The 72089-nt window shown below is 34.9% G+C and overlaps 5 protein-coding genes across 5 annotated transcripts; 3 read left to right on the plus strand and 2 right to left on the minus strand.

Annotated features, from left to right (window-relative positions):
• The first annotated feature begins 6168 nt into the window (after window positions 1-6168).
• On the plus strand, window positions 6169-6870 carry LOC136070488 (uncharacterized). The gene has a single exon (XM_065780492.1). The coding sequence runs from the start codon at window positions 6169-6171 to the stop codon at window positions 6868-6870; it is 702 nt and encodes a 233-aa protein (XP_065636564.1).
• Window positions 6871-16636: 9766 nt separating this feature from the next.
• LOC111994095 (receptor-like protein 46) lies at window positions 16637-19417 on the plus strand. Its single transcript, XM_065780500.1, has one exon. It carries the CDS (start codon window positions 16705-16707, stop codon window positions 19123-19125), a length of 2421 nt encoding a protein of 806 aa, XP_065636572.1. The 5' UTR covers window positions 16637-16704; the 3' UTR covers window positions 19126-19417.
• A 4985-nt stretch (window positions 19418-24402) lies between these two features.
• LOC111993986 (altered inheritance of mitochondria protein 32) lies at window positions 24403-27675 on the minus strand. Its single transcript, XM_065780501.1, has 5 exons — window positions 26966-27675; window positions 25912-26019; window positions 25590-25873; window positions 25347-25430; window positions 24403-24957 (listed from the first exon to the last, which is right to left on the minus strand). The coding sequence occupies exons 1-5, from the start codon at window positions 27248-27250 to the stop codon at window positions 24642-24644; spliced, it is 1077 nt and encodes a 358-aa protein (XP_065636573.1). The 5' UTR covers window positions 27251-27675; the 3' UTR covers window positions 24403-24641.
• A 1699-nt stretch (window positions 27676-29374) lies between these two features.
• Window positions 29375-35506, minus strand: LOC111993904 (WEB family protein At5g55860). Its single transcript, XM_024025739.2, has 4 exons — window positions 34750-35506; window positions 34487-34551; window positions 32422-32643; window positions 29375-31418 (listed from the first exon to the last, which is right to left on the minus strand). Exons 3-4 carry the CDS (start codon window positions 32593-32595, stop codon window positions 29616-29618), a joined length of 1977 nt encoding a protein of 658 aa, XP_023881507.2. The 5' UTR covers window positions 32596-32643; window positions 34487-34551; window positions 34750-35506; the 3' UTR covers window positions 29375-29615.
• An 18828-nt stretch (window positions 35507-54334) lies between these two features.
• LOC111994228 (cellulose synthase-like protein E6) lies at window positions 54335-59739 on the plus strand. Its single transcript, XM_065780502.1, has 8 exons — window positions 54335-54780; window positions 55541-55859; window positions 57071-57211; window positions 57475-57606; window positions 57833-58045; window positions 58143-58367; window positions 58443-58790; window positions 59099-59739. Exons 1-8 carry the CDS (start codon window positions 54497-54499, stop codon window positions 59642-59644), a joined length of 2208 nt encoding a protein of 735 aa, XP_065636574.1. The 5' UTR covers window positions 54335-54496; the 3' UTR covers window positions 59645-59739.
• The last annotated feature ends 12350 nt before the right edge of the window (window positions 59740-72089 follow it).

Here is a 72089-nt window from a genome sequence, read left to right on the forward strand (position 1 = left end):
TCCTCGGTTTCATGCTCTGTCCTACAAACTCATAGGGACTTATCCCCTTCGTTTGAGGGGGGATGTAAAGAAGGATGTCAACAGAGATATAAAACAAAGCTTAAACGACTTGTAGCTTTGCAATTACATTGTAATCCTGTATGTAGTTTAGCATCACTGGTTAAGTATAGAATTAATTGTAATACTGTCCACGTGTATGTATTCTGTTAGAGTAGTTAGTTCCAAATCTGTTAGGATTAATGACCCTATATATTAGGGATCTGATGTAATCTATTGAGATAATGAAAACTCAATTTTTCTATTTCTTCTTCTTCTAGAATTTCTCTCTAAAGAATTTCAGAGTTCTTTCATAATACCAAAACTTTTCTCACTGGTGTGGACAATCTGGTATAGAAGTAATCTTCTTTGCACATTGGACAAATCTTTTCCTATCACTTAAGTTCCACCCGATGCAGTTTTGGCTCATGCAGATTTTCTTCGTACTCTCCCTAATGATTTGCCAGGTCTTAATCCTCGTGTTTCATCTAGAGCTATGTGGATCCTCCTCACTTGATGTTCAAAGTCAACTTTGATGGTGCTGTGTTTAAGGAGGAAAATAAAGCTAGTATTGGGGTTGTGATCTAGGATGATCTTGGATAGGTTATGGCCTTGATGTCTGAAAATATTTCTTTACCTTCCTCAGTTGATGAAGTTGAAACTCTGGCTGCTATAAGAGCCTTAAATTTTTCTCTAGAAGTGGGTTTGTCTTCCATTTTCCTTAAAGGTGACTTCGAGAGAGTTATAAATTCTTGGAGAAGTGAGGAAACTTCATTTTCTTCTTTTGGTCATTTGCTTGAGGATGCAAAGGTTTTAGCAAAATCTTTTGCTGGTTTTATTGTATCTCATGTTAAGAGACAAGAAAATTCTATTGCTCACAATCTTGCTAGACATGCTAAACATGTTAGTGATTTAAAGGTATGGATGAAGGGTGCTCCACCACATCTTAATGCTATAATTTTTGCTGATTTGGCATCCTTTCTTTAATAATATTACAACCTTCTTCTTCTAAAAAAAAATTGAAAAAAAAAAACATTTCTTCTCCCTATTAATTCACAACTATTGTTAGTTATACTTAATTCAACATTTCCCCTCTCTCTTTGACTCTTTTATCTCCTCACAACTCTCTACTTTACGGTTACACTTCCTCTTTCTTAATTATATTTTGACTATTTTTTCCTCCATCTTATTTTGTATAAATTTGGCATCATTTCTCCCATTTAATCTATAGTTTTCCATACCCAAAAAAAAAAAAAAATGTGAGTACTCTCTCTCTCTCTCTCTCTCATTTATGTTCATGGTTTTTTTGTGTGTTAGTGTTGTAATTTTTTTTTTTTTTAATTTCCCATCACAAAGTCTTCTCTCTCCTTCTAATATCTTTGGTTGGATTTCGGTTCGGGTTAATACTTAGTGTTTTTGGAAAAAGGAATTTAAATTTATTTCAAAACACAATTTACATGGCTATGAATTTGAATGTTCCTACCAATTGATTGTGCAATAAATTATTATAAAGTTTATTTTTTATCCTTTGGTTTAATTTTAATTTTGATTAAGATAAAATTGTAATTTTTTAATGAGTTTTGATTATTTTGATTATTATGATTATTATGATAATCTCTTTTATTCTTTAAGAGATAAGAAATTTGAAGAAAAAATTTGAAACTTATAAAGTTAGTTCTATATTAGGCAAATATAACACACAATAACAGAAGTTAAAAGAATATGAATCACCTCAAAAAATATTAATCAAATTCACCAAAAATAATAAAATGATTTATTTATAGAAATAAAAAGATTATAAAAAATAATTAAATAAAAAATTTATTTTATATTTACACCTCATTAGAAAATTGTTTTATAATCCCACGTAACTCATGGGATTGCGACTAGTTATAAAAATTGGTATTGTGTGCAGCATCAAAAAAATATTCGTACTAGCTAGGTATACAAATATTTGGTCTTACGGTAGACTAAATAAACTACAAGAGACAACCACCTGAGCCATTGTTTGATTTATGGACTATATGTAAATATTTAATATACATGGAAGGTGGATTACTATTTGTGGATATATTCTAGGTATGCCTAGATATTGATCTTAATGTAGACTGAATCAACTATAAGAGACAACCACTTGAGCCATAGTTCGATTTATGGACTATATGTAATGAGTAATGCTATAAACACAAACTATTTTACAACATTTTTACAAACTGTCGATGTGACTTTAACATTTTCCAAATAGTTATTATAAGTAAAAATGTGATATTAGTAATGGGCCTATTTTAGAACTAGTAAGAATTCGCCACATTAACAGTTTGTAAAAATGTTATAAAATAGTTTGTGTTAGTAGCATTACTCATATGTAATATATGAAGATGGGTTGAGTATTGGTAAAATACTCTTAGTAAAAAAAAAAAAAACACTATATATAATATATAGATGTGAATTGAATTCTTAATTCCTAAACGACTGTATTATTCATTTCCCAATTCAAACCAGTGTGAAAGGAAAACAGATGGGGAAGATTCTGTCCCAGATGGCGACTATCTTGCTCTTACCTTTTCTTTTAAAAAAACTCCAGGTCGGTTGTCGCAGCCACATCAGCATAGAATGAGTATATACTGGGTACCTTAATTTTGCAGCATTCAAGAATATTCGTACGAGGTTTGTATGCATATATTTGGTCTTCATGTAGATCTTAGTCAGCTATTAATGACAAATACTTGAGACATTGTTCGTTTTATTGACTATATATAATATGCGGCAGGAAATGACTATTTATAATAGCAAATCTGATTTTTTTCCCCCATTAATCCTTCTTTTGTTGCTTAATGATGATGCCGTAAATCTCACCAGTGAGTTGCACGACGCTTGTACGCTCAAAACAACACATGTACAACAAAAAGGAAAGGACCTCACAGAGAGCACCGGTGTGGTGCCGGCCAAATACCCTCCGAAGGTCAAGTTAGAACTTCTTTTCAACTCTAGAGTGCTAGAGAGGGGTTAATTATGCGTACCTTGGCTTGTGAGGGTATTGGGGTTTTTATAGTAGTAGAGGGTGGACCTCTCTTCCTTGGAGTAGAAGTCTTTTCCTTGTAGGAATCCTTATGCGCGTAGATTGCGGAATCCTTTCCTTATAGGACTCTGATACTTGGCGTGGAATACAAGCAATTTCTCAAACCCATGCGTGATGACCAAGTTATGGTCTTCATGGAACCGTCAGCCTTTAAGGTGTCAGCCTGTACCTCCCTTCAGCTAAGATAACGTCGGCCTTCATGCTTCGTTCAGTATCCTAGGGGCTTTAAATTGCCGTCAGTTGTACTTGGGACTTCAGCCCGTCAGTATGCATATCATTGCGTGTCTTACGTCACATATTGACCCGTCAGCCAGAACAGAAGCTGACGGGTTAAGTTCATGGTATTAATTCTTCCATATCAGGTATTAATGAACTATTTTGTTTATTATTTTTTTTGTGCTAGTTAGGGCATAGATTAAACATAACCCAAATAAAAATGATTAAACTCATACCACATCTAATTTTAAGAAATTAACAAATAGCACAAAAATAATTTTAAAATATAAAAATAGATAAACACCGATAAAGTCTAAACTCTAAACAATTAGAACTTAAAGTAAATTTTTTTATTAAAATTATTTACTTGTTTTATAATTTATCTCTTCTCTATATATTAAGAGGATTTACAAAGTCAGTTACCCTCTCTCTACAATATCTAAAGTACCCCTAAAATTTATTAAGCACTACTCTAAACAAAAAATAACTGAGTGTATTTAAGAGACATTTAATTTAAACTCAACTGCAAATACCCAACACGTTTGAATTCCACTCCTCACGTTTTACTCCTAAAAAACCTTTTTAACTTCTTCCTAAGAAAAACTGTTATTGATTTCTTTTACTTATCCGGATTTTTTTCCCCAACTAATCACAAAAGTTGGCCAAGGGAGCAGTGAACTATGGAAAATCAAACTCATGTAGGTTTTGAATCTCTGACTTCATCACCACCCTTTTCACATCGCTGGGTAATATCCTTATTTGAAGTTATTTATTTATTTATTTTATTAAAGGATAGAAACTATCCTTTTGAAGTTCATAAGCCATATATGGCGCGAATCACATTGAGTCAGTAAAGATTTTTTTTTTTATTACGAGAAACGATAGATTTTATTGCTTTAGAGTTTAGACCAAAATTTACGTTCAACGTATATAGCAATATATAATGGTGATTCTTCAACCCACGTAACACTGAGAAATTATTGTATACTCTCGGAGTACCATAAATGCATTCTCTTTCTTCTCACATGAATGATAAGTCTCACTAATTTAATTCATGGTGGGACCTATCATTTATGTGAGAAGAAGAAATACGCATTTATGATACTCCGAAAGTACTTAATAATTTTCCCATAACACTTTGCCACAAGTAATCTATAATTTATTAATTTTACAATTCTACAGCTGTTTCGTTAGCCTTTTTTCATGTGCTAGTATTAAATGCTACTCTTCTCATGCGCTGGCAAATGCAAGTAGGGGTAAAACCAGAAATTTATTGTTTGGGGGTCAATTTGTGTTATTAATTTTAGTCTATACAAATTTTCGCCCATATACACAAACACATACATTTATACATACACAAAAGTTAGAATCTTTCATAGTGAAATCCTTAAAATTAGATGTTTCATAGAATTAAATTATCTCTCACCATAATTTCAACAAAAAAAAAAAAAAAATCTTTCACCATTTTCTATAGTGAAATCCTTACAATTTTTATTTTCAATATAAGTTACCAAATTTTCTATCATTGCAAATAAAAAATTTTCAATTAAGCTAATGAAGTGTTCAAAGACATGAATAATTTAAAACTTTATGAGAGACGATAACACGTTTTATAATAGAAAATTACTTTGAGAAATAGTACGTTCTCTTTAACTACAAGACCAATTGGACAATTTTTTTAAGAACATTATTGGACTAACTCAAATATTTGGGAGGCCAAGTTCCATTTTTGGGGGCTAATTATTAAAATATTAAATATTTCTATTTAGTATAAAGATATTTTCAAAAATTTTGGAATTTTAGTTTTACATAATGGAATGTGATAAGGCAAAAGTATACCACAAGGCATCCCATGCTCAACTCGTTGGCTTGGGTCCTTCAACTCATGCTGACGGGATAAATTATAAAGAAGGCTGAAGACCTTAAAACTGATGAACCATGATAGGCTGAAGGGTCACGGATAACCCTTAAAGGCTGACTCCCTTATGAGGCTGACGACCGCTTCTGATTGAAGGGGTTGGGACAAACTGACGGTCTCAGAGCTGACGGTCCTGGTAAGAAATTTGACTTGGCCACCACGCATAAGCTATAAAATGATGACTTGCAGACCACGTTCAATATAAGAGTCCTATAAGGAAAGGATCCCGTAATCTACGCTCAAAAGGATTCCTATAAGGAAAGGACTTCTACTTCAAGGTGAAGAGGTCAACTCTCTACTACTATAAAAGCCCCCAATACCCACACAAATCGAGGTACGCATAATTGACTCAGCTCTAGCATTCTAGAGTTGTAACAAGTTCTAACTTAACCTTCGAAGGGTATTTGGCCGGCACCACACCAGTGCCCTCTGTGAGGTCTTCTCCTTTGTGTTGTGCAGGTGTTGCTTCGAGAGCACGAGCATTGTGCAGCTCACTGGTGATATTTTCGGCATCATCAATTGGCGCCGTCTGTGGGAACTACTCGATAAGCCATAGAAAACGCTTTCCGGACTAAAGAGTTACATGGTGCTGACTCGCTCGATGGCAACAATGAATAACGTTTAGGGAGACGAAACCCGAGCAGCGGTTCTCAAGAGGTAGGTGCAGACCTTGGCCGCCGCCATAGAGCGCCTTACTAATCAGAACCGCAATTTGGAGGAACGGTTACACCAGAAAAATGCAGGTCATGGCACTCAAGAGCAAGACCAAGAAGGCACCAGCGCTGATAGAAGAGAACGAGAAAGACAGGAAGGCAGTAACGCTCCGAGTCGGCTGGAGCGACTGAATTTGAGCATGCCATCCCTCACGGATGCAACTCAACCACACATTGCCACAGAGATACAGGCAATGAAGGAGTAGATGAAGGTCATGATGAATGCCCTCAAGGGACGGGTGTCCAGCGACCTTGACAATTTGGTAAATCGCACCAACTCATCATTCATTACAGCTGTCAATACCTACCCCCTCCCCCATAAATTTCGAATGCTGCATATAGACAGTTATGACGGAGTGAAGGACCCACTAGATCACCTGGAAACCTTCAAGACTCTGATGCACCTTCAGGGGGTAGCGGACGAAATCATGTGTAGGGCCTTTCCTACAACGTTGAAGGACCCAGCAAGGGTATGGTTCAGCCAACTGATGCCGAACTCAATCAGCACTTTCAAGGAGCTAAGCGCTCAGTTCACTACATATTTTATTGGAGGACACAGGTACAAGAAGTCCACGGCATGCTTGATGAGCATCAAGCAACGAGATGAAGAGACGCTGAGATCCTACATAACACGCTTCAATAAGGAAGCGCTATCGATCGTCGAAGCCGATGACAAAATACTCGTAGCAGCCTTCACAAATGGATTGCGAAAGGGTAAGTTTCTGTTTTCACTATACAAAAACGACCTCAAGACAATGTCAGAAGTACTCTACAGGGCCACTAAGTACATGAATGTAGAAGATGCGTTGCTGGCCTGGGAAGATAAGCTAAGAAAAAGGGAGACGCAGGAAGAGGCGCGACAAGACCAGGGGCGAAAGAGGCCGAAGACAGGAGATCGAAAAAGATGAGAGGCGTTCTAAACCCCTGGGGGGAAGGTTCACAAGCTTCACCCCGCTAACCGCCTCAATAGATCAGGTCCTAATGCAAATCAAGGATGAGGGGGCCCTGACCTTTCCTGGAAAGCTGAAGGGAGATCCTAACAAGCGTTCTAGAGACAAATACTACCGCTTCCACCGAGATCACGGTCATGACACAGCAGATTGTTACAACCTAAAGCAGCAAATTGAGGCCCTCATAAGACAAGGGAAATTACAGAAGTTTGTAAGCAAGGAAAGGACGGATCCACCGCCTCAGGAATAGCCCCCCCGATGGGATAATGACCGTCCTAGACCTCCTATTGGCGACATAAGAATGATTGTAGGAGGAACGCCTACTAGGTCATCCAAGAAGGCATGGAAGACATATCTTAGGATGGTCCAGAACGTCCAGCTGACGGGTTCAGCGCAAAAAATGGTGCGAAGAGAAAGCCCCATCATTGGGTTCTCAAAAGAAGATGCGCGACGCCTTCACCATCTGCATGACGATGCGCTTGTTGTTATCCTACAAGTAGGAGACTACAACTTACACTGTGTGTTGGTCGACAATGGCAGCTCGGCAGACATCTTGTACTACCTAGCATGCGAGCAGATGAGAATTGACAGAGAACGATTAATTCCGATGAATTCCCCACTCGTCGGGTTTGGAGGAACAAGGGTGTTTTCCCTAGGCGCGACCACATTGTTTGTAACGGCAAGCGACTATCCTCAACAAATCATGAAGGATGTGACGTTCCTCGTGGTCGACTGTTTGTCCGCCTACAATGCTATCTTAGGGCGACCCACCCTCAATTTATGGAAGGCGGCGACCTCGACGTATCATTTGATGATCAAATTCCCTACCGAATATGAAGTGGGGGAAATACGTGGAAATCAAATGGCCGCACGCAAATGCTACGTGGCTATGATGGAAATGGATGATCACCTCCCGGCCATGAGCATAGAAGAACATCGGAGTACGACAGAGCCCGTCGAGAAGCTTGAAGAAATACCCCTTGACGACTCCAGGCCTGACCAAACGACAAAGATTGGGATTCTTGCAAGTCCCATGATCCGACAAGCACTTATAGCCTTCCTCAAAGAGAATCGGGACATATTTGCCTAGAGTCACGAGGACATGCCGGGAATAAACCCTTCAGTCATGGTGCATAAACTAAATGTATCACCCTCCTTTCCACCTGTCCGGCAGAAGAAATGGGTATTTGTCCCCGAACGAGATCAGGCCATAGATGAAGAAGTCCGCAAGCTACAAGAGGCGAACTTTATTAGGGAAGTGTACTACCCCGATTGGCTAGCAAACGTAGTAATGGTCAGGAAGGCCAGCGGGAAGTGGAGGATGTGCGTAGACTTCACCGACCTAAATAAAGCATGCCCAAAAGACAGCTATCCCCACCCGAGGGTCGACACTCTAGTAGACTCTACAGCCCAATACCAGCTTTTAAGTTTCATGGACGCTTTCTCTGGTTACAACCAGATCCAGATGCACGAAGCAGATCAAGAGAAGACATCATTCGTAACCAGCCAAGGCCTCTTCTATTACAAAGTGATGCCATTTGGTCTAAAAAACGCAGGTGCGACGTATCAAAGGCTCATGAATAAGATGTTCGCGCGGCAGATTGGGAGGAATGTCCAAGTCTATGTCGATGACATGCTGGTGAAGAGCTGAAGGGAGAAATATCATCTGAAGGACCTCAAGGAGACATTCGACACTCTTCGGTCTTATAACATGAAGCTTAATCCGGGAAAGTGCGCCTTCGGGGTGACAGCAGAAAAATTCCTAGGATTTATGGTGTCACAGAAAGGCATCGAAGCCAACCCAGATAAAATTCGAGCTATAGTAGAAATGGCACCACCAAAAAATGTGAAGGAAGTGCAGAGCCTCAACGGTAAGATAGCAGCACTAAATAGGTTTACATCAAGGGCAACAGACAAGTGCTTATCATTCTTTCGCACATTAAAAAGATCTTTCGAATGGACCGCCGAATGCCAACAAGCGTTCGAAGAATTGAAAACCTATCTCTCTTCCCCACTGCTACTGAGTCCCTCACAGCCAAGAGAAGAACTTTTTCTCTATCTTGCTATCTCGCTAGCCGCCGTCAGCGCCGCCTTGATTAAAGAAGAAGAAAGAGTGCAGAAACCCATTTATTACACCAGCCGGGCACTACGCAAAGCTGAAGAAAGATATCCGCCCATAGAAAAGCTCGCATTTGCGCTAGTTATGGAAGCACGCAAACTAAAACCGTACTTTCAAGCCCACACAATCATTGTCCTAACTGACAAGCCTCTACAACGAGCGATGAGTAACCCTGAAGCTGCTGGACAATTGGCACTGTGGGCTATAGAGTTAAGTGAGTTTGACATCCAATACCGCCCGCAAACCACCATTAAAGGACAGGTCATTGCAGACTTCATAGCTGAATTTACAAATGGCGAGGACAGGGGGTAGAAGACTTTCCCCAATGGAGTATGTATGTGGACGGATCCTCCAACAGGCAGGCTGGAGGAGCCGGTGTCGTACTACAGTCACTCAAAGCAGACACGGTCGAATGTATGGTCCGACTTAAGTTCCCTACCACTAACAACGAGGCAGACTACGAAGCTCTGATAACGGGGCTTGACCTCGCCAAAGCAGCAGGAGCCGAAAGAGTAGTCATTTATTGTGACTCTCAAGTCGTGGTCAACCAGGTAAATGGGGAATATGAGTGTATAGGCGAAAGAATGAGGATGAATCTGGACCAAGCCAAGAGAAGGGTAAGCGAATTGAAGGCTGAAATTATACAAATCCCCCGGGGAGAAAATGAACAAGCTGATCGCTTAGCTAAAGCCGCTTCGGCCGAGCATATGGCCACCCTTGGTAAGGTACTCTCCTTCGTTCAACACTCTCCACTCATAAATTCAGTGGATATATAGGAGCTTGGTCCCCAAAGCGACTGGATTGCGCCGTTGGTTTCTTACTTAAAGAACAGCATATTGCCAGACGGAAAGGAAGCTGCAAGAAAGCTGAAGGTCCAAGCAGCGAGGTTTGTTCTGATAAGAAACGTCTTATACAAAAGAGGTTTCTCCTGCCCCTATCTACGATGCTTAGGTCCTGAAGAAGCAGACTACGTCATTAGAGAGGTGCACAAGGGAATCTGCGAAAACCACTCGGGGTTGAGGTCACTAGTGCACAAGTTAGTGCGAACGGGGTACTTTTGGCCAACCATGCAGAAGGATGCCAAGACCTACGTAAAAGCCTGTGACAAATGCCAAAGGTTCAGCAATGTCATCAGACAACCACCCGAAGAACTCACCCCGATGACGGTGCCATGGCCGTTCGCTCAATGGGGACTGGATATCATGGGGTCGTTTCCTATGGCAATACGACAGCTAAAGTTTCTAGTAGTGGGCATCGACTATTTTACGAAGTGGGTGGAAGCTGAAGCCCTGGCCACCAGTACAGAAAAGAATGTACGGAGCTTCGTCTGGCGATGTATCATATGCAGATTTGGCATCCCCAGACTCTTAGTATCAGACAATGGGAAACAATTCGACAATGACTCCTTCCGAGACTTCTGCTCGCAATTGAGAGTACGAAACCACTACTCCTCCCCCGCCCACCCTCAAGCCAACGGACAGGTCGAAGTCACGAACCGATCCTTGCTGAAGATTATCAAGACTCGGTTCGAGGGGGCAAAAGGTATATGGGTTGAAGAATTGCTGAGCATACTTTGGGCCTACAGGACTACGGCAAGGACACCAACAGGAGAAACACCATTCCGACTGACATACGGGAGCGAAGCAGTCATCCCAGCTGAAGTCGGCCTCACTAGCTACAGGGTGCACAGCCATGACGAAAGGAAAAATGACGAGGCCATACGACTACAGCTCGATCTAGTGGATGAAGTCTGAGCAGCAGCAGAACAAAGGCTCACACGATACCAGGACTACATGGCCAAGCACTACAACTCCCAGTTCAGACACAGAGACTTTCAGGTTGAAGACCTCGTTCTAAGGAGAGTCATGGGCGCAGCAAGAGACCCAACCCAAGGAAAACTCGGCCCAAATTGGGAAGGACCTTACCGAGTCACGACAAGGCAGAGGAAGGGCACCTACCATCTGGAGACATTAGACAGACGAAAGTTACCACATCCCTAGAATGCCGAACACTTGCGAAAATACTAATAGTAGGAATGACAACTTGAGGGACAACACCCCCACCCTTTTCATTCATAGTTTACCATAGCAAATTTCAGTTATACTCCTTAAATTTATTATTTTACTTTAAGTATTCGCTACAATAAGCCCAAGGGGGCAAGCTTTTCTTTACTTTGGTTTTTGCTACAATAAGCCCTAAAGGGCAGGTTTTGTTTTTAAGACTACTTTTTATGAACGCATGTTAATAAGAGGAGTTTATTTAGAATTACTGAAATTTCTGTTTACAATTCCACAAAGTGGACGAATTTACAAGGCTGACGGTCTAATAAAAGACAAGTTGGCCAAGTCCACAAAGTGGACGAATTTACAAGGCTGACGGTCTAACAAAAGACAAGTTGGCCAAGTCCACAAAGTGGATGAATTTACAAAGTTGACGGTCTAATAAAATACTGAAGCTGACAGTCTAATAAAAGACTGAAGCTGACGGTCCAATAAAATACAAATTGGCCAGGCCCACAAGATGGGCAAAGCTATTAAACTGATGGTCTATTGAGAGAAACAAATAGGCTAAGGTCACCAGATGGACGAAGCTATCAAGCTGACGGTCTGTTAAAAGGCCGACAAATTGGCCAAATCCGCAAGATAGACGGAGCTATTAAACAGACGAACTAATAAAAAAAAAATGGTTGAAGTCTATAGCACAGACAAAAACTACAAAACTGATGATCCCATGTGGGTGACCTCATCTCAAAAAGTAATCAAAACCTGGACAAGCCTATCTGACCCATAAAATAGACGAAGTCAGTAAAATGACGGGCTCACTAGGATGGTCGTCTACCATTAAAAATGATCAAATACTGACGGCTTTATTAAGCAGACGGTTCGACTAAAAAGCTCTAAAGGCAAAACCAACAGTTTAATAAAGCTGACGGAGCCACTAAACTAAACGGGTCCATAATCATGATTCCGTTCTTTCAAGATCACAACCTACAACTAGACAAGCCCAACATTGGATAAAAGAACAAAAATCCCCTAGCAGGAAGGTAACGGGTTTATTAAGCTTACGAAGTCATAAACACAATAGATTACATAAAGCTGGCGAACTCAGCCTGCAAAGAAAATAAATTCAGTTTAACGTCAGCCTGCTAAGAAAATAAATTCAGTTTAACAAATAAGAAAATGAAGTGCACAGACAAAAGTAGCGGCACATAAATAATCAAAAGCGATGGCATTACAAACAAGTTAAAACCCAAAAGGGCACTTAAAAAGTTGCTTAAAAAGTTACAAATGAAGGCCCAAGGGGCGCTTAATAAAACTGTTTGTAAAATAAAGATAAAAAAGAGAGAGAGACGTCAATCACAACAAAAAAAAAAAAAAAAACAAAGGGCGTCATTCTACTTAGTGGGATCTTCCTCGTCAAGCAGCTCCACAGAAGGGTTGGGGGTAGTTGTTGGAGGGTTCGCAGCTGGTTGGGCTAGGACGACGCCACTATCCTCAGCCGGAGGAGCGTCCTCAGGATCGTCACCTTCAATGTAGACGGTGTCGTTAGCAGGCGTCATTGGCTGAGTGTCATCCAACGTGATCCTAGATAGATCCAAGTCTGGAAAAGCCGATGCAACTTGCTTAAGGCAGTCATCAAATCTAGCACCGTAATATACCCCGCAGGAATCGATGAAGGAATCTGACGCCTTAAACTTTTGGACCGTGTTAGCCCCAGCCGTCTCCACCTGGTTACGTAGGGCCATCAGTTCTTGTTCCAATTCCTCCTTCTGACGGTCTGCCTCTCCCAGTTTTTGCCTTACTTCTTTTAATTCGACATTCAGAACACGAACGGCCTTCTTATACTGCACCAGTTGGTTCTGCATGTTAGCATTATGCCTACTAACACGGGTGACAACCCCTTCCTTGGCCACACACCGGTCCTGGAGCGCTTTTACACATACCAGAACCTGAGAAGTGCACAACTGTTAGTTAAAAAAGAAACAAAGGAAAAATAGGAGAGGTTAGTTAAAGGAGACGGCTTACCCGTGTAAGGTCAAACAAGGCCGACGCCCTCAAGTCCTCCGTCCCCAACAGGGCACAAGGATCAATGTCCATCGGCTTTATGAACGATTCTATCTCCTCGACGACGTAATCCTTGTGCATCAGAAGGCAGCGAGGTCCCTTAGAGACGGGACCAGAAGAAGTCATCACCCCCTTCCCAGCCCCATGGGCTGACTTGGGAGGTGACTTCTCTGGGGCCTCGTCCCCAGGAGTGACATCCACCTTCTTGGGTGGACGGACGTCCTTTTGGTCATTCTTTCTCTTAGAAGAACCCTTCGTGACGGCCTTGGGGGCTGACGAAGACACCAACTCCCCTTTGGCCCTCTTCTCTTCATTCTGACGAGCAGCTGCAGCTCTTATACGTTACCTTGCTGCCTCCATTTCTACAAAAATGAGACACATGAGGAAAACTGACGGTGACAACTGAAAATGACTGGACGACAGAAGTAGCTACTTACGACGGTGGGAAAATTCTTCTAACTTAAGAGCCTCTGGCGATGGTTACAGACCCCCACAATATGCGTGAAAAGCGTCAAGAGTGATTAAGTGACGGCACTTTCGCTCTTCTAGGGGGATCTTGAGAACCCGACGAATGAAGTCTCTTTGCTCATTAGTAATGAGAGGATGAACAAGAGCTGAAAAGAAAAATAAAGCTGACGATGTTAAGATGCTAAAATAAATAAAAAGTGTATGCAAAAACAAAGTAAAAATCGACGGGGCTAAAAGCTGTAACCTGAGTCCCTGACGAAGGCCCAGGTGTTATCAAAATAGCCATGAGGAATTGTTTCCCATTCCTCCTGACGGCACACCCAGTCCGTCCCCTTAACAAAAAAGAACCTACTTTTCCAAACTCTATTAGAGTCTGGCATCTCAAACACTAACTTTAATTCCTTATCTCTGACGACGAAATGGTACATCCCCTTAGAAGAAGAGAGGTGCCGGGGTTTATAGCAATAAAAGGATTCATCTAGGGTTAGTTGACGGTGTCCACTGCTTAGATGGCCCCATAGGATCTCAGCACTTATAAAGATTCTCCACGAATTTGGGCAATCTAGCTAATAGACAGACCCAGAAAGTCAGCCAGCTGACGATGTAAGGCCGTCAGGGGTAGCCTGAGCCCCGCGACAAACATGGCGTCATACATCCCAACGTCTGCGGTTCTCCCTATGTAGCACTTTTCATTCTCCCTAGGGAGATGGATTGGGATGTGGTCTGGGATTTGGTAATGGACGCGTAACTCCTTAAAAACCTTTTCACTCATTGACGGTAAAAATTTGTTAACGACCCATTCCTCGGGAAGGATGAAGGGACGGTTGCTTCCAGGACTTCCTGAAGTTCCCTCACAGGACTCCTCGTCACCTTCATCCCCGTCATTACCACTCTCATCCTCTTTCTCAACATTACTCTCCCCACCTTTTACTCCTTCCTGACCTTCGTTACCATGACTCCCTACCTCCTCGACGGGAGATTGGGCAGACGACTCTCTCTCTGACGACTGGGAAGAGCCCCCGAACTCATCCCCTGAACCAAACACTTCGTCGTAGCCCGCTCCGTCGCGGACCGATGACTAATCACTCGACGCGCCACTTGACATCTGACTACCTACAAGTGACGGATTGGTTCTAAGTGCCTAGAATGACGGCCTCACTATGAAAAATCTTTTTTAATTGAAATAGAACTTGCAAAGAAAGAAAAAGGACTTACAAGTTTTTTGAGATGAATGACGGCTTTTCAAAAAGCGACGGAAGTAGCTCAAGCAATGGTGCTGAGAGGTTGACGGGATAGAGGTGACGAATCTTCTCTCCAAGAAACGTTAAAGGTATAATGGCAGTAATGGAGAGGAAGTGGGTTATATATATAAGGAAGAAAAGGCGCGGAAGATGAAGCGATGCCCTCGTCCAGATGCGGAGCCAGCCAGGGTACGCCACGTGTCTGAGCATTTAATGGTTGGCGACTCGAGGAGTTACCTAGTAATTATTTCCTCTCCTGGCCTAGGTGGAAATTAACAAACAATGTAACTCCATAACCCGTCAACTCAAACTAACGGAGATATGGAGTAGGGGGCAATTGATAAGGAAATAGTATACCACAAGGCATCCCATGCTCAACTCGTTGGCTTGGATCCTTCAACTCATGCTGACGGGATAAGTTACAAAGAAGGCTGAAGGCCCTAAAATTGACGAACCGTGATAGGCTGAAGGGTCACGGATAACCCTTAAAGGCTGACTCCCTTATGAGGCTGACGACCCCTCCTGATTGAAGGGGTTGAGACAAATTGACGGTCTCAAAGCTGACAGTCCTGGTAAGAAATTTGACTTGGCCACCACGCATAAGTTATAAAATGATGACTTGCAGACCACGTTCAATATAAGAGTCCTATAAGGAAAGGATCCCGTAATCTACGCTTAAAAGGATTCCTATAAGGAAAGGACTTCTACTTCAAGGCGAAGAGGTCAACTCTCTACTACTATAAAAGCCCTCAATACCCACACAAATCGAGGTACGCATAATTGACTCATCTCTAGCATTCTAGAGTTGTAATAAGTTCTAACTTGACATTCGGAGGGTATTTGGCCGGCATCACACCGGTGCCCTTTGTGAGGTCTTATCCTTTGTGTTGTGCAGATGTTGCTTCGAGAGTACGAGCATTGTGCAGCTCATTGGTGATATTTTCGGTATCATCAAAATGGAAACCATCTGTGTAGTTATATTTGTATTAGAAATTGTTTCTATGATATTTAGACATTTATTACTATATTCTAGTCTCTAAGCACGAAGCACGTGCTTAAAAAGCTTTTCTATTTTTTATTCTTTTTAAAGTTAATAATTTTCATTCATTATAATTCGAGGTTGTTGCATTTTTCAATCACAAAATAATCTAAGCATGTGATGAGATTATATACTTAAAAATTTCTTTCACCCATGAACGCATAAATCTTATTACATCTCTAGATATTTCTATAATTAAAAAATGTAACAATCCTGATTTATAATGAATAAAAATTATTTACCTTTAGAAAGAAAAAGAACAAAAAAAAAAAAGCATCTAAGCACGCTCGTGAGCACATGCTTAGACGCTAATTATTACAATTTGTTTAATGATTTAAATTTAAATTATTAACCTTCGACAAGTCATGCATTTAACGTGATAATCTTACTAGTTTTTATAATATTTCTCATCAAGTTCACGATAAAAAGCAGTGCCTTCTTTTTATGGTCACGCGGATTGCTTTAAATTTTTTATTTGCCACTCTTCCTTCCTGCCCCTTTTGGGCACACCCACGGTCCGCCTACGGTTTCACTTTAACTTTTAGTTTTATTTATTTATTATTTTTTAACTAATCTACTTGACTTGACTTGACTAGGTTGAATCTTTTAAATTTTTTTAAAAAAAAAAAAAAAAAAAAGAAAAAGAAGAAGAAAAGAGAAAACTTGACTATGCTGTATTAATTTTATTCAAAATTTACTGACTTGGCGTTTAGATCCAACTTGAACTATTGCTTATGTTAATAATTTTTTACGGTATTTATAGAGGGATCATCACGCCCTGATCAGTACAAATTTTATTCCAACGCCACTCCTCCTCCCATCTGTGTCCGTAAACAAAGAAGAAAGGAACACAAGACAAGAATGGCAAAACTCCTTAGCCTACTAATAATGTTTATACTTTTCATCTTCTTCTTCTTCTTCTTCTTCACCCCTACTCTCTCTTGTCCTCCTGAATGTCAAAAACAAGCCCTTCTTCAGTTTACAGCCTCTCTCGCCAATCTTACTGATGATCAGTTAAAACTATACAATTCCAGCTCAGATGGTTGTTCGTTCCCCTTTGTCAAGTGTAGCTCGAGCAATGTGATTGAAATATTTCTGGGGGACCTCAACCCTTTGCGGACACCATGGCGAGTGTGGACTTCCACCATCTTGACACCGCTATTTCACATTCGAACCTTGACAGTCCTTGACTTGTCCTTCAATGGAATACAAGGAGAATTGCCACGCGACGGCTTTGCCAATCTAAGCAAATTAGTTCATCTTGATTTGAGTGGCAATAACTTCACTGGCTCCCTTCCTTCTCAACTTTTTCAATTGAGGTCTCTTCAATTCCTTGATATGGCTCACAACTCATTCCATGGAAATATCCCCCCGGAGATAGGGAATATGACAAAGTTGAGCTCCTTGAATTTTAGCGACAACAATTTCTTTGGTGCAATTCCAACCTCGATCGTGAGTTTGAACGAATTGAGAGCATTGGACTTAGGCTCCAATTCATTGTCATTGGAAATTCCTATTGATTTTGGCAATCTATCTAACATAGACTATTTGGTCTTGAGCTGCAACAGTCTCACAGGTACAATCCCATCATCCATACAGAATTTGAAAAAATTGGATACACTTAAATTTATAGACAACTCGCTCAGTGGAGAATTCCCATCCTGGTTGTTTGATATGAAGAACTTGACGAGACTTCTTATCGGTGGCAATAATTTCATTTGGAATAACAGTGCAAAGACAGTGCCAAAGTTTACGCTATCCGAGTTGTCTCTGAAGTCCTGTGGTCTTGCAGGAAAAATTCCTGATTGGATTTCTACACAGAAGACTCTTGTACGTTTGGACTTGAGTGAGAATCAGCTAGAAGGAATGTTCCCACAATGGCTTGCTGAAATGAAAGTTGAATATATAAATCTGTCAGACAATCGACTTACAGGTTCTCTCCCACCTCAACTTTTCGGCTCTAATCTACAAGTTCTTTCCTTGTCTCGGAACAACTTTTATGGAAAACTGCCAGGCAACATAAGTAATGCCATTGGACTCATGGCTCTTATGTTGGATGGCAACAATTTTTCAGGGAAGCTTCCTAAATTCATCTCCAACATTAATCTTTGTTTACTGGACTTGTCGAACAACAAATTTTCTAGCAACACTCTTCCAGATTTTAGCTCCAATGTAAATCTCCGAATCATTGATTTATCTTCAAATGAATTCTCAGGTGAAATTTCAACAAACTTTTCCCAAACAACTTCATTTCTCTCATTGGGAAAAAATAAGTTTAGTAGCTTCCCTAGAAATCTTACTAATATGAGCAACCTTCAATACCTAGGCATCCATGACAACAAAATCACAGGTGAATTGTCAAATTCTATCTGTCAAATATCCACCCTTCAAATCCTAATTTTACGAAACAATTCCCTTCAAGGCTCAATCCCTGATTGTATTTTCAATCTTCCTAGCCTCCAAATTCTTGATCTGTCGACCAACCATCTTGTTGGAAAAATCCCTACAAATCTTGGAAATCTTACTGGTATGATTGAAACGCCTGCAGAAATCTTTTCTAGGTTTGGAAATATGGTAACCGCCAATTTTGGAAGTTTGGAAACCCGAATTCTTATTATGCTTGGAAATTGGAACAAGCCAAAACGTGTTATGTCATTCAAGACTAATGATCTGATTGTGAATTGGAAGAAGTCAATACAAGGTTTGTCATTTGACAACCTCAAGGGCTATTCCTTGTTAGACTTATCAATGAACCAACTTTCTAGTGAAATTCCTGCTTCATTAGGAAGTCTGAAGGCTCTAAAAATTTTCAACATCTCACATAACTACCTTTTTGGGAGGATACCAGCAAATCTTGGTGATTTAGAGAATTTAGAGAGTTTGGACTTGTCACACAACAATCTATCAGGCTCAATTCCACAATCAATAGCAAAGCTGCTACAGTTGACTATTTTTGATGTGAGTAACAACAAACTCAAAGGTAAGATTCCCCCAGGTAGCCAAATGGATACAATGAATGATCCAAATAGTTTTGCCAACAACAGTGGGTTGTGTGGAATGCAAATTCAAGTGCCATGCTCAGAACATCAATCGCCAACAAAACCATCAAAGCTTAAGAGTAATGAAACATGGTTCTCATGGGCAGGAGTGGGGATTGGATATGTGGTTGGCTTCTTTGTGGCAGTGGAAATCTCATATCTAAGTAATTCCTGCAAAACCTTCAATTATTACAATCAACAAAGAAGGCGGTTTCTCAAAAAACAAAGAAGGCGAAGTGTATAAATTTCAGGTTTCCTACAAGTTATGCATGTAGCCTTCTATGAACATTGTTCAAAAAAAGGTGTTATGTTGTTTGTGGGAGATCCCGTTATTGTTTTAGATTGTTTGGCTATTGTTTTTGTTGTAGTATAGTAGCCAGTGAGACCTATTTCTTATTGTCTTAGTGTTTCTGCCTTTTTTTTTTTGTTATGTTTAAGTTTTGTTTGTTTGTTTGCACCCTTTCTGCACGTTGTACTGTTGCTTTTTTATGTAGGAATACTAAGGTTGAATAAAATCTTGCTTATTCATCTAGAAATATATACATATATAGATATATTTCTTTTATTGGAGAATATTGAAGGGGAAACAATTGCAGGGGGAACAACTGTCTTTTATTGAAGGGGAAACAATAAAAGGCCCACCAGCAGAAGCAAAACGAGGGTGAATTCGAGCGAGGAAAGGAAAAATATGATATCCAAATTGTCTTTTATTGGAGAATTGAGCAATGCCACATTACATTACATGTTGTGGAAGTTGAACAATTAAATAGCACCAAACTGCTTATGCATTAATGCTTCAGCTCAGCTTAAAGACTAGTTAACAGTAGCGTTATTTTCAGAGGAACCATGTGATGGGCAGTTCTTTTGATCACCACAAGATTAGTTTATTTATCCTGATAGCTTTTAAGGAATGGTGATGGTAACAAAATGAAAACTCAGATTTCCAATGCCAATTTCCAAACAATAATCTAACTTCTGTCATTTACAAAATCACACTTCCTTGAAGTTGCTATGGAACTCATCTTTTGATGGCTCATTTTTCCTTTCCAAGCAGAAGAACAGGGAATTTAAGAGTGTTACTGGAGGTCCATCTAGCCAATCTTTACGAAAGCTGGGACTGCTAGAGATGTGACCCTTTAGTTTCTTTTTGGTGAACTGTTACTGATTTAGTGAAAAAAAATTCAACAACTGCCAAATGTGACCTATTGTAATTAGTACATAATTAAAATAGAGGCAAGGGGAGTTTCTTGACCATTGGAGTTGGAGTGTCTGTCTCTCTTTTGACTCTTGGATCTCTTTTTCTAGTCTACTCTATAGTTCTTGGATTTAGTATAATGTTCATACTAGCTAGGCTAAAACTTTGTGTGCTTGTATTGTGTTTGTGGTGACATTCATAATATTTACTTTAACTATCTCAAAAAGAAAATGTTAAAGCTAGTAGTATTAAATTATCAATTATTATATAAAAGGTTTACAAATAAAGGTATCAATGAATGAGATTAGTATCATATTTACAACATAATAACTTAAAATTTAAGCTGATAATGAATATGATTGGTGTCATATTGTTATGTGAGATCTCTGATAGGTATGTCCCCATGAAAAGAGGTAACTTTTGGGTAGTTTATGACTTGATGTAGTAGTTAAGATTCTCATTTTGTAATTGAATGTAACTGTTAAGATTGTTTTATAGATAAGTCTTTCTTTTAACAGATCTCTTATGGTTCTTTAACCTTTGGAGAACGTGGTGTTGTATTATTGTCAGTTCTCTATGATAGGTAAGTTCCCATAAAAAAAAGGGACAACTTTCATATAGCTTATAATTGGATGTAATAGTTAAGATCTCAATTTATGATTGGATGTAATTGTTAACATCGTATCTTAGATAAATCTCTCTCCTAATAGATCTCTTTTTGTTCCCCATTTTTTGGAGAACGCGGCATTGTATTATTATATGTTCTCTATTCCAAACATTTCAAAAAAGTGGATGACAAGTTTTAAATCCTAATGCAAGCAAGATATGTCTTGTTTTTTTCACGACATCATCTATAACATGATTAGTATTTCTTACAACTTACAAACGAACAAGATAATGAATGTGATTGGTATGATATTTTGCTATGTGCATCTCTGTGACAGGTAAGGCCCCATGAAAAAGGAATAACTTTCACATAGTTTGTGATTAGATGTAACAAAAGATTGTTAGTTTGTGATTAAATGTAACTGTTAATGTTGTCTCTTGAATAAATATTTCTCCTAATAGATCACTTCTTGTTCCTTAATTTTTAGAGAGTGTGATGCTGTATTATTGTAAATTCTCTATTCCAAACATTTCTTGAAAGTAGACAACAAATTTTGAATCTTAATGCAGTTAAGTCATGTCTTGTCTTTTAAGTATCTCATTTTGTGATTGGATGTAACTGTTAACATTGTTTTTTAGATAAGTCTTTCTTTCAACAAATCTCTTATGGTTCCTTAACCTTTGGAGAATGTGGTGTTGTATTATTGTAAGTTCTCTATGACAGGTAAGTTCCCATAAAAAAAAGGACAACTTTCATGTAGCTTATAATGGAGAAAATGGGCTTTTGCCCTTTTTTTTTTTAAAAAAAAAAATCCAATATTTTGCCAATTTCCCAAACTAATTAGAGAAATACCTTGTTTTGAAACTCAATTTTTGGACAATTGAGTTATAGCAAACTGAAAATAAAAAAATAAAAAAAAATTTTGGAGTCCTATAGTGGCGTTTTAAGGAACATAATAGTGGCGTTTTAAGGACTATTTAGTGGCGTTTTAAGGACTCTATAATAGCGTTTTGGAACTCGAGCTCCATGAACTCGAGTTCCATGCAAGTTGTTGTTGTTGTTGTTTTTTTTTTTTTTTTTTTTTTTGATCACCCTATACCTATGGCATTCCTATAGCGGTGTTTTAAGAAGCCTATAGTGACATTGAAACTCAATTTTGAGAAAATCGAGTTTCAAAACAGAGGCATTTTCCTAATTAGTTTGGGAAAGGGGCAAAATGCTGGATTTTTTGCTCGAAAGGGGCAAAGGCCAATTTTCTCTAGCTTATAATTGGATGTAACAGTTAAGATTCTCAATTTGTGATTAGATGTAATTGTTAAGATCGTATCTTAGATAAATCTTTCTCCTAATAGATCTCTCTTTGTTCCTCATTTTTTGGAGAACACGGCGTTGTATTATAATATGTTCTCTATTCCAAACATTTCAGAAAAGTAGATGACACGTTTTAAATCCTAATGCAAGCAAGATATGTCTTGTCTTTTTCACCAAATCATATATAATACGATTAGTATTTATTACAACTTACAAACTAACTAGATAATGAATGCGATTGGTATGATATTTTGCTATGAGCATCTCAGTGATAGGTAAGTCCCCATGAAAAAGGAATAACTTTCACGTAGTTTGTGATTGGATGTAACAAAAGATTGTCAGTTTGTGATTGGATGTAACTGTTAATGTTGTCTCTCGAATAAATATTTCTTTTAACAAATCACTTCTTGTTCCTTGATTTTTAGAGAATGTGGTGCTGTATTATTGTAATTCTCTATTCCAAACATTTCCTGAAAGTAGACAACAAGTTTTGAATCTTAATGCAGTTAAGTTAAGTCATGTCTTGTCTTTTAAGATTTGTCACAATAATTTATGAACTAACTTGATAATGAATTTGATTGGTATCATATTGCTATATGCATCTTTGTGATAGGTAAGTCCCTATAAGAAAGGAATAACTTTTGTGCAGTTTGTGATTAAATGTAATAGTTAAGATTATCTCTTAGATAAATCCCTCTCTTAAAAGATTTCTTCTTGTTCCTCAAACTTCAGAGAATGTGGCAACATATTATTGTAACTTCCCTGTTCCAAATATTATGTGAAAGTAGATGATAAGTTTTAAATGCAAGCAAGGCATGTTTTGTCTTTTTTGCCACATTGTGTATAACGGGTTTAGGATTTATTGTAATAACTTATAAACAAAACTAATAATGAATAATATTTGGTATAATATTGCTATGTGTACCTTTGTAATAGGTAAGTTCCTATGAAAAAATGGGTAACTTTCTTGTAGTATGTGATTTGATGTAATGGTTAACATTGTCAATTTGTGATTGGATGTAAGTATGTAACTGTTAAGATTGTCTATTGAATAAATCTTTCTCTTAATTGATCTCTTCTTGTTTTTTCAATCTTAAGAATTTGGCATGTTGTATTAATGTAAGTTCTCTATTCCAAACATTTCCTGAAAAGTAGACTACATGCTTTAAATTCTAATTGACATGTCTTGTACTTTTTGCCACATCTATAATGAGTTTAGAGTTTTGTTTTAAATGGGGGGAAAAATGACATTTCAAATATATTAAAGGGTAAAAAAAGAAAGCTGTGAGAATTGTATTTCATTTATTAATTTTTCAAAGTGGACAATACCTCAAAATAGAACAATTTATAAACAAAATGAGATGGAGGGAGAGAGGGTCAATGCAATGTGCTCAAAATCATATTATCGACACAAGAGAGAGCATACAATGTTAAGTAAAAATGTCATGCTCATCCGTACTATCCTTCTTAAGGCTTCTATAAGGTGAACTATGATATAACAATAGAAAGAACCCATGTTGAGATTGCACATTGTAATCATTTTTCGCGATTAGGAAGGAGTTATGAGAATTCCCAAATGTAGTCTTGAAGTGGTAGAGGATATATGGGGATGAGAAACCTGATATTTGAGGGATGCAAGCTTTAGATGAGCATTAAAGTCTTGTGAATACTGTTCGTGTTTGGACTTTTCCTCCAAGGATATAGCACTCTTTGAGAAAAGAGCATTATGCATTTTGTTATACGTTAATGGCTTTATCATTTATCTAGAATAAATAAATAAATAAAACACCAGCAATCATTGTTTTGTGTTGTTGGTCATATCTTCAATATTACTAGAATTATATGAAGTCAAGGGCTATCAACACCACTCAAGGTTATTTAGGTAAAGGAATCATTGATTTGGAGCACGATATAAACCCAAAAGTCTCATGTTTAATCCATCACACAATCAATCTATAGATTTTCTAGAGTGTCTCATAGATAAAAAGTAAAATAGTCCAACCAAAGACTGGGATACCACTTCCTCCGTGTTTAGACTTTTCCTCCAAGGATATAGCACTCTTTGAGGAAAGAGCATTGTGCATTTTGTTATACGTTAATGACTTTATCATTTATCTAGAATAAAAAAATAAATAAAACACCAGCAATCAATGTTTTGTGTTGGTCATATTTTCAATATTACTAGAATTATATGAAGTCAATGTTTTGTGTTGTTATTCATATTTTCAATATTACTAGAATTATATGAAGTCAAGGGCTATCAACACCACTCAAGGTTATTTAGGTAATGGAATCATTGATTTGGAGCATGACATAAACCAAAGAGTCTCATGTTTAATCCATCACACAATCAATCTATAGAGTTTCTAGAGTGTCTCATGGATAAGAAGTAAAATAGTCCAACCAAAGAATGGAACACCACTTCCTTATATACATACTTCAAATTATTGGAGTAGGACTCCTTATGAGTTCCAGTCTTCCAAATGTGATGTGAAACCTTATGGTTTTGCTTACATCTTTACAAGCGATCAATCAACTTAAGAACAAATAGTTACAAAGTCAATCTATTACCAAAGGAAAGAATGTATTCAATCAAGAATAGCATAGCTTCACGGGGCTAAAATCATGGTTCATATGTTGGGGCGTGCTAAAGTAGGCTTTTGATCCCGGAATTTAGTTCCTTGCTGCTATTTTTATCAGAAATCACCTTTGTTGCACCCACATTGGCATCTAGATTCTCTAGCTTTTCAGGAAACACAGGGTTTTGGCAGCAGTGTAAGTTTCCATTTCCCTGGCAACATCCCTTTACCTCAAGTCGAGATCGACAAGCAGCAGTGTCCTTCTCACTCTTATGCGTTTGCGACAGTTCTTCAGCATTTTTCCCAACATCTGTCTCGCCATTTAACTTGATCCTTTTTTCTTGGGATTTCTTCTGTTCCTCTTCCGAGAATCCCATCTCACCTCTGAACGCACCATCAAATGTTTCAGTAAAGCCAAGTAAACAATTTGAATTCAATCATGCTTGGAGACAAAATATGGACCAGCAAGTGTTTGACAGTACAATGCAGCAACAAAAAATGAGGGTGGATAAACTCATTTATATCTACTCTAGATCCTGGGTCAGTTGAAGCACAATTTTCCATTACACAATTTTCTTTCTTACCTCCCAGCTTCATGACTAAAAAAAAAAAAAAAAAATAATTTCGTGTATGCTCCTATCATACAGCTAAAACTGATATCAAAAGTGGATACAGCTCTGATGTAGATGCAAACTACCTAGAAAGAGATCTTACAGTTTACAGTTCACAGTTTACACGTGCACACACAAAAGACGAAGAAATGAGAATATTACCTCCACAGCCAATCTACAATTTCTCCTTTCAAAATATGTTGCTCAAGCAATACGGGTACATCCTCTGGAGTGACATATCCATACCTATAGATTTAAAAAAGAAAAAAAGAGGGCTCCATTATCAATAAACTGATCAATGTATTATTAGGAAGAATGAAAAACTTTACCTGCTAAATCACATGGTATGAAAAACTTGAACGCATTAGGTGGTAAAAGTAAATCAATCAACTGACATCCACTTACCAGTGCCCAGTAACTTCTCCATTGATTTTTGATCCAAATATGATAACATTTCCTGCATACTTATGCCCCCCAAGGTGTGAGCATGGGCTAACAGAAACTGTACTTTGAACACCATGTAATTCTATCTCTTCTTTGAATCTACTAATCAAGGCAGGTCCACAAACTCCACAACGTCGATCCCGTGACCCATGACAACATACAAAAACATAGGAACCCTTTAATCTTTCAGGAGTTCCAGGAAGCCATTCACCATTCTTCACAAGCACTTCCTCAACAAATGAATCGTGGGGGGGGAGAGGAATGAAAAAGCATCTAACTAAATACCAAATGAGCATGTCATTGACCTGTATCTTATCATGTCTGGAAAGATTAATACATCCCCATTTGATGTCTCAGTTCCATCATGTCCCTCACATATTGTCAAGCGGGTCTAAAGAGAAACAAGAGGAAAGAAACAAGGAATGAGGGTTAACATCAATTATTACTAAATACCTGAAGGGAGGGAGATTATGGAACAGCAAGCAACATGTCGACACAAAAATTTAGGTAGGAAAGAATTATACAATTGATGTAACCGGTAAGATCAAGGATCAATAAACAGCATTATTCACTATCATCACAATACTTCATTCACTTGCCTAAACTCATATGCTGGTGGATAATCTCAATATGAAACAAATATAAAATACTAATTACCATAATAATCAAATTTAATAGTTTGCTGGCCACATTTAATATTGGATCTAGGTAATAAACGGTCAACTAGCAGCTGATAACAAAAAAATTGCACACCTATAATACATTATCCCCACACTCATGAAAGCTGTGACAGACACCCAGAAGGTCAAGAACTATTCTCCTACATAATAGTTTGAAACAGCAATAGTAGTCCAGCTGAAACTGTAAACAAGATATCACAATTGCTATGTAAAATACATTTCAATTCACTAAAGTTGCAATGAACCCATATCAACATTTAGAACAAAGGCCTCCAAAATCACATAACAACCCAATTCAAATTCACTAAATTTTCAATGAACCCGTACCAACTCCTAGAACAAAAGCCACCTAAATCCCATTCACTAAATTTACAATGAACCCATATCAATACTTTGAACAAAAGCCTCCAAAATCACACAAAAAAACCCCATTTAAATTCACTAAATTTACAATGAACCCATATCAACACTTTGAACAAAAGACACCAAAATCATACCCATTTCAATTCACTAAATTTACAATGAACCCATATCAACGCTTAACACAAAAGTCTACAAAATCACACAAAAAACCAATTTCAATTAACAAAATACCAAACCCAACTTTCACCAGAATGAAACTAAAAACCACAAAAAATCACAGTGACAGACACACACCTCTTTGTTCATATCAGCCTTCCTAGCCATGACAGCAGCAAAGAGCAACCTGGGAACCTGATCGAATTCGGAGTCCTCGATTTTGGAGGGCCAAACCTGGGGGTTCTTGTAGCAAAGGAAGACATGGCGCTGGTAGAACTCTACTGACCCGGCGAGTTGACTCGTCCTGAAGTCCGGGCGAGAGAAACCGAACTCAGCATCAAGTGGGTCTGACACTGTGATTGGAGAAGAGGATGATGATGGGTTCGTGAATGTCAGAGCTTCTTCTCTGTTTCTGCGAGCCATAGATAGATATTATCACTGTCACAGAGTGAGTGAGATTGACTATGTGTGTGTTTGTGTATTCACTTTTGAGACACAAAGCCCTTTTGTTTTTTTGTCTCTTTCTTTCTGGTTTCTCTCTTTCCCTTCGTCTGAAGTCTGTGGAGTGATGGATAAAAAAATTGATAGATGTACAGAGAATTGATGATTCTCCAATTATAGTCAAATCGTAGAAAAAGATATGTTTTTTTTTGTTTGAATAAACACTTTATTTGGAAGAAGAAACAGAAAGACATGCAATTAAGGAAGGGGTTATGGCAATCTCTATCTAAAGCCTGAACTAACTAACAACGAAGACCAGTTAAAGATAGAAACTAACCCACTCTAGTTCGAGAGAGTAGTCCATTAGGCTAAAAAGTGGATAGCAACGTTGCTTGTTTTGTTAACCAGCTATACTCATTAAAGAGCACTAGCGTGCCCTAGTGTTGTCATATGCGCTAAATGTTAAATTTGGCAGACCAAAAACACCCTCTCAACAATCAATTAGATGTTATTTTTAGAATATGCTAATAGAACTATAGAATTGCTATATAATTTTTTAAAATAATTTCTCTCTCTTCTCTACTACCTCTCTCCCTTTTTATCTCGCCTCTCTCTCTCTCTCTCTTGTGGGTGATTTCTTCTTTTTTTTTTTAATAAATGACGGGTGTTATTTTAGGTTATTTTAATGGATAATCTGTTAAAGTAAGCGATAAGATATATGGTGTAATGCTAAATACTATAATAAAATAAATTAAGTAAATTTTTTATGTGTAAAAATAATATATATTTTTTAGAACATTTGATTATAATGCTCTAAGGTTTTACACAAATCACAATTGCATTGGAAGTAGTAAAAGCTAATGAACAAATATCATTTAAACTCAAAATGCTTGACTCCTTATAAAAAGCTAAATCGATTGCATTATAAAATTCAACTTTAATGAATGCTCTAGGTCATGCATTGGTTGGAAATGAAATAATGAATGTTATCTATATGACCATTGACCAGTCTCAAATAGGAAATAAAATAATAAAATTAAATAAATGATCCAAATTGTTATGCCAACAACAGAGGGTTGTGCGGAATGCAAATTCAAGTGCCATGCTCAAAACACCTATCACCAACAAAACTACCAAAGCTTAAGAGTAAGAAAACATGGTTCTCATGGGGAGGGGCTTGTGTCCAGTGGAAATTTCCATTGGACACATCCGGATTCGAACACGTGTCCAAGAGTGAACACGTGTCCACAATCCAACGTGTCCAGTGGAAACTTCCACTGGACACAAGCCGGACCCATTCTCATGGGAAGGAGTAGGGATTGGACATGCGGTTGGCTTCTTTGTAGCAGTGGGAATCTCATATTTAAGTAATCCCAGCAAAACTTTCAATTATTGCAGTCAACAAAGAAGACAAATGACATAAATTTCAAGTTTCCTACAAGTTATGCATGAAGTCTTTTAAGAACATTGTTCAGAAAAAGGTGTTATGTTGTTTGTGGGAGATCCCGTCATTGTTTTAGAAATTTTTTTTTTTTTTTTGGATTGGAGTTTGGTTATTGTTTTTGTTGTAGTATAGTAGCAAGTGAGGCTTATTTCTTATTGTCTTGGTATTGCAGCTTTTTTTTTTTTTTTTTTCACCTTGCTCGTTGTACTTTTTCTTGTTTATGTAGGATTACCAAAGTTGAATAAAATCTTGCTAATTCATCCAGAAATATATATAATATATATATATATATTTGTTCTAAGGTTGAGGATTTAATTGAAGGGAAACGATTGCATTTTGTATTAAGGGGAAAAGACCAATCAGCAGAAGTAAAACGAGGGTGAATTCGAGTGAGGAAAGGAAAAATATGATATCCAAATTGTCTTTTATTGGAGAATTGAGCAATGCCACATTACATTACATTACATGTTTTGGAAGTTGAACAATTAAATTCCGCATGCTTTATATGGACACAATTTTTGCCATAACTGATATAATCTGTTGTGAGCAGCGCCCAAAAAAAGAAAAAGAAAAAGGAAAGCACCAAACTGCTTATGCATTATTGCTTAAGCTCAGCTTAAAGACTAGATTGGTTTATCCTGATAGCTTTTAAGGAATGATGATGGTGACAAAATGAAAACTCAGATTTCCAATGCCAATTTTCAAAACAATAATCTAACTTCTCCCATTTACAAAATCACACTTCCCTGAGGTTGCTATGGAACTCATCTTCTAATTGTTCATTTTTCCTCTCCAAGCAGAAGAACAGGGAATTTAAGTCCATTTGTCTCAAATATACACACAACCAAACAAGTTCCTCTCTTAACCATTTATGATTGCACAAAGTTCTGCTACACAAAAAAATCACACAGGCTTCTCACCAGGTAGATACGAAGGAGATGCACCCTCAATCTGATTCTTTTTCCTGTGAAAGATGCCACTGATATTAGGTAAGAGTACTTTCTTTGAAACAGAAGTAGTCTTCTTCTCCAACTTCCGGGCCTCAATAATTTTTGTTGGTTGGTTTTGCTTCGCTGGTTGGATTTGCTTTTGAACCTTATAGTGCAGTGGGGATGACTCTGATGACATCTCTGTTTCTGCCAAAATCCGAGATGCAGCCTCAGCTGCCTTCTTTTGTTCTTTCTCGCGCCACCTCCGCATCTCTCCCTCCACTGCCCTCTTGGCTGCTTCAGCCATCTCTGCCCTCTTAAGAGCCTCCTCAGTTGCAGCTTTCATATCTTGAATCTCCTTCTCACTTGCTTCTAACTTCTTGAGGGCCTCATTTTCACTAGCCTTCACAGCTTCTACCTGAGCCACGGCAGCAGCCACTTTCATTTCTGCTAATGTGTCAGACTCCTCAACTTTACGGCTCAAGGACTCATATTCTTCCCTCGATATTGTGATATTGGCACCGGACTCAGAAGTTGAGGCACGTGCAGCAGTAGTTCTCTCAGACAAGGCCCTAATCCGATCAAGGGCACTTGCCTCTGCTGCTTTTGCTTCTTCAGCTTCTTCCAAAGCAACTCTCAGCTTCTTTTCTGCTTCTTCTAATGCAATTTTGGTAGTGTCAGCTTCTTTCTTCAACTCCTCTGCTTTGGTATTCATCTCTTCTGCTTCTCGGTGTGCATTTTCAGTTTCAGACGAAAGCTGGTTAAGTGCTGAGATCATCTCCTCAGAAGCACCTCTTGCTTTCAATTCTTCCACAAGGCATGCTTCAAGCTCAGACTTAACTTTCTGAAGTTTGACGTGCAGATTTCCAGCAATGGACTCTGTTTCTGCTTCCTTTGCATTCAGTTCAGAATGCTCTTTTTTCACATTCTCCAGCTCCACCTTGAGAGATTCCACCAAGCTTCGAAGGGTACTTTCCTCTTCTGCAACCTTCTGTAGTGACCCCTTAGCATCATCCAGCTCTGAAGTGACAGTTCTCACACAATCCAAATCCGAAGCCTTTGCATTTTCCATTTGCTTTTGCAGAGCCTCAATTTCATTCATTGTATTGGTCAATTGTGCTTCCATATTTTTGGTGAGTTCAGGATCCAACTCTTTCTTCAAAGCAAGCAAGTTCTTTGATGACTCTGCCAGACTAGCTTTATATGACTGTCTTTGAACATCCTTTTCAGCAAAAATATTTGCTTGTTCTTCTTGGGCTTGTGAAGTTGCAAGATTCACTTGTTCAATTGATTCCTGTATAGTTAAAATTTCCTTGGACAGTTCGCCAGTTTTCTCCATGTTTGCTTTCACTGCAAGTTCCGCTTCTGCTGCTTGCTTTAAGGCAGCAACTTTTGCTTCCAAGGACTCATCACAGCCCTGACGGATTTTCCTTAATTCTTGCTTTGCAGCATCAAGTTCAGTAATCACTATCATGTAATGTTCTCTTGCAGTTTCTAAGTCTTGCTTCCAAACACCATTAGTTCCAATAGGTTGGCCAGAGTTTGATTCTTCAAGCTCCTTTGCCTGATTCTTTGCAGCTTCTGTTACCTTGACTGCTGATTCCCTGGATTCACTAAGTGAAGTCAACTTCTGAGTCAAACCCTCAACTGTTATTTTAGCCTTTTCAAGCTCTACAAAGGCTTGGGCCTTAGTGGTTTCAGCATTGTTTAGTTGTTCCTTTAACTTGTTCAGCTCTTTCTGAGCCAAGTGAAGATGGGTCTCCTTGGCCAATACTCTCTGCAGTGAAATAACTAAAATCATAAACAACATATTTGAAACTTTAAAAAGAACAATTGTATAACTTGGCATTACAGGAATCATTAAACGTTAGAGGTGTCTCAATGGACAAAAAGCTGTGGTGATTAACCATCTCACAAATGCCTGGATAATAAAAGTGTCTAGTGGTAAAAAGAAAACTTGCCCTAAGTTCTTTATGAAATGAAAACCTATCATAACTTCTCCCCCAAGTCCCTTTAGAAACATGGTTCTTTCTTAATTTAGTAGTGAGTACACAGTCACTATCCATTGCTATAGAAACTGAAATAATGAAGCTCCTAGGCTCAACAATTTGTGAAGCAATCATGTATGTTTTCATCGTTTACAGTACACTAAAAACACTATTTTTGAAACAAGCATAAAAAATATGGAGAAATACATAAGAACTTCAAGTAACAGTTTCAGATTGGCCATAGAAGCCTCTCATTCTTCATTCTCAAGTTGTGTTATGTTAGTAATTGATACTTGGTTTTCCTTCTTTTCCCAAAAAGCTACAACCTCTGCAAGACAACAACTAGAGATATTCTTTTTCCAAAAAAAAAAAAAAAAAAAAACCCTAAACTATGCCTTCAGCCACATGAGAACATCATCTAAAAGAAATTAGGGAAGAGTAGATAAAAGTTTAAATTACTGGGCAACAACTACAGAAGATATAGCAAGGTCCACACATTTATTAGCATCCAAGTATATGCCTTGACTGCATAATTAATATATCTAGAATAATCAGACAATGACAAAGAACAACTTTTGCCAGCAAGAGTACTTTTAGTCATGATAATCTGGAGGGAGAGAGAGAAGTCACATTCCATTTTCAACTGTAAACGCAAGGCATGGCACCACTAGATGCAATATTTTTCCAAAATTTGCAGGTGACAACTAGTATTTATTTTACTAATTCAAACAAAAACTGGTACAGATTTATAAGTACTTTACAACGCAAGGAAAATGGAAGATTCACAAGTACCTCTGCAGATGAGGTTTCGCCTTCTTGATGGCAGGTTTTCCCCGAGAAAGCACCTTCACCAAATAGGTTGACAGCATCTTTAACAGATTGAAAAGGTGCACTGGTGTCTATCTCTCCCACCTCTGCTTTAGTATTAGGAGAGTCAGTAGCATTTTGACGGTCTTTTGTACCCATACTACTTCAATATTATTTTTTTTTCTTTTCAATTTCTATGAGGCCCACCTGCTGATAGCAATTGAAAAAAAAAAAAAAGGTTAAGTATTGAACACATGTTGAGAAGGAAGAAGAGAGAGGGTGATCACCACAAGTTGACAATACATCAAACATATCTCAATCTCATCGGACAGCAGGACTTCAACCAAATTTCATTATCCTCTATATCTAAAAAAAAAAAAAAAATTTACTAGTTACTACCACATTTAAGTAGAGGAAGGGGGGGGGGGGGTAGGAATGATATATACACATAGATTGAAAAATCCTAATAAAATTGGATCTAGAAATTATTAAAGCAACTTGATTTTAAAGAAGGGAGAAGTAGATCAGAGATGACCTGACAGTTTTACAAATTCATGAAGAGAGTGGGTTTGAACCATCCTTCTCCTATTCAAACAAATGTGAAGTCATTCTTGAATCTCAACAAGAGCTATCAGAAAATGATGAACCACTACTGGAGGAGGAGAAAAAAATCACAACATATCAACCTTAAATTTTATCTTAACTTCGTCCCATTTCCTGTTAACATCCTTTTAACATGACAACAAACATACTGGATCAGTACATCCGACTGGAACTACTATTATGAATCACCCTGTGGTCCAACTGATCACAGATGCCATCTCTACAACAGACAGAGGCATCTATCAATTTCTGAAACTCAGGGCAAGAGTTTCTCAACAGATAGGGAATAAAATATGATCAAGGGATATTGAAGCCATAAGAGATACAAGATCCTTACAATTTGGCATAAAATGGCCTAGACAGTACTCACAACTCCAATAAACCAACAACCATGTCAACTCTTCTTATGTATCCTTCACAATATCATTTTTGTAGGATCCCTAGCTTTAAGGTACCAATTATAAAAATAAAAAATATACAAAAAAAGTCCCCAAGACCAGCACCAGCAATGCCCATAGACTTCAAGGATGACCTCAATTCCTTCCATAGAATTAACAACTAAAATTTTTCATAATTAATATATGATACCATAACTAAGTTGGGTAATTCTTCTACAATCTCATCAATTTCTCTTCAATCGTTAAATGCTTCATCAATTTGAGGCTTTGATAAACTCTTGATGCCACAGAAAAATGATGCCAATGGCCCAATACAAGAACAAGGAAGTAAATGGACATAGCATATTGCTACCTAAATCGACCTCCAACAATAGCACAGAGTGCATTCAGTTTGGCTCCCCAACCCAAAGCCCTTTACATAAGTATCAGCCATGAAACACATGTAAAACCAAAAAAAAAAAAAAAAACAATTCTAAAAATACGTAGCAGGGCATATCTTGCTCTAGAGAAATCCATGCCAACTACAAAGAATAAGTGATAAAGGATAATGGGTTGCCAGCCAAGAAACTTTTAAAAATAGACTAACCTATATTTTCTAATCATTCTACTGAGAACATAAGGAACAGAATAATAATGAAAAATAAAATGTAAATATCTAATACCCTTATATAAAAAGTAAAAAACTTGAAAGGAACCTGGTGGGCACCACATTAGGCAACAAGGTAAATTGTCCATCACTTGGCACTCATCTAATTATCCCAGAAATGGCCCAAAATCTCATTTGAAATTATCACAGTTCACACCCACATAGAAACTCTACCGCTACCCCTTAACTAAAAGTTAAAAGTAAAACTTTATTTTTTATCTAAAGTTTGCCCCATACCCCAACCTCTAAAAACTTCATACAACACAAAAAAAAAAATGTATACACACAATTTAGAAGGCATTTCAATTATTCAATACTTTTCCCACAAGTTTCCAAGACTATTCCACATATTCACATAGAGCAAAGCAAAAGAACTAAATTATATAACAAGTAACAACTATACCTTAGTAATCACTTATTCTCTCGGTGATACAACTCTCCAATTCTCAAGCTGTTCAAGTCCAAAACCTAACTTGACAATCCACCAAGTTAGAAATTTTAAGCTTCCAGAGTTGAAAATGAAGTTAAAAAAAAAAAAAAAAAAAAAAAAAAAACCTAGAACTAAACAATGATTAACCACCAAACAACATTAAACCCAAAAAAAAATAAAAATTTGAACTTGAAAAGCAGAATTAGAACAAGAGGGTTTAACAAAAACTTGCTTACCCAGAAACCCTATTCAAGCCCTAAAAAAATCACGGCAAAGTCAAAGCCAAAACACCCACTTTCAGTACAACCAAACTGAAAATCAGAGACAGTCTTCTTTGATCGTCATCTTCTCCGAATCATCTTCTTCAATCTTCTAATAAAAACTCAAAAAAAAAAATTAACAAAAACAAACATACCCTTTTGAAATTCAACACCCAAATAGTGAAAATTTCTCAGCTTTTATAATAAATTCAGAGAAAAAAATTTAGTACCCAGAAGAGAAAAAAATGGAATCTTTTCTCTGACAAAGTAAGGACCAAACTTATAAGACGATACTGAAATCAGATTTTAGGGTTTTGAATTTGAAATGGTGTCTGAGAAATAGAAACGGTCAGAGAGAGAGAGAGAGAGAGAGAGTTTGAAATATTCGGAAAGCTGTTTGAGACAAAATTTCGATCAGAGAACTCAGTGTGTGAGAGAGAGAGTTGGGTGGGAATCTAGTGCAGTGTTTATTTAGTGAAGTCATTATAGTGTGCGCTTTGGTTGTTGTACATTTTGGACAAGTTTTGGGCTTCATGTTGACTTGTCTCTCGGATGTACAATGCAGCAAAGCGAGCTAGCAAAGAAAGCTGGAGGGGTATGAATTGCAAGGGTCTTTACAATGTAGAATTTTGGCTTATTGAAAGGTGGGGAGGTGACACGTCAGCGGGTGGCACCGTCCAAGACGACACATATGGGTGAGGGCATGACCTAAAAAAGGGGGATGATGAGAAAGTGGAGAAGGGGTTTTGGACCTTTGGGTTTTTATGGGTCTCAGCTAAAAAAAAGTAGTAGTTTATGGTATCATTGGAGATAGGGAATAGTGTTTTGCCTTTTAGTTGTTTTCAAGTTTCATCTTTTTTATGTGTGAAGACTCATATGTGTGTCTTTCTCTCTCTCACAGGTCACAGTTCACACACCAAACAAAGTTAACAAACACAAACAAGCATCACTTTCTCTGGCTTGAACCTTTGACTTGGAAGTGGTCCAAATGGACATGCATATTGCATATCCAAGTTTAATCATCCAAATGGATGTGCTACCAACCTTGATCCATATCCTTTTTTACTCAGAAAAAAAGAGAGTAAATAAATGTGCTACCATATGTAATGATATATTTGGGATTTTTCACCAAGAGAATGATTGTAAGGAAAGGATTTTTTACCCAAATGATAGTGAGGATATGTTCACTTTATTAGTATCTTATGAAGCATTTTCCTTATGGATTAAATGGAGATACGAGATTTATCACTCAGACTCATCGTCTGGGGTTAAGGGCTTCGTATGAGGTAGGTCTTGAATTCGTCCATTCAAAGATGATGGCATGAGACTAGTTCTACTTGAGAATTATTGCCTTCCACCACCAAAAGCCATTAGTACCAGGGGGGGTTGAGGTTTTCTTATGAATCAAATCACTTGAGGGCATCCTCGTCTAAGCGCCTTGGGTATTATTGGTTACTCAACTGTAGAAGAGTTATTGTGGACATCTAGTCACCACTCACCCTTTTTATTTAAAAACTTGGATTTTTTTGGGGGAAGTGTGAGAGAAAATTATGTGTGTAACGTATGAACTCTACCCTCATGTGAGAGATTTACACATATCCCCAGTTCACCTAAATGCCTAATACCATCTGGGGGGAGGTCATATGATATAGAAAATCATTCATGTGATAAGTTTTATATTATTATTTTGTTATTAGATTTGTCATTTTGATTCATTTATGCCTTTCGGATGAACAAGATATAAAAACAACATGACTAAGGTATCTAAAATTATTATCGTATAGGTTAACTTTGCTCAAGAGTTATGTCAAAGAAGTACACCCTGCAAACATGACCTAGAATTCAAGTAATCTATTTTTCAAAATGAATGATACGTTCAAGAATGATTATTCTTAAAAAAAAAAAGGGGGGTTGGGGGGGGGGGGGGCCTTGTGATGTCCTCCACCTTATTGGTAAGTTTTTTTTTTTTTTTTTTGATAATTTGATAGTTAAGTGAGGAGGATTTGAATATTAATCATCTCCATTGGAAAGACAAAAAATTGCTATTTGAATTATAGGACTCTTAGAAAATTAAATCCTAATTTTAAGGTTAACCATTTACTCCACAAGTCAATCTCCTAATTTTGAGATTACATACATACATACATACATACATACATATATATATATATATGCGTGTGTGTATGAATTATTCGCATATATTATAACTCCAAATATTAGCCAAGTACATTTACCTAATGTATTAGCTTAAATAACATGTTTTGTAACTTCTTCTTTTTTAATTATTTTTTATTGTATGGTCAAAATATCAATGCCACACTAAAAATATTTGATATAATCAATATATGTCAGTACATCTTGGAATTTTATCAAATACATTTCAGATGAGTATGATACCAGTTTAATGACCAGCATTGCAAGTAAGGTAGATAATGGTACGATATTGACTAACTTGCTTTGAATACTTTAGTATTTGAGTAAATTTATAAGATCTATAAGTTGATATAATATTTCCTTAGTGTTTGGCTTGTTGAAAATTTTAAGAATTTTTGAAATTCCCTTCTTTCCAATATTATTAGGCTTGGTTGCTTATGGCTCATGGATATTGAATCCAAATTTCTATGGGTATGTTATTTAAAAATGAATTTGGATTAAAAATGAATAATTCCTAAAAAATTGTGAAATTTTGGTTATTTATTTGATAAATTTACATTTAATTTTTTTTTTTGGGAGATAATTTTACAATTTATGAACATGCATCATAATTTTAGGAAATGCGAGAATTCTAGCCAACTCCCAACTTTTAGGTAGAAAATATTAATTCTCATATTTATTGCATTTGAGATAATTAGTAATTACTGACCAGTGATGTGTCCTTAAATTCAAATTTTCATTTTTTACCCTTCAAAAAACTACACGAAGTTAATTTTGTAATATATATAATAAATATATATATATATATATATTTCATCCAAATAAGATGCTTATCAATGTTCATGGGTATTGTTGCAATTTAAAAATGCATCCATGATGATTTTTTTGGGCCTTACATTCGTAATGGTCAAATTATTAATTTTTATAATAAATTTCTTTAGTCACTAAAGGTATATGCATAAGAATATTTTAATAATTAATTTTTTAAATATAATTTAATTAAAAACATGGTATAAATTTAAATTTTAACACATTTGAGCAACATAAATATCAGCTCTCGGGAATTATGATTATTGTATGTTTTTTTTTTAATTTTTTTTTATAATATAAAAATTCTACTATAACCTAATCTAAGAATATGTGTATATAAAACTTCATTTTGAAAACTTAAACTCCGCCCTACCGCGCAATGTTGATATCCTAGATTGGCCAAGTCCGAATCAGACATAGTTTTCGTGAGGCTAATACTTGTGCTGATTTTTTTGGCTCGGTTAGGATCTCTCCAGGATAGATCTTTTGTTTTATTTCATGACTCGCCTGTGAGTATGTTGGATTTGTTAAGCTCTGATAGAGCTGGTATGTACCATAACAGATACTCTTCTGATCTGCCTTGTTCCCCTTAGTTCTTTTCTTTAATAAAATTCCTTTCTACCAAAAAAAAAAAAAAGATTATTGTAAGTTTAAACTCTTAGTAGTTTATAATTCTTGAGATTTTAAAATTTAAATTCTCAACAACCGAGTAGAGACCCTTAAAAATATTCAGAATCTACTTTCAAAAGTGCCTTTAATGTCAAAAGAACAAGAATATTCTAATGAGATCCTTTTAATATATTTTTTACACAAACATGTGAAAGGCTATCACGTGGGTATCTCACTAGCTTTAGCACTTTATTTTATCTAACAGTATAACGTTCCCTATAAAAAATTTGAACTAAGATTACAAAAACTGTAAGTGGTATCTTTGAATTAAAGAAAATTATAAGATTCTCCTGAATAAACCAAATTTGGACATAATTGATAATTATATTTCTATCGTCTAAAAGAATTGATCAATATAACAATTTGTAAATCTTTAATAAATAAATAAAATTGTGCTATATCTTATATAATAAATCTCACAAATAGAACACCAATTGATATTAATCTTTGATTGAATAACAAAGGATACCACATTACATGTTAGATATGCTTAATCTAATGAACTTATAACAAGGAAGTTTAATTCTTGTAAAAATGAGGGAAATGTTTTGTTTCATACTTATATGCAACAATTACTGCATAATAGGTAATGTGGCAATAAAAAGAAAGTAACATATGTGCAGAGATCATGTGTAATGCATATGATTAGGTGAACCCTTAAATACTTATCATTTTCTTTTCGCTGTTACATAATCCTGTATGTACCAATTGCTGTAAACAAGTATGTAGCAAAACTTTTCTCCAAAGACAAATGCCAAAAGGTATGTTTTTTGGGAAGAGTATTTTGGTGTTGATGATGATGAGATGTTGATGAAATGCGCAGCAATGGAAAGCATACCATTCATGATTTTTTATTTTTTTTTTATTTTATTTATGAACTCATACCATTCATGATATATTACAATCTATGTATTAATCATATATACTACTACTATAGGCCCTAAAAAAAAGTATATATTACTACTATGGATGCCAATAAGGAGAGTGGTGGCAAACATTTAGCAATATATAAATGCACAAGTGCACAACCTGTCTAGAGGTACAAGCACTTAGCACTCAACTGCCATAACAGTGTTCTCAAAAAATGAAATAAAATATCACAACAATGTTTGCTTTTATAACTTAAAGATGTTGTTTATAAATTAGTGCGCATAAAGTCTCTTGTTCTCTTATAAAAAATTTTCATAGGTTGAAATTCTATATATATAAAGTGTGCACTTGAATTGGGTTTTTTTTTTTTTTTTTTTTTTTTTGATTGAAATGTTTATTTGTTAAAAAGTTGATAAAAGTATAATTATACTTACAAATTAATGAATTTTTAAAATACTGTATGTAGGGTCTAGTTTCTCTACGTAAACCCAAAGACAATTAATTTGTAGAGTATGGGTTGAAGAACTAGAGTGGACAAGGGAGTTTTTCCGCAAAAGATTATCACTTCTTTTCTTATTTATTGATCAGCTTCGCCCACATTCCATGCCCCGTTTCATACCCTCACCCTCTATTATATAGCCACTCTCACTCTCATCCCTATCGTCCACGTGCTCCCCATCCGTGGACGTGCTCAAGTACCTGTCACGTCAGGCAGCTGCTTTTCATCTCTGTGTGAGTGGCGGTAGGTCATGAAACACTGTTCAGATGTCTTCTCCACATAAATGCGGCCAGAAAAGCTGTTGCAATGCATTGAATACGGTGGCAGCAGCCTTTCCCTCAGATATTTCTTCATCCTTATCGTTTTTGAGGGTGCTTTGAGCTTATCTTGATCAGGTGGGCTCCTCGGACGATCAACCAGGCTTTTCTCCGGCTCAATTAGTCTCCGCTATCATACTAGGGTAAAACTTCCTCCTCGGACAGGAGATGTCCTCCTCGGACTGGAGACATCCTCCTCGGAAAGCAATGATCCTCTCCCAGAGGATTCCGCTCCAATCTGGACCTTGCATTCTACTCATCTTTCTCTTCGGATGTGAAACAGTTCTCTCGTGGGTGTTCGGCCCGTTAATTTGGGCCTGATCCTTTTATCCCCCACACTGTACATAAATAAATTAGTTAAGAAATTACGGAAAAAAAAAATCCAAACACACACTTATTAAGATTTTCATAATCTTGTAGCAGTGAAATGATTCTTTGTTCTTTATCAAGTTATAATTAAACTTTTTTTTTTCTCCTTACACTATTCTTTTTGATAAACTGTTGTATTTTTCTTTAATTGTCTTATCTTCTACTAAATAATAGGGATTAGGTGTCTCATAAGTACAGTGTGTCTTTGGTGTCATCCACTTAGGATCTACAGATTTTATTTTGTGTTTTTACTTATAAGACAAAAATCAAGTTGTTCATTATAATTATATTGTACATAATAACAAACAAGTTCTAACAATGGTATCAAGAAGTTACTCGTGTCTTTATTGTGTTTGTGGATTATTTGCATATTGCAAGTAGATTTTATTTTGTGTTTTTTACTTATATGACAAAAGTCAAGTTGTTCATTATAATTATATTGTACATAATAACAAACAAGTTCTAACAATGGTATCAAAAAGTTACTCGTGTCTTTATTGTGTTTGTGGATTATTTGCATATTGCAAGTTTCATGAATACATACATACATACATACATACATATATATATATATATATATATTTAAATTTTTTTTATTATATAAGGTGAGTGTACCTTGATCGGTTCTTCCAAGAACTCATATTTTGTTTTTATTTTCATATTTTGTATATATTTTCTGAATCTGATAACAAAAAACATAGAAAAGTTACTTTTCTCATTGTTATGCTCACAATCTTTTCCCACAATCTTAAGTTTTGTTACGAAAATACCATTGAACTCATTTTGCTAAAGATGAAAATGCTAAAAAATTGCTTTTGTAATTTGCTTTCATTCTCACATTTTTTGGGTATTGAAAATGAAAATGAGGAATAAAAAAAAATCAAACAAGTTTTTCACTAGTAGGTCTTACAAAAAATAAGAAATAAAAAAACATAATACATCATGTTTTCAGAAGAATCAACATGTAAGCTCTCGAAAGTTGAAACACTTTATTAATACCTTGGTAAGTGTTTTTCCTTCATCCCATAAACACTAAATAATTACAACGAAAAATCTCTTGAAGGTAAAGGTGAGGATACGAGACTTAAACCCAATATCTCATTTATCACCTAACACTTGAACACAAGTAAAAGTTACTAACCCCTTAAAGTTATACACAACTTTTGTTTATGTATTTACTTTCAATGATCATCAATTGCTGAGAAACTATAATGATTCAAGTTTAATTCACTCCAGCATTTGCATGCAGTTGGCATCGGGTACCATGCTGCTATTAGTTGGCTGGACGTTTATTCTTTTAATGTCCCCTTTAGCTGTGAGGTGTTATAAGAAGAAATAAGCTTGGTAAGAGGAAGCCTCCGGATTATGGGCCAATAGGCCTTAAGAAAGGTGGGCTTGTAGTTTCATTGCTACACCAGGGACTTACAGAAAGTACTTTTCACTAAATAAAATATTTGTGTATCCATTTATATATTCACAATTTATCTTATGAACAAGTGACTGGGTCACACTATATGCATACCAGATGTATAAGATAATTATTATCATCACTAACATTAGATTAGGGAATGCGAAATATTATTCTTTAAACTTATGCATATATGATTTATCTGTTACTATTTAAGTGTTCTTACCACTTCTTTTATTTTTTAAGATACGCTTTAGAGATATCAAACTCAAGCCCAAACCTAATCAAGGTCGAAATCTGTAGTCCATATTGATTGCATCTAATTCTACTTGGAGTGAAGTAAAGTAATTTTGATAATACTTGGGTTGTAAGTAGAGCAATTATAATTTTACTTGTAATTCAAGTATTTTTAGTTTGTAACCCTCATTTGTTTTTTCACTATAAATACTTTTCAATGATTTCATTTTTACACAAACTTTAATAGTAATTAAAGATGTAGGTATGAAGTGATATACTTATGCTAAGGCCTAGAATTTCCATAAAGTGATATCATAGCTGATGGCAGTAAGGTTCATATCTTCGTGAATCTTATAGGCTTTTTTTTAGCCATGCCTGGCATGCTTTTTACTTCACTCATTGTATAAATAAGCTTCCTTTTAAACGCAACCAAAAAGACAAAAATAGAAAGCTTTGTATCTTGTTCTTGTCACAGAAAAGTGATAGCAATCTTGGCGGTGTCTCTTTTACCCAGAAAGAAAATCTTGGTGGAGTGTCACTAGCCACTAGGGCAAAGCATGGTGCATAGCACTGAACCAAGTCGTGTCTCAAATCTCAATTGGCAAAACACACAGCCGAGTAATGTCACCGACAATAAATTTTCACATTTTTACATCAGTTGAGCTGGTTTTTATTCATTATCAACTAATCATCTGATCATTTATCATTTATATCTTACCATCAGTCAGTGAAATATTTTGTGAAATGCTAAATTTTCCAATATTATTTTAACTGAAATCGCGTTTTCAAACACGATTTTAAGACATTGTGTAACTATTTCAGCTCATTGTGAAGATTGGTGTCACTCTAGACTTATTGAATACAGACTGACTGTGCTAGTCTATAATATTGACACGGTAGCTATTACTGTGTGCCTCGTGTCCTTTGTTCCAGTTCTGAATAGCCAGCTTTCAAATTTAAGATCTGATACATCACATCATGTCAACTTAGAATGATCTTTGCAGAGATACATATGTAATGTCACAAATACAAGCCAAAGCACACCAGTACAGTACTAGTTTCCCCAACCATTGTAGCACAGCTTTCACATCCTAATCAAACAAACATGGCAAGCAACAAAGAGGCAAGTCATCCACAAGAAGCTAAGAATAATAGTACCCAAGAAGAAGAAGGGCTTATAGGTGAGAAGCAACCTAGTGAAATCATCACTAGGATGTTACAATCACAGCATCAACATGTTCATCGTGCTTTGGCACCAACAGATGGCCAAAGAGATCACATTGTGAAAGATGTTGTCGATGATGAGTCGGGTGATGTGGCTGATAAATGACCTGTGGTGGACCAACAAGCAGACCACTTCAAATGAGTGCACAGGAAAATGTGCTCTACTTAGCGTTTTCTTTTGATAATGTGTAATTGTGTAGCCTAGCAGTGAGCTACTTAGCTACTTGTGTGATAAATGGCTAGAGCATGAGAGCATTCATATCAGATCAGTTAAACTCTTTCTAAAATAGATTTATAATGCAAATTTTACACATTTTGAGCAAAAAAACACTCACATCAGTGGGTGTAAAAATGTGTAAAATCATGTATATAAATACACGAGCTACAGTACCCGTGTAAATATACACGATACTGTAGTTCGTGTATTTATTATTTTAATGATTTCCGTTCACATCAATTTTTCTCTCTCTTCTCCGATGCACAACTAACCCTCCCTCGTCATGTTTTTTCTTCCTCTGCTACACACACTACCACAAACACAAAATCAAAAATCAACTACAAACATCAAAAAACAACCACAAAATCAACAACAAAATCAACCACTAGAACAAAATCGTTGGATCGGTGATCGGTGATTGTGGATCGTGGATTGGAGAGGCGATTTGGATCGGTGATGTGGATCAGTGTTGATGGAGATCGGAGATCGGTGTTGACGGAGATCAGTGTTGATGGAGATCGGTTTTAATGGAGATAGTGATGGGTTGACGGAGATCGGTGATGGTGCTTCTGGGTTGACGGAGATTGGTGTTGTGTTGATGGAGATTGGTGATGGTGCTTCTGGGTTGACGGAGATCGGTGGATTGGAGAGGTGTTGTGGTGCTTGTGATGGCTGTGGTGTTGATGGAGTTCTTGCTCTGGTGCTTATGGGTTTTGACCGTGAGAGAAAGAAGAAGAAAGAAGAGGAAGAAAAGAAAGAGGAAACGGCAGAGATAAAGGAAAAAAGAAAGAAAGAAGAAAGAAAATGAGGTATTGGAAAAAGAAAATGAGGTATTGGAAAAAGAAACGGGTAGGTAAAATAATATCAAAAAAAGAATATAAAAATATTATTTATATAAAATATAGTTTATAATAGATGAACTGATGTGGATGTTTTGTAAAAATAGATGTGTAAAATAAAAAAAGTAGCTTTTTTTTGTATAAAATAAATGATATGTTTACATGAATTGGTATGGATGCTCTGAGGGTGTGGTAGGGTTTGAATGTGAGTTTTGTAATTTTCATGAAAACAAATAAATAAAGAAAGAAAATTTTCATTTAAGAATGGCTGAAATTTCCTGTCAATTAAACCTAAAGATAATATTTGCTTGCAGATCTAGCCATGCTCTAAATTTTACTATATATATATATATATAAAATCCTGTAGTACAACAAATTTCAACTTGGTTTGAGTATGTTACTTAATTACAACCTTGTAGTGATTCCCAAATGTTTCTAGCAATTGGTTGAACAATATTTGCATCACAAACATTAAAGTAGTGTCTTGAAGTCATGATTTTAGTTAAAAAAGTTTTGAATTGAAATCATGACTTCAAAGCATTACTACAATTTAAAAGTTGAATTGCATATAATAGAATAATGTGTGATAAATATTGCCCAACATCGAAACTCGAGTTGCTAAAAGTAATGATGCCTAAATAAATAGACTACAATTATTATACTAATTTCTAAATTTTCAACCCCAAATTGACCCAAATTGAGATCTAGGGTATTGCACCTAATGCAATTCTTCTCAATGGTTGAGACTGAGAGTTGAAAAAAGCAACTTTCAATATCAACTATTGATGAAAAAAAGTTAAGAAAAAAGCTAAGAGAAGTAAAAAGTGAAAGTTAAAAAAGTGAAAGATAAAAAAAATTTGTAAGAGGAAAGGAAGGAATTGCACCGATCTATCCTGAATTAAGGAGTGCATCACTACCCCTAGATTCTTGATAACAATTAATGGAACTTTGGTGGATTATTTCAGTGGAGGGAAGGATTGAGACAGGGGGACCCATTGTCTCCCTGCCTCTTTGTTATTGCCATGGAAGCCTTATAAGCTGCTCAAATCCAAAGTTCTCTCATCTGGTCTGTTCATATTTGTTATTATCATCATGCTTATAAGATATCAAACCATGCTTTGACATATATTTCAAATACTTAAAATTTTAAACGTCCTAATCTACCATGCCATAAAATGAAAAGAATCAACAACATAAACAAATTTGCAACATCTTTATAAATAGACAAAATTGAGAGTTTAAATGTCATAATCTAGTGTGCCATAAAATGAAAAGAATCAACAACATAAACAGATTTGGTTTGCAACATCTTTATTAATAGACAAAATTGCAAAATGTTTGGAGTAATTTTGATTTTACTCTCTAAAGTTTCAAATTTGTAAGATAATATTTGCTTGCAGATCTAGCCATGCTCTAAATTTTACTATATATATATATATATAAAATCCTGTAGTACAACAAATTTCAACTTGGTTTGAGTATGTTACTTAATTACAACCTTGTAGTGATTCCCAAATGTTTCTAGCAATTGGTTGAACAATATTTGCATCACAAACATTAAAGTAGTGTCTTGAAGTCATGATTTTAGTTAAAAAAGTTTTGAATTGAAATCATGACTTCAAAGCATTACTACAATTTAAAAGTTGAATTGCATATAATAGAATAATGTGTGATAAATATTGCCCAACATCGAAACTCGAGTTGCTAAAAGTAATGATGCCTAAATAAATAGACTACAATTATTATACTAATTTCTAAATTTTCAACCCCAAATTGACCCAAATTGAGATCTAGGGTATTGCACCTAATGCAATTCTTCTCAATGGTTGAGACTGAGAGTTGAAAAAAGCAACTTTCAATATCAACTATTGATGAAAAAAAGTTAAGAAAAAAGCTAAGAGAAGTAAAAAGTGAAAGTTAAAAAAGTGAAAGATAAAAAAAATTTGTAAGAGGAAAGGAAGGAATTGCACCGATCTATCCTGAATTAAGGAGTGCATCACTACCCCTAGATTCTTGATAACAATTAATGGAACTTTGGTGGATTATTTCAGTGGAGGGAAGGATTGAGACAGGGGGACCCATTGTCTCCCTGCCTCTTTGTTATTGCCATGGAAGCCTTATAAGCTGCTCAAATCCAAAGTTCTCTCATCTGGTCTGTTCATATTTGTTATTATCATCATGCTTATAAGATATCAAACCATGCTTTGACATATATTTCAAATACTTAAAATTTTAAACGTCCTAATCTACCATGCCATAAAATGAAAAGAATCAACAACATAAACAAATTTGCAACATCTTTATAAATAGACAAAATTGAGAGTTTAAATGTCATAATCTAGTGTGCCATAAAATGAAAAGAATCAACAACATAAACAGATTTGGTTTGCAACATCTTTATTAATAGACAAAATTGCAAAATGTTTGGAGTAATTTTGATTTTACTCTCTAAAGTTTCAAATTTGATTTGCACCCCTAACATTACCTATTGATTTGAAAAAGACACTTCTATCTATAATTGTTAATGAGTTGTCTGTTAAGTGCTAACTAAGCTTAAAACAATGTAATATTTTACTTTAAACAATATATACTTTGTTGAATGTATGTATGAAGCTTTTTATCAAGCAAGAGGAATCACAAAACTTTCTGCCATATGCTGTGAGTTGATTTGGATGGCACGTAAGAAGCTTAATTATCAGAGGCTCTCACCCATTAGATCCAAGGATGCTTGCCAAAAAAAAAAATCAACTTTTCAATTTTTCATACAACACCAAGCTAAGATTGCATGAAGGCTGGTATCCAATCAGCTGCTCTTGGGCGATTACTCATTGGTCCATTGTTTCTATCCTAGCTAACATTTGTGTGGCTCTTAGTTTTTAGGATATCGATCATGTTGTAAAGGATTTTAATACTTTGGCCCATAACTTGGCTAGGTGGGCTTCCTATGGCCCTTTTGAGGGAAGGATCGCTATCTCCTTGGTGCTCTCATTTCGTATAATTGCACGAGTTCAGGTCCCATCTTCATTGTGTGGGTGTATCTATTTTTTTTAATTTATTTTAATAATGTTATTGAGAGAGAGCGTGCTACATCAATAATGGCCATACATACACTTGGGTAGGTGGGCCTCCAATGGCCCTTTTGAGGGAAGGATAGCCATCTCCTTGGACCTTGGTGCGTTTGGGCGAGGGAGATTGATGTGATCTCTTCCTTGTCTGGGTGTACCTGATTCCTTTAATTTACTTCAACAACGTTATTTAACGAGAGAGAGAGAGAAGAAACAAGTAGAATGCTACATCAACAATGGCCATACACTTATATAATACATAAAATTAAGTGTCATATAGTGTTATTGTCAAGGAGAACTATATATTATCCTCGTCAACCACATTCTGGAACCAAAAAGAGTCAATTTTATATTGGCTTATATAGTCAATATTTATCATATGACTTGTGTTAACGGGTACTGTAAAGTGCTCGTTAACAATGGTTTTTTTTTTTGGCAACTTTTTGTCTTTTTTACAGTTTTATATCATTTATAAGCTGTGGGGCCAGTTTCATAGAGAGATAAAAAATATTAAAATAAACTGTAAAACTAGTTTTATGTTTTTTTCTTTTATTTATTCAATTTTTTTTATTAAGTGGAACCCACATTACTCCAACTTTAACAAGCCCCTCACAGTGGTCGTTAACATTTCCCTTATCATATTAACATGGGTGCATAAACAAGGCTGAAAGGTAGTGCTCTAAAATGTAGGGTGTACCATATTGTTTTGACCATATATATAGAGATAAATTTTATATTTTGGTTGGTAAGTACATATTGGGTTTTAATTGAAACAACAATTGTGCTCATCAAAAAAAAAAATACAACAATTGGGGTTTAAATGTACAAAGAATTACCTTTTTTTTTAAAATTTTTTTTTTATATAGACAAAATATGTGTTATACCAGTAATAATAGTGTATATGTGTATTACAAATAGTACATTCGACCTCATGCCCATTGGACTTATATTCTCACAGTTTCTCTCTTTTGGAATTTTTCTCTCATTTGAGATTTTGTTTTTCTCTATAATTTTCTCTCATTTTTGTTTTTTGCTGGCTTTATTATTTTGAATCTTTGAATGTCGGGCAAACAAAACGTTTTGTCCGCTACTCCTTTTTTATTTTTTTTATAAACATTTTAGAAGTTTGAGGGTTGAGCGGCCTGTCAACCACTCACACTACCTTTTTTTTTTTTTTTTTTTTTTAATCACTTTTTGAATGTTTTAATTTTATTATTGGCCAAGTAGGCTGGACATGGGCCTAAACACGGTTGGCATATGGGTTTGTATTTTATTTATTTTTATAAAGGGTAGTTTTTTTGGGTCTTGATTAAATATTTTAATTTATAAATACACACACATATATATATATATATATATAAAAGTTTATATATAGTGATATTCTTAAAATGATATATTACCATTGATACCTGGTATTGAAATACTTCATTCCTCTAATAAAACCAAAATAATATCTAATTAGTATTGACTACTTTTTTATTCTAACTACTTTTTCTGGACTCTCTCACAAAAAAAAAAAAAAAAAAAAAACTACTTTTTATTGAACCTCATATGGTGCACCGTTTGTACAATGAGATTGACCAATATCATAATACAGATAATAATAAGTTTTTGTAACAAAGTTATAAAACTATTCTTCTGAGAGAAAACATAGATCTTTAACTTTTTTTTGCCACAATTATGTCACAACTTTAATATAATAGAATATGAGTAGTGAAAAAAAAATTATAGATTCATATGAAAATAATAAGTAATTCACTTATAATCTACCACATTAAAGTTGTAACAAAAAATAGTTGTGGTATTAGAACTACGTACTTATATTGATACAATGTGAGGATAACATGTAATTCCCGCCAATAAAAGAGAAAAGCTATTTCTTATCAAATTATTAATGTGTAAAAGAGTTCATACAAATATAATTATCGAATCAAGCTGACTTTGTAGTCCCAGCAAATAAGAACAAAAAATGTAGGAAAAAAGTGCTGACATCATTTGAATAGGACAACCAATCAACAAATGCAGATGTCCTCAACGTTAATTCTCAAAAAAATAAAAATAAAAGTCTCCAACGTTAGACAACCAGTTAACGTTAACGTTATTAAAAGAATAAAATATAAAAAAGGGTGCTAGCCAGCTGTTTTGCAATTGGGATTTAGGACAAAGAGAACCTTTTAGGGTTCTCACTCTTGTGAACAAAAGCCACAAGTCTTACTCCTTAGTGCCGACAAAATTTAAGTGCATAGTGTGACCACAAACAAAGGTTGCTATGAGTGATTTTTTAGTGAGATCAAGTGAAAAGTTCTAGTATAAAGAGACAAATCTTGTTCACATAACTATGGAAAAACCCAATTTTCAAAGTAATGGAGGTATAATTTATTTTGTCTTGTTGTGTTTTGTTTCATTTTTTTAAGAATGTATTATGATTTGTTGTGATATGTTTGCTCCTAAATAAAATATATAGAAATGTAATGAGGTATGAATTTAATGCTTTTTTTTGGTGAAAAATTTAATGCTTTGTTGTGATATGTTTGCTCCCAAATAAAACATATAAAAATGTATTGAGGTATAAATTTAATGCATTTTTTTGGTGAAAAATTTAATGCTTTGTTGTGATATGTTTGTTCTCAAATAAAATATATAAACGTGTATTGAGGTATGAATTTAGAGATTAAATTCTATAAGGACATGGTGTAAAACCCATGTTTTACCCTTCCAATCCCAACATGCCATATCATCTTATCACATATTTAAAAATAAACGCACTCACACTCAATCAATTCTAATACCCATATATAAATCCAACCAAATTGGGAATCTATTGAGATGTTATTAGGTGTGGTAGGATGTATTGAATTTTAATAAATTTTAAGTAAAATGCTGATATGGCAATCACTTGTTGGATGATGTAAAACATAGGTTTTACACCCCATCCTTATAGAATTTACTCTCATGAATTTATTGCTTTGTTGTGATAAGTTTGCTCCCAAATAAATTATATAAAGGTGTTTGCTCCCAAATAAAATATGTGTAGTGATATATATATATATATATTTGTTATTATATTCTAAATTTACGAGTGTGTATATATATATATATATAATATGATAGGAATAAATAATATATTCATCTTTATATCGGTAACTATGTCTAATTTCTAATTATATTTGTGCCTAGAAGTAGGGAAGCTTTGTAATAAAGCATACCATAGGCCTTTAAGAACACATAAAAAATTGCACACATAAGATAATTATTGTATTGTAAATTCCTTAATATTTTATTTCTAACATTTATATTTTTCATAAAAATTATTGTAGTTATTTGCAATTCAAGTGATATTGAAGGAATTGAAGATTGTTTGATTGTTGAACAACTAGAAAATAGTGATGACAATTTGTTGGATAAGGTGGCATATACTGAAGTTGAAGCATACAATTTATACAATAATTATGCATTACAAACAAGTTTTAGTATACGGAAAGGAAAGCCTAGATATTTTAATGGGACAAAGAACATAAGGCAACGTGAATTTCTATGTTCTAAGGAGGGTTTTAAAATAGATGAAGATCCTTGTGAAGAGAAAAATTGGAAGAAACTAGAGACTAGAACTAGCTGTAAAGCATTTATTCGTTTCACATTTGAAAATGATGTGTGGAGGGTTACTGCATTTAATCAAGAGCATAATCATGAACTTGCACTACCATCAGAGAGACATTTGTTAAGATCAGGTCGTCGTATTTCAAAACTTAAGGCAAGTTTAATTGATTCGATGGTGAATGCTGGTATAAGTACAAAGAATACTTATTTGTATTTAACAGAAGAAGTTGGAGGGAGTAAGAATGTAGGCTTCACTGAAAAAGATTGTTATAATCATGTGAACACAAAAAAGATGTCAACGATTAGTGCTGGAGATGCTCAAAGCCTATTGAATCATTTTAAGAAAAGGCAGATAGATGATCCCATGTTTTTTTACATGGTTTAAGTAGATCAAGAAAATCGCATGACGAATTTTTTTTGGAGAGATGGGAGATCAAGGGTTGATTATGATTGTTTTGGAAATGTTGTGTATTTGACACTACTTACTGCACCAATAGATATAATTTGATTTGTGCTCCATTTCTAGGTGTTAATCACCATTGGCAGAATGTAATATTTGGATGTGCATTTCTTTTGGATGAAACTACTGCTTCTTTCAAATGGTTGTTCAAGTCATTCTTAGACCCAATGGGGAATCGATCTCCAATAACAATTTTTACTGACCAAGATCAAGTCATGTCAAATGCTATTGAGGAAGTGTTTTCGAACACACATCATTGACTATGTTTGTGGCATATTTCAAAAAATGCACCTTCCTACTTTGGAGAGTTAAATTCTAATTCGGAGTTTCAGTCCTTGTGGAACAAGTGTAAAAAATATTGTGATTCAGAATTGGAATTTCAAAACACATGGGATAAAATGATGCATAAGTTTAATCTTGAAGATCATCACTGGCTTAAAATGATGTACAAAAATATTGTGTACGGAAAGATAGACTTAAAGGCCAATTTGAGAAGCGCAAGGAAAAATCGTCTAAGGATGCATACTCTTCACGTAAGAAATTTTTTTTTTTTTTATACTAAATATATGCCATATTTTTATTTTTAATAAACCTTCTTATTTACAATTATTATTATGTTTGATTTTTTTTTTTGAGAAATGCTATGTCTACAATATTTTTACAACAATTTTACAACAAATCCTAAGTGGTAGGTTGTTACTGGTTATTATTGTTGGGGCAAAAAAGTAATCTTACTATTAGTTTCAAATTTGAACCAATAATAACTAACCACCTATGATTTGTTGTAAAAATGTTGTAAAATTGTTGTAGACATAGCATCTTTTTTTTTTTTTTTTTAATGTGCAATTTTATAGGAAAAGCGAAAAAAAAAAGTTTTCAAAGAAAATTCAAATGTGTCGTTCGGTGGCTCATACAATCCAACAATATACCAACCACCAAATCCCTACTCTCATTTAGGATTTACAAGTGATAATGCACAAGATCAATCTTACATGTCATGGACAAATCATTCTCAGGTATTAAGCATCCTTTAGTTTACAAATTTAGAATATTTATAATGTGTAATCATAATTTTGGTAATTGATGTAATATCTAAATATGAATTTTGTCTCTATATAGGAAATGGGTTGTGTAAATGTTCCATTTACAACTATGTTGCAAGGTACCAATGTTATAATGCAACTTAGTCATGTAAATTGACACAATTGATTATTTATTTGAAATAAAATAAAATATCCATCATTTATGTATTAACATGTGTACAAAGCTTTTTTTTTTTTTTTTGAAATAATGTTTTCTTATATTTTGATCTTTATAGAATCCAACGACTTATATTCCCTCACAAATAAACTCATTGATGTATAATTCCAAGCAATCAAATTCCACACATATGCAAGAGGTAGATTTGAAAATTCTTGTCGTGTGTTTGTATTATCAATTTTATTACTTATTTCTTGTTCCTAAGGATGACTTTCTTTGTACAATGAATTTTTTTTTTTTTTTAAACAAAAGATGGTCAACAATGTAGAACAACAAGGTTGGAGTAATCCAAGAGTCTCTAGATAAGAGAGTTCCAAAGGTATACTTCATTATTGATTATTTTAATTGGGGTTTGGTTTTTAAGTGTGATTGAATCAATATGCTAATATGATTTTTAGATGTTTCTAGTGGGAAGACCGAAGATGCTATGCAGCCAAGAACTCTAGGAACTTCACAAATCCAGCACAAATTATTGTCTTGGAGCCAAATTATTTTTGAGGAATACATTTGTTCTCTTTGGATTTATTTTGACTTGTTGCCAAGTGAAAGTTATAAATTAACTATAGTTTTAGCGTTAATGGAGATAGGAGTATGGCTTTGGAGCAGAAAACCGTGATTTGTAGTTTGCATTATTTTTCATTGATTGGTAATAAAATTCTCAAAAATTTTAAGTATACAACTTAAAAAGGTCCTGGCAATGGCGCATACTACGCACATATGAGAGGTCTAGTCTCTTGTAAATTACAATTCATCCAATTCAGCATCTAGAATCTTCACAATGTTTGATGGCCTTTATCTCTATTGCAATTCTCACTTGCTGTTTTGGCCTTTATGTGTTCTTAGCTTTTGTAAGCTTCTGTAAATTATTTTGACAGTTTTTACTTTAAAGTTCATGTTGAAATTGGAAACGTATTACCCAGCCATCCACACACACACACATACAATTTTAAGTTAATCCTTTGTTTTTTTTCATATGCAAATATTTGCTGACTTTCATATATTGGTATAATTTTTTTCATCTACCAACTCCACACACACACACACACACAAACAACTTTAACGCAAAAAACGTTATCGCTACATTTGATTGAGGCTCTATTGAGTTTATATGTGCTCAGGTTGCCATTTCAGGGTAAGGCTTCCATGAGTTATTTTCAATTAAACATGGTTGTTTTCCATTTGTGGCTAATTTTCCATGATCCCTATGCTACAACTAAAGCCAACACAGAAGGCCTCTATTATTTCCCAAGCTTTTCCCCTGTTCCCACCTGCTAAAAACAGAGGCTCGAAAACTTTTGAAACTGGTGAAAGAATTGTTGAAAATAGCTGGCTAACGAGAAAGTTAACGGAAGACCAGCGTCTGCATTTGTTGATGAGCTGTCCTATATATGCAAATGATGTCAGCATTTTCTTCCTATATGTTTTGTTCTTATTGGCTGGGACTACAAGATCAGCTTGGTGACCTTGTAGTCCGGGACTAGCTAAGAATAAATATGCCTGTCCTATCGTGCAGAATAATTTGTCCTTACACAAATGGTAGTATATCTATGTACAAAAAAGTCTTATATGCCTTGACGCCTTGTCCCGAGTCACAAGTTAATGGAAGAAGTAACTGTCAGCAATAATTGCTATGGGAATTGCTGTAAATACCAGTAACCACATGAATATTTGATATTGTTGCATCGAGTCTGCAAGATTTTTTAGTGTAAGCACACAGGCGGAGATAATATGGGAAAGGAAGGTGGTGAAGAAGATGCACTTCCATTGTTTGAGACAAAAGAAGCAAGATTTGTAGGTGCATATAAGGTGTTAGCTTTCACAGTCTTTGTGGGAATATGTTTGATATGGGTTTACAGATTGACACACATGCCAAGAGCTGGAGAACAAGGGAGATGGGCTTGGATTGGTATGTTCATGGCTGAGCTATGCTTCGGTTTGTACTGGATACTCACTCAGTCTTGTCGTTTTAAGGTTGTTTACCATTACCCTTTCAAGGAAAGACTCTCATACAGGTTAGATCTCTCTCTCTCTCTCTCTCTCTCTCTTGAATATAGTACGAGGGTTTGGCTGTAAAATTTTAGATATAACAATGACGAAAAATTATTTTATGAAGCATCATGTGGATGCAAACAGTGTATAGAGTTCATCAAATATGAGAGAGGCACTCTATTAGTTGATATCATTATAGGATATGGTGGTAAATATTTGTAGAGACCAACCATACATTTCACTAAATACATCTTGAATATAAAGGTTCTTTTGGATAAAGTATTTGCCGATAAATTTTGTGATTTCAAAATTTGGTTTTGATCAATAGATTATTGCATAAAGAGTGAAAAAATTGTACATTTTTTTCTATTGAAAAAAAAAAAAATTCATGAATGAATAGTTTAAACCTTATTTATATGTATATTGAAAATGCTTAGACGGTAAGAATTAAGATATTAGAGGTTAGAGTTGATGCGGTGGTGTCTTTCATAAAGTTGTGGGTTAGTCAAATATAATGTCTTTCACTGCATGTCTTATTAACGCTGACTTTACAATATGTTATTTTTTGTCCAATAAATGACACAGCAGGAATCGTGTGTTATTGGAAGAGATATTCTTGTTATTAGATCAAAATCCTTTTCTCAAAAAAAAAAAAAAAAAAAAAAAAATAAAAGATCAAAATCCTTACCATATTTCTTAGAACAAATTTTTAACTTTCTTGGATAAAATCTCTTTTCTTTTTTTCTTTTTTTCCTCAAAATACATTTTCTTTGCATGCTACAGATACAAAGACCAGTTACCGAGTGTTGACATTTTCATCTGTACAGCAGACCCTAAGATGGAGCCACCAACGTTGGTGATCAACACCATTTTTTCAGTCATGTCATACAATTATCCACCTGAGAAGTTGAGCATTTATCTTTCTGATGATGGTGCGTCGGAGCTGACATATTATGCTCTCCTAGAGGCCTCTAGTTTCTCTAAGCACTGGATACCCTTTTGCAAAAAATTCAATATCCAACCAAGGTCCCCGAGTGCCTACTTTGCTCAGCAAATTGATGTTCAAGACATCACATATGGCCAAGAATGGTTGGCTATGAAGGCAAGTTTATGATATGTTTAGTTTTGCTCATTTAGTCATATTAGAGTAGAGTGTGTATGGGTTGGGTTTAAAATATTTTTCAACCGAACCCAATCATTAGATTGAGAAATCTCCAATTCAATCCATTAATTTATGGTAGCTATATGAAACAACCCAACACAAGCTGTACGGATTAAGTTGTGGTCAATTTGTTAGGCCTAATAAAAATAATTTGTCCTTCATTCAACTATTTAAACTCATTAACACTGCACACGCTTGGTGCGATGGTCACTCTATAAGTATAAGTGCTTGTGGGGTGTGGGAGATAAGGGCCGGGGTGTAAGTTTCTAGGAGAAAGCTTTACACACGTATACACTTAGATTAGACTAAATGATTGCAATTGACACAATAACTAGGCCTAAAATTGCAACTTCATCAAAATTAAGTCTCAAAATACCAACAATATCAAACTAAGAAATTTTAAACTAAATCTCAGAATTCAAAATAAAGCAAACTAAAAAAAATTTAAATTAATTACATATATTCTTTAAACCGTATATAACATGGATTGAGTCTAGTTATTCGGGATGAAAATTTTGTCAATTCCAACCTGACCCAACCGGAGCTTCAAAAAAGAAAAATTCAGAACCTAACCCAACCCATCAATCCATGTATGACTAAAATACATTTTAATCCCTCTAACTTTAGAGTTTTCATTATTATTTTTGGTCCTTTAAAGTTGCAATTAACCTCTCTAAACTTTCAAATTGCTCCTAATTTTCCCTATTTCAAGTTATGTTAACTATTGACCATTAACTGTCCTAAAAAAACTTATATAAAGAAAATAAACACTAGGAACCAAAGTGATAGAAATTTGAAAGTTCAATAGATTAATTGTAAATTTTAAAACTTTGGGGACCAAAACTAAAAGAACACCAAAGTTAGAGAAACTAAAATGTATTTTAATCAAATTTTATTAACTCAATAATACCCTTAAGCCATTTACCTATTTCAGTTGGTCCATGTTTGATAGAATTTTCCTTTGAGAAAAACTCCTCAAACCACTGCATAAAAAAAATTGGTCATGTAAAACACAAATTGTAATTTAAATTACTACAAAATAGATTGGGGTAAATCCTAATGCATTAATAAATTTCATGATCCCTAAGCTAGAATAACTGATTTTTCGTGATGACAAAATGGACTGATGATATTTTTATGTGCTTTTAAAGAAACTATACAAAGAAATGGAAGATCGCATTGACTCAGTTGTTGAAATGGGCAAGATTCCAAAAGAAACAAGGGATCAACACAAAGGATTTTTAGAATGGAACTCCAAAGTAACAAAACAAGATCACCAGTCAATTGTGCAGGTAATTCTTGTATTCTTGTCTATGATAAAATTTTAATTTCTATTAATTGATACATGAAACAAGGTAAAAAAAGGGGGGAAAATCCCTTGAGGAAGTCATGACTCATGTCTAGGGGTGGGAAAAGGTTTGAGCTATGAGATTAATAGCATTTTGTTACTATCTAAAAAATTTATAATACACTCTTTTACAAAATAATTTTACTTATTATATTTTTCTTTTATTTTTATTCAATATTTGTCCTTTTATTTTACTTTAATTTATAGATTATAATTGATGGAAGAGATAAAAGTGTGATGGATATTGATGGAGGACGATTGCCAACACTGGTATACATGGCACGAGAAAAAAGACCCCAATGGCCTCACAACTTCAAAGCTGGGGCTATGAATGCACTGGTAAGATTTCAACTTTTGTACATGCATATGCAAAATATATATATATATATATATATTCTCTTCAACATATATATGTTTTTGAAGTGAAATGAAAATAAAACATACAGGAGAAGTTTGAATAGTTTGCAAGTATGTGATGTAAGTATTTTGTGACCATCTTTGCTTGATAATACTCTACTAATTTTTTGTTCACTAGTATTTAGAAGACAATATTTCAAATGTGTAGATAAGAGTGTCTTCAGAGATCAGCAATGCCCCCTTCATCCTCAACTTGGACTGTGACATGTATGCAAATGATGCAGACACAATACGTGAGGCACTATGCTTTTTCATGGATGACAAGAGAGGCCATGAGATCTCTTTTGTGCAATATCCACAAAATTATGACAACATCATGACAAATGACATTTATGGGTGTTCTTTTTCGGTTCCTAGTAATGTGGGTAATCTATGACTATGCTTTTGTTTTCAAGAAGAGAAATCTATATAAATTATTTGGTGGACTAACATGCTATAATTCTTGGTTATATATGAAGATTGAGTTTGCTGGTCTAGATGGATATGGTGCAGCCCCCTATTGTGGCACCGGATGTTTCCATCGAAGAGAGAGTCTTTGTGGAAAGGCGCATTCAAAGGATTACAAAGGAGAATGGAACATAAAAGCCAAAAAGAATGCAGATAAAACTATTGATGAATTGGAAAAGGAATCAAAAGTTCTTACTAATTGTATCTATGAGAAGGACACTCAATGGGGGAACAAGGTCTCTCTCTCTCTCTCTCTCTCTCTCTCTTGTGTGTGGACTTTTAACCTTAAAAATGGTAATTACAAAATGCAGATGGGTCTAATTTATGGGTGCACGTCCGAAGATGTTGTAACTGGTTTGGCTATCCAATGTAGGGGTTGGAAATCAATTCATCATAATCCAAATAGAAAAGCCTTCTTGGGTGTTGCTCCAACTACCTTAGATGCTGCTCTTGTTCAACACAAGAGGTGGTCTGAAGGCATGTTTCAGATATTTTTCTCCAAGTATTGCCCTTTTATATATGGGCTTGGCAAGATAAAATTGGGTGCCCAGATGGCATATTCAATTTACCTTTTGTTTGCTCCAACTTCCATCCCGACGCTCTATTATGTGATTGTTCCTCCTCTTTGCTTGCTCCATGGCATTTCCTTATTCCCTCAGGTTTGTATTTTTATCTTTCTTTTCTTATTAGTAGATTAATGCAGAGTAGACTTCATAAACAAAAAAAATTCTTGCGTATCATGCGCTTAATTTAATGATATATATGTGCTATGCACCTTCAATGGCCCTTAGATTGTTTATTAAAAACAAATTTTTTCGTATTGATAAATTTTCGGTTAGTCTAAAACTAAAACTTGTGAGCAACTACATAGCAATAGATCATGCAGAACGAAGAGTACTTTTGTTGACATTCCCTATTTGACAATATAGAGCTTATTTATACTAATTTCATGGCCGCATCTTTCTAGGTTAAAAGCCTATGGTTCTTGCCCATTGCCTATGTTTTTGTAGCCCGAAATGCTTGTGGCATAGCTGAGGCCTTGAGCTGTGGTGATACTCTCATAGCTTGGTGGAACTCACAACGAATGTGGGTGTTTCGAAGAACTACTTCATACCTTTTTGGGTTCATTGACGTCGTTAGATGGCAATTAGGCCTATCTAAAACAACATTTACCATCACCACTAAGGTGAATACAGAGGATGTGCTGAAGAGGTATGAGCAAGAAGTAATAGAGTTTGGAAGCTCAACTATCGTGTTTACCATTATAGCATCATTGGCACTACTACACCTCTTTAGCTTAATTGGGGGAATCACAAAGATTGTTCTTGAATTGGAGTTCAAGTTGTTAGAACAATTGATCCTACAAGTTATTCTTAACTTGCTACTTGTCATGATCAACATACCAGTTTACCAAGCACTCTTCATCCGCTGTGATAATGGTCGCTTATCATCCTCAATTTTGTTTAAGTCTTTTGTATTAGCTTCACTGGCTTGTTTGATGCCTATAATTTAACATTGTTTACTGTAATGTAGATTGTATCAATATTAGTATCCATGTGGTACGTATTTCCTTCATTAAAAAACAAAAAAGTGGTATTTATCTCTTACTTTAAAATATGGCATTGGATTTGACTAGTAATGTTGAAGGGTAGGGCAGGAGTAATATTCTTTTTTGCTGTTTTGGAAATTTTAAAATGAATATGGCTAATTGTAGAATTTGGAATAAAGATATTTGAGACTAAGCAGATAAACAACTATGCTACTTCTTCTTTAAAAAAAATGGAATAGGACCAAAGAGGACCAAAGTTGATTTAATGGACTGAATAGGACCAACGTGGACTAAAAATAATTGAAGTGGACCGAATAGAACCAAAGTGGATAGGATGGACCAAATAGGACCAATGTGGACCAAATGGGATCGAATTAGACAGAAATAGGACCAAAGTAGATAGAATGGATCGAATAGGACCAAATAGAACCAAAGTGTACATAGTGGACCAAATAGGACCAAATAGAAGTAAGTGCTTTATTTCATATCGTGGGGAAGAGAGTGAAGGAAGAGAGGCTTCAAAGTTGAATGGGAGTGGTGATGGAAGAGAAGCCTTGCTACTTTATGGTCCGTTTGGCATGGATTGAGGGAAGGGAGGGGGAATAGAGGGGAGTAGAATGGAAATTAGCCTAATTTTTTATCAACTCTACTCTACTCTCCCTTTCTCTCATTCCCTCCCCCCTCAATCCAAACATGCTATTAGAGTTGCGGATAACTTTTAAGAGATAGTCACTTGCCTAAGACCGGTCTTCCATTTTTTTTTTTGAGAAAAAAAAATGTTGATGTAGAAAGTTGTGTTTAATCTTTAAACCAAATTTGTATCCTTGGCTAAAAAAAAAAAAGAGATTTAATCATATAATTTCTTGGTATCACAAACATACATACATACATACATATATATATATATATATATTAGATGGGTTCAAGTTACACTTGATGTAACTCTACAAAAATTATACCTTTTTTAGACCATAGATTTCAAAAAGATCTAATGGTTAAAAAACCACATTAGCCAACTAAATTGACCCTCAAAAAAAAAAAAGCCAACTAAATTAATTTGAGAGGATATTATATTATTTCATTTTTTTTACTTTGTTTTTCTCTCCTAAATAATTCCTCCCTAACCTTGCACAAGTACCTCTTCTTACCGTATTAATTTGCAGATTTGCTTTCTCATGGTCTTATTCTTAATGTTCTTAAGTTGCAAATCAGTGAGTTGAAACTGCCGTCCATAATAATATAGTAAGGACGTGATTCATAATAAGAGAACATAAAATACATAATGTTTGTTTGGTGTAAGAAAATTAAGGTTTGAAGCCCCATGTTGAGGCTAAAGCTTGTGTCTGAGGCAACAACACAAACATGAAAACTTATTGTTTCAAACTTTTATAGAAAATTATACAATTCCTTAGTTTTTTTTTTTTTGGCAATAAAATTAATGTCGTTTATTTTAAAAAAAGAAAGGAATAAAAAAAGAAGTGGTGGCATGCCCGTTTAATGAGGAGGAATTTGGAGAGAGAGAGAGAGAGAGAGAGAGAGAGGAGAGAGAGAGAGAGAGAGAGAGAGAGAGAGAGAGAGAGAGAGAGAGAGAGATTAATGATGCATTTTTAACCGTTAGATCTCTTTGAAATCAATGGTTTAAAAAATGTGTAACTATTATGAAGTTATATTAGGTGTAACTTGAACCAACTTATATATATGATTTAGAATCTAATTAGATCTAAATCTAGACTCTTCAGTTTTGCACTCAATAATTACTTGCAAAAAAAAATTAAAAATTATGTTGAACACATGGTGCAAAATTGAATTTCAATTTAGAATCTAATTGAATTTAACTCTTTGATTTTTACATTTAATAATTCACTTGACACACAATTTAAAAATAGATGAGACACATAAAACAAAATTAGACACTAATTTAGAATTTAATTAGATTTTCTCTTAGTTTTACCTATATATATATTATAGTCAGGCTAATGGAAAATTTTAACTATTAATTTTAAATTATTCAAGTATTTGATTTTAACTTTATAATTAGAAAAACAAAATTAATAATTTATCTATTTTTAAGTGTTAGATTAAATATGAGTTTCAGTTAGTTCAACGGGTAAAATCTCTAATGTAAATAAGAGATCTGAGATATAATCTCCGCTTATATAAAAAATTAATTGTTTTCTTAGTCTGATAATAAAAATTTATCATCAAGGACTAGTTTTGATAAAGACAAACGCCATAAATTGAAACTAAAAAAAAAAAAAAAAGTGTCAGATTAAATAAGTCTTCCACCTTCAAAAAAACAGAAGGGACGGGCCTTAATTGATCTTTCTCGTTTCTTCGTTCTCTTGTAGAATAATAATAATTAAATGAAATCAATTGAAGGCCTCATCTTCTTTGCTCCCTCTCTAAATGTTTTGTCTATTCTATTCAATAATGGTCTAAAAGAATAAGTTCTATTTGGCCGGAAATTCTACAAATTTGTTGGGTAAACTTGAAGTGTTGGCACATCAGGATTATTTTTTCTTTCTGATTTTTTCAGTTCTGGATTGTGACATATCACTATATCAGTATTAAATTAAAGGATCTACTGATATATATGTCACAAATGACGAAAGAGATGATAGATGAATAGAACACACTGAACCTGTACTATGACATATCAGAAAATTGGATCATCCCTAAAAATTGTAACAATTCACAGTTAAATGAACAGTTCAGTTTCTAGTTTCTAGAACGTCATTTAAAATATATATATAAGGTTGGTATGCCTAAAGAGTTGGTAGATGAATAGACAGCTACCTGTAATGATATATATTAGATAAGACTGGATCATTTTGTCAAAAAAAAAATAATNACAAACATGAAAACTTTGTTTCAAACTTCCAAGTTTAAAAGAATAAAACTTTCTTTCCAACTTCTTTTTTCTTTTGAAAGCTAGTATTTAAAACTTAATGCCTCTCTGGCGTTTGCAATTGAATATTAATAATTACTTTTGCTAGGAGATTTTGAGTTTATGAATCCACTAGCATTTATGAATACAAATTGGAATAGTTTTTTTTTTTAATATTTTTTATTATTTAATAATGAATCCACTAGCAAAAATAATTCTGGATCATTCTTAATTAAAAATTGTAACAATTCATACTTTTATAGTTCAAATAAAAGGTTTGGTTTCTACATAAATACGTAAAGTCCGTAAACAATAGAGGATGAAAAAACAGATAGAATGCAATTCCTACATCAACAATAGCCACACTTTAGTATAAAAAAAAATAAATGGCCATATACCGACATACCTACCTACCATTCTTACCAAAGACATCTTTTGACAACCACGTTGTGGCCTTGTGGGTGGTAAGAGTTAGAAGCCATTTATCATGCCACACTTTAATTTTTTTTTTTTTTTTTTGCCCCTACCAACCTGCCATCGCAACCCTTGTTGCACTATGTGCTGAGCTGCCATAATACTACGCCAAATATAAGACGGATTACTCTCCATAGAAGCATTTATAAAATCACAATCAGGGAGATACTGTTGGGTGCGTGCGTGGCACCTAGTGGGTTCAGCCCACTTGCTTGCCACTCTTGTCAAAGCTCATTTATGAGCTTGTCTTCTCAAGCCCCACAAAACCAGTTTTTGGTTTAATGCAAAGCTGATGCAAGGCGTGTCTAACACGCTGAAGGAAGAAATAAATGAAAGAAGCAAAAGGCAAGGGTGATTCGGGCCATTTTTTAGTGTGCGTTCCAGAGAGAGCAAGACACAGAGAAAGAGAGAGCTTCAGCTTGAGAGGTGTAGTCCGTGTGAAAGGATAGAGTGAAACACAGTGAGAGCGTGAGAGAGTGAAAATATATATATATATATATATATTTATATATTTTTCTTTGCACAAGTTACACCTAAAGAAAATAAATTGATGAAGTTTTCATAGAGTTTTTGAGTGCTATAACCGTAGAGTGTTGGAGTGTTCAGAAGAAGATTTTGTTACTGATTTTATGGTGAGATTGTATTTACTCATTGAAATTTATTTATTGTATATCTAATTTATTATGAATTCAAGTTTAGAATAAACTTGATAGTTGTAATCTCTATTTCATAATAGATATTTTTTGGAACTGTCCTTGATTTTTTTGGAGGGTTTTCTACGTAAGATTTGGTGATCTTGTGTGGTTGTGTTTATGTGGTGTTTGTTGGAATTTTTTTTTGTTTCTATAATATTGCTATTACTTGATAGTTATATATTTTAATTCATACATAGACAAAAAGAGGATTAAGATTTTTTCCCAACAGATAGCAAGCCTTAAAAATCTTAGAAACCAAAGAATTTGGATTAGTTTGTAAGCGCCACCCTTCTTTTGCTAACAAAGCTCAATTAAAATCCTTTAATTGTTTAAAACCCAACCCCTCACAAGCTTTTGGAATATACATCTTATCCCAACTAAGTTAGGCCATCTTCCTCTAGAAATTTTCTTACCAAAATGGTCAATTCAACACAAAGATTATCTGGAATTTTAAAATAGCTGATCATATAAGTCAGGACAATTACCACGTTGTGAAACCATCTGTTGCACTACTATGGATGGTCAATTCATGGGTAAGCTATATGCGATAAAAAATGAACGTGTTTATATCAAATTGGTTCAGTGTATTCAAGCACTAGAGGTAAGTGATGTTCATCATTATTGGTCACGAAGTCCTCATCAATTGTTACCCAAAAAAGAAAAAAAAGTATTTAAAAAATAAAAAAAAGGCATCCCCCATAAAAAAAAATAAATAAATAAATAAGTAAGTTTTTTTTTAATATTAAATTAAAAAAGATAATTATTCGCCAATGGAAAAAGAAGAAGCGTCATCCTTGGTCTTAGGCACCCATGGAATAAAAACTTATCTGCTATATATAATGCATTAAATTTAACATATTTGGAAAATTCTAAAAGATTCTCTCTAGACCCAATTTCACAGATAACAAAAATTGTGGTNTGGTGAAGAGGATGCACTTCCATTGTTTGAGACAAAAGAAGCAAGATTTAGAGGTGCATATAAGGTGTTTGCTTCGACAGTGTTTGTTGGTATATGTTTGATATGGGTTTACAGATTGACACACATTCCAAGAGTTGGAGAGCAAGGAAGATGGGCTTGGATTGGTATGTTCATGGCTGAGCTAAGCTTCGGTTTGTACTGGATGCTAACTCAGTCTTGTCGTTTTAAGGTTGTTTACAATCACCCTTTCAAGGAAAGACTCTCATACAGGTTACAGCTCTCTGTCTCACATATATAGTAGTTGATCTAGTTAAGGGCACACAGCTATATAAACTGACTGGTTTACAACTTTCCATTCTCAGAGAAAAACTCTTTCAATTCACACAACTCACAGTGTGTTTTTATAATTGAAAAAGTGAGTTTAAACAGAATAAAAGAAACACAGGCTATTGTTTCCCTGATTATTTGTTGGTTCTACATTAAATATATGAGTGCGCTTTGATTGAAAATATAAGCCAAATCAAAAGACTACTCTTTCTCTTTTAGGCTTCTCAAACTCAACTCAATATTTCTAAAGGTTGAGATATAAATTAAAGTCCTAGGGTTCTCGATCATCATGATAGATAATGAAATTATATGAAAGTATTTAACGGGAAAGATTCTTTTGGATATAATATAAAGGTTCTGTTACCTGTTCGGTAGAAGTATTTGATGAGAAAGATTTAAATTTAAATTGAAATCCGTGTATTGGAAGTTTAACAAAGTATATATGATTTCTATCTATTTTCTTTATTTTTATTTTTATTTTGTTGTCTAAAGTATCAAATAATTTTTAATAGCCATTTATTGTAATTGTGTTTATATATATATATATATATATATATCATATCGTCTAAAAAGAGAGAAATGATATATCTACAACATTTTCACAACAAATTTTAAGTGGTAAGTTGTTATGGGTGGACAAAAAAATAATTTCAGTTGTGAGATTCAAATTAGAACTAATAACAATTTACCATCTACAATTTGTTGTGAAAATCTTATAGACATGACACATCTCTTAAAGAAAATATGATTTGGTAAGTGTAGGGACTCAATTTGGATTGACCCTGAGTGATGGATCTTCAGCCCAATAAGCCCAAACAATAAATTTATAGAGAGTGGGTTGAAAGGTTTAGGCGCTGGCCGTCGATCACCATGCATGAACTTTTCTTATAAAAAATGCTAAGAGTTTCTTTACAAATGGGGGGATGCTCCTCGGCCTTATTGTTCTCTCTTTTCTTTCCCCCCCTTCTTACTTTACTAGCTTTTCTTTTATAGTTTTCATCTTCCTATCTCCTCCTTCCATCTGTTGATCATCTATTTGCCTTTTTTCTGGCCGTCCGTCCCATCAGAGGCCTTATCGGTACTCAAGTGGTTCACTCTGATCAACGTTATCCTGCCAAGGGGTTACCTCCCCATTAATGCGGCCAGGGGGGTTAGTTGAGTGCATTAAATGTGAGAGCGACAGCTTACTTTGGGGTTAGTCTCTCCCCAAAATCACCCTTGTCAGGCCGGGGATAAGGTTGTCCTCGTAACTCACAGTGTGTTTTTATAATTGAAAAAGTGAGTTTAAACAGAATAAAAGAAACACAGGCTATTGTTTCCCTGATTATTTGTTGGTACTACATTAAATATATGAGTGCGCTTTGATAAACATGCTACTGATTTACTCGTGGTTGGTTCATTATTTGCTAATTTGCTGAAAATATAAGCCAAATCAAAAGACTACTCTTTCTCTTTTAGGCTTCTCAAACTCACTCAATATTTCTAAAGGTTGAGATATAAATTAAAGTCCTTGGGTTCTCGATCATCATGATAGCTAATGATATTATATGAAAGTATCTAACGAGAAAGATTCTTTTGGATATAATATAAAGGTTCTGTTGCCTGTTCGGTGGAAGTATTTGATGAGAAAGATTTAAATTTAAATTGAAATCCGTGTATTGAAAGTTTAACAAAGTATATATGATTTCTATCTATATTCTATTATTTTTATTTTTATTTTGTTGTCTAAGTATCAAATAATTTTTAATAATCATTTATTGTAATTGTGTTTATATATATATATATATATATATCATATCGTCTAAAAAGAGAGAAATGATATATCTACAATATTTTCACAACAAATCTTAAGTAGTAAGTTATTATGGGTAGACAAAAAAATAATTTCAATTGTGAGATTCAAATTAGAACTAATAATAATTTACCATCTATAATAATTGTTGTAAAAATGTTATAGACATGACACATCTCTTAAAGAAAATATGGTTTGGTAAGATTTTAATGGATGGTTGAAATATAGAAATTTTTTTTAAGATCAATTAAAAAAATATAATAAAATGATGACATGTAAAATTATGTAGTCTTAAAAGTTTATCTAGCAAAATATTATGAGGTAAACTAAAAGTTAAATTTCTTTGGTTTTGTATAATGCATGGGAAGGTTCCACAAAATATAATCTTTTCCCTCAATTTTATTTTTTATAAATATCAAATTTGATAATTATAATTGTGGGGCCTGAAAGTCTGATTGTCTCGGCCCATTTTACACCCGGCCCAAGGCCCATGCCGAGGATGAAAAGTCGCCCGAGGACGTTGTATAGAGGCCTGAGTTGTAAGGACCCCGCCAAGGATGACCCTGTCCTCGATGGACTGAGGACAACACCAAGTGGGAGAACAAGCCCAGGACAGGTTGTCACCTTCACAATAAATGTGCTCACCTAATCCTTTAACCGCACTAATGGAGATGTGACTCCTGAACAGGGCAACCTTGACCACTACGAATTACATGATTACTGATAACACAGCTGATGGGACAGACGGTCAGAAGGGAAGTGCATGGATGATCAACAGGTGGAAGAAAGAGATGGTGAGAAGAGGGCTATATAAGGGAAACCAACAGAACAACGAGGGGGGGACGGAGAGGAGGCTCCTCGGATGAACGCCGAGGAGAAATCTTGATGAGTAACCTTATTGTGCCGGCCTTCAATGGATGGAAGCCCTATTTTGAGCGTTGTCCGTTTGTTAGGGCTTAGTTCTTGAACTCACCTTCTAAAAATGTATTATTTGGGCTTATGGGATGAATTTCCTTTTAATTTATAAGGACTTTTCCAAATTGAGTCATTACAATTGGCGCCGTCTATGGGAAAGGACTAGGCGTTAGCAGGCACAACGACTAGCGACTTCCACCATTGGGGGCTTGCGCAAGGTACCCCGACTTCCAAAAAAAAAAAAAAAAACGAAGTAACAACCAACAATAACGCTTTTGCACAAGATATGATCGTTGCAGGAAAGTAAAAGATTCAGAGAATAGGAGAAGGAAAGAAACATCACAACGTTTTATTAATCGAAAAGTAAATACAAGATACAAATAGAGGCTCAGACATGCGTGTTTTAAAGCTAATGCTACAAACAGAGGCCAGACGGGCCTGTCTTAAAACTAACTTTAGGGGAGGGGCTGAGACAGGCTTGTTTTAAGGCTGCCAACAACCCCCGGGCCAGTGTGGATGGTGCCGGCGAGAAGAGAGGAGCAGATGCATGGGCACCTAACGACCCCTCCCCATGACGTTCCCTTGATTCTCTCCCAGCCCAACATTGGTTGGCCGTTGGAGACGGCAACACCCGGGCACCGGACATGACGTAATCTTGCGAGCCTCCACCGATGGATAGGCCAGGCACGAGTTGCTGCCAGTCTAAAGGGCAGGCATGGAAGCGCCCCGGAAAAGGGCGTTACGTACTTCAGGGACTTCTCTCCTGACCGCCATGCACAGCACCATCGGGATGACGCCCAAACTTTACCGCGCCGGAAGTNAAAAAAAAGAATAAACATTTATTTGTTCTAATAAACTACTATTAGTGTTTTAACAAAATATGCAACATTTTGTTCATATAAACTTTTTCCTGCAATCTACATCTAATAGTTGATATCAAACTAGTTTTTCCTTCACTTATTCTATTTCCTTGGATAAAAACCAAAACTTAATGTTTATTCAATATAAACTTTTTTTTTCCTTCCTTTTTTGTTCCATCTTAGTTAAAGTGCCACAATTTTTTGTCCCTCCTAATAGACTGCTGCTCTTCTTCTTCTTCTTTTCTTTGTTTCTTTCTTTTTCTCTTTTTTAAGTGATACTTATCCAATTATTTTGGGACTGTGTTTTAATCTGATGTGAAATAGATAATGTGATAGTACATTTATGGTGGATTTTTAAATTCTATTGATAAGTGAGTGTTAAAATGACATCTCATCCACCCCTCTAATAGACTAATTCCTTTTATTTATCACCTATTACTCTTCTATTAAAAAATTACTGACAGTAGATAATAGTATTATTATAAAAATCAATTACAAGGTGAGAAAAAAAATCAGTTAAATGGACACTAAAACAACATCTAATTAATTTTTCTGTGTATATATATATATAATGTGTGTGTATATGTGTATCTTTTTTTTAAAAATTACCAAAAATATCCTTTGACTACCCAATAATTTTAAAAAAAAAAAATCCAAAAGGATAGAATAGCTATTAAAACACTAATTAAAAAAAATTAAAATAAAAAACCACAACCGGCAATATATAATGGCATCACGGTGTCTTCCAAATTAAAATTTTTATAGGGAATGGTCTTTTAAGCCACTTTATAGGTAAAGGAAAATAATACTAGCATAAAATAAAATATTGCTTCTGCCAAAATTTTGGTAATTTATGTAAAAAAAAAATAATAATAATGAACACTTTTTTAGATAGTTACAATATACTACTAACCCAGTAACACAAATATTAAATTTTGGATATACACTACTATTAGTTTCTTTAAGATATTCCCACCTTACGTGTGTATATATTAAAATATTTAGTATTCTAAAAAAAAAAAGACTTTGTCCATAAAATGTCAATTAAGTTATAAGACTCTTGACACAATGAACATGAAGTAGGGGCGGCTCCACTTGGAGCCTAGGGGTTCAAATGAACCCCTAAATTGAACAAAAAAAAATGATTATAATATTTTTTATTTTATTTTTCCTGTTTTGAAACTTAAAATAAAAATTTGAACACCCTAACCTTAAACCCAACTAAAATAAACTTAAATATAAGCATCTTAATAATATCTTGACCTTTTTAAACACAGAAAAATCTCAATAACAAATCAATTTAATCTAAAATCTGGGAAAAAATTTTAATTAGCCCAACAACAAAAGTAGAATTTGCTAATCTTAAACCCTAGAAAAAGCTCATGTAAATCTTAAGAAATTTTAAATAATTCAATCAAATGAGAAATTAGTGGATGAATGATTGCTTGACTATGTACATTAAAACATATGTAGCTAGTAGAATTGATAATGAAGATATCATGCAATAATTTCAAAATACAAAAAATCGTAGAAGACAATTGTAAAACTTTATGTATTAATTTTTTTTTTTTGTGATGTTGATATATTTAATTTATCTTTTGTTTAAAATTTTGTATAATTTAAGTTTCTTATTGAACCCCCTAGAAAATAATCTTGGAGCCGTCACTGACATGAAGACATGTGCTGTATAAAATATGTTTATAGTTCCATTATGAAAGCAATTAATTTCTACCCCTTAAACATTTTTGTTAGTCCAAGTATAACAAATATATACAATGAAAACATATGTATGTTTATATTAAGAATTTTGATATTATTCCTTATTTATAATATTATAGATTTATAATAAATATATAAAACCCGTGCAAAGGAATGACAATCAACATGGAAGTAGAGAAATTATAGAGTCCTCTGTGGATCACATCACTTGTCCACCATTCCACTAAAAAACTTCCACTTGTTTAAAATTACTGAGTTAGTAATTAATTTCTGTTTAAAAAAAAATTTAACTAACAATTTTAAACAAATGACAGTTTTTAATGGAATGGTAGACCACATCACTTGTCCAACATATAGATCTTATAATTTCTACATGGAAGTATGTACTAAGCTTAAATTATTTTGGTTGTTTAAATAAATAAATAAAATTGACAATTAACACGGAAATGTCTCTACGTAGGAAACCTAAGTATAAATCTTATGATGAAAATATACATATATATATATATATATACCCCTAAATTTTTTTGGTTAAAAAATAAAAATAGTACAAGTGTAAATATGCATTTCATTTACTTTTGTAGTACAAGTGAGCGCACAAAGAGGGAAAAAACACCGATTGTTAAAAAACAATTCAAGTCGGATATTTTAATTTTTTTTTTTTATTCAAGATATAAATTATACTTTAGTATAATCTAGGTATATATGTATGTGAAATTTTCTTTTGAAAACTTGAATCTCAACTCTTGCCCTTATATCCTACAAGCACTTATATTTGTGGAGTGACCATCGCACTAAGGGTGTGTGGTGATAAATATTTAAAAGGCGAAAATATACTTTTGGTCCCTACATTTTAGACCAATTCTCGATTTGGTCCTTAAATTGATTTCGCTCTTAGATTAGTCCCTAATTTCATAAAATAGTTTTTATTTTGGTCTCTGCCATCAACCTAGTAATAGAAAAATATGAGGTGGCAAACAAAGTGTATAGATGGTATATTAGATGCTAATGTGGCAAATAAAACTATTAAAAAAAAATTATTTTGCTTTTAAAATGACAAGTCAGCTTTTTAATCAATAAAAAATAAAAATTTTAAAAATAATTAAACTGAAAAAATTCAAAAAAAATCAATTTTAAAGATTGAGAAAACAATTTATAGCAACTATTTCAATTTTTCTTGAACTTTCTTAAGAAACTAAATTAACACCCCTTCTCATTCTAGGTTGGCGTGTCTATGTTTGTGTTTGTATCTATTTCATTTTCTTCTTTCTTTTAAGATAACAAAAAGAAAAATCAAAACAAAAATAACTTAGTAAATAAATCTTCTTGGCAAGTGTTTTTGTGTGTCTTTCTTCTTTTCTTTTTCTTTTCGCGTGTATTTCTTTCTTTCTTTTTTTTCCAGATCCTCTCTTTCTCTCTCTCTTGGTGTGTATTTGTGTTTGTATCCTTCTTTTTCGTCTTTCTTTGTTCAAGCTTTCGATCCCTCTCTCTCTTAATCTCTGACTTTCTCTCTCTCTCTCTCTCTCTCTCTCTCTCTCTCTCTCTCTCTCTCTCTCTCTAAACCTGATTCTCTAATCTCTAGGTTTTTTAGATTTCCATAGGGGCGGGTGGTTGGTAATGGAGGTGGAGATCGGTGTGGCCATGGGTCTTGGATTGTGGGTTTGGATGGAGATTGAGATGGCTGGGTTGGTTGGAAATGGTTGGGTTTTATGGGTTTCAGTGGGGTGGGTTGTGGTCATAAAGATCGGTGTGGCCATGGAGATTGGTGTGGGTCTTGGATTTCTATTTATAGGTTTGGATGGAGGTAGGGGTTTTCTGGTT

Source organism: Quercus suber, unplaced genomic scaffold, assembly GCF_002906115.3.
Source record: "Quercus suber isolate HL8 unplaced genomic scaffold, Cork oak 2.0 scaffold_237, whole genome shotgun sequence".
NCBI classification, from domain to species: Eukaryota; Viridiplantae; Streptophyta; class Magnoliopsida; order Fagales; family Fagaceae; genus Quercus; species Quercus suber.

What these genes read in the sequence shown, in the direction of transcription:
- LOC111994228 (XM_065780502.1), top strand. Translation starts at nt 54,497, where the DNA reads ATGGGAAAGGAAGGTGGTGAAGAAGATGCACTTCCATTGTTTGAGACA. An exon ending in ATCACCAGTCAATTGTGCAG is followed by an intron (nt 57,212 to 57,474) that starts GTAATTCTTGTA and finishes TTTAATTTATAG; the next exon opens with ATTATAATTGATGGAAGAGA. An exon ending in CTGGGGCTATGAATGCACTG is followed by an intron (nt 57,607 to 57,832) that starts GTAAGATTTCAA and finishes TCAAATGTGTAG; the next exon opens with ATAAGAGTGTCTTCAGAGAT.
- LOC111993986 (XM_065780501.1), bottom strand. Translation starts at nt 27,250, where the DNA reads ATGGCTCGCAGAAACAGAGAAGAAGCTCTGACATTCACGAACCCATCA. An exon ending in CAATGACATGCTCATTTGGT is followed by an intron (nt 25,874 to 25,911) that starts ATTTAGTTAGAT and finishes CTCCCCCCCCAC; the next exon opens with GATTCATTTGTTGAGGAAGT. An exon ending in ATTGTAGATTGGCTGTGGAG is followed by an intron (nt 24,958 to 25,346) that starts GTAATATTCTCA and finishes TGGTGCGTTCAG; the next exon opens with AGGTGAGATGGGATTCTCGG.
- LOC136070488 (XM_065780492.1), top strand. Translation starts at nt 6,169, where the DNA reads ATGAAGGTCATGATGAATGCCCTCAAGGGACGGGTGTCCAGCGACCTT.
- LOC111993904 (XM_024025739.2), bottom strand. Translation starts at nt 32,595, where the DNA reads ATGGGTACAAAAGACCGTCAAAATGCTACTGACTCTCCTAATACTAAA. An exon ending in GCGAAACCTCATCTGCAGAG is followed by an intron (nt 31,419 to 32,421) that starts GTACTTGTGAAT and finishes ATTTCACTGCAG; the next exon opens with AGAGTATTGGCCAAGGAGAC.
- LOC111994095 (XM_065780500.1), top strand. Translation starts at nt 16,705, where the DNA reads ATGGCAAAACTCCTTAGCCTACTAATAATGTTTATACTTTTCATCTTC.